The sequence below is a fragment of the Astatotilapia calliptera genome, chromosome 17, assembly GCF_964374335.1.
Source record: "Astatotilapia calliptera chromosome 17, fAstCal68.1, whole genome shotgun sequence".
In the NCBI taxonomy this organism is placed as follows: domain Eukaryota; kingdom Metazoa; phylum Chordata; class Actinopteri; order Cichliformes; family Cichlidae; genus Astatotilapia; species Astatotilapia calliptera.
This window is the reverse complement of record NC_137438.1, coordinates 12,816,629-12,878,601: the sequence shown is the minus strand read 5'-3', so window position 1 is coordinate 12,878,601 and position 61,973 is coordinate 12,816,629. Positions and strand designations below refer to the sequence as shown.

At 40.6% G+C, this 61,973-nt stretch overlaps 1 protein-coding gene across 3 annotated transcripts; it reads right to left on the bottom strand.

Moving 5' to 3' along the window:
* Window positions 1-3,826: 3,826 nt before the first annotated feature.
* mylk4b (myosin light chain kinase family, member 4b) lies at window positions 3,827-37,803 on the bottom strand. 3 transcript variants are annotated; one of them, XM_080291401.1, is made up of 14 exons: window positions 37,213-37,803; window positions 30,339-30,591; window positions 11,716-11,797; window positions 10,277-10,679; window positions 9,864-10,084; window positions 8,777-8,882; window positions 8,042-8,135; window positions 6,702-6,811; window positions 6,475-6,616; window positions 6,129-6,199; window positions 5,918-6,046; window positions 5,604-5,835; window positions 5,187-5,235; window positions 3,827-5,047 (listed from the first exon to the last, which is right to left on the bottom strand). In XM_080291401.1, exons 1-14 carry the CDS (start codon window positions 37,269-37,271, stop codon window positions 5,037-5,039), a joined length of 1,962 nt encoding a protein of 653 aa, XP_080147527.1. In that variant the 5' UTR covers window positions 37,272-37,803; the 3' UTR covers window positions 3,827-5,036. The 3 variants fall into 3 exon arrangements, with proteins under 3 accessions (XP_080147527.1, XP_026003728.1, XP_026003727.1); XM_026147943.2 differs by lacking the exons at window positions 30,339-30,591; window positions 37,213-37,803 and adding an exon at window positions 25,900-26,149; XM_026147942.2 differs by lacking the exons at window positions 30,339-30,591; window positions 37,213-37,803 and adding an exon at window positions 12,798-13,507.
* Window positions 37,804-61,973: the final 24,170 nt, after the last annotated feature.

The window sequence follows — 61,973 nt, the reverse complement described above, 5'->3', positions numbered from 1 at the left end:
GAAAGGCTGCTGAGGTGCTTTCTGTTCAAATGAGGACGTGGTTGCCCTAGATGTTGGGAACTCTTCTCCCTGGGGTGGCTGTAGCTCCGGAGGTAGAGCTTCTACTGAGGTAGTATTTACTGACTGGAAGGTTAGTGGTTTGATTCCTTGGCTCCCCCAGTCTGCATGCCAACTGTCCTTGGGCAAGATACTAACCCCATTTGCCCCTGTCTCGTTGCTGCTGTCTTACAGTTTATCCATCTTTAAGTATATAAGCTCTTACATTTTTCATGTCCTTGAGTTGCATTATCTGCCCCTCCCTCTCCCATTACTGCTTTGTGTATTTTCCCTAGTCTTCAGACACTAATAAACATTTCAGATTTCACTGAGATGAGGCTGGGGAATGAGCAAGTGAATTTTCGTTGGTCTTGGATGTCCTCTTCCTTTCCTTTTCCCAGAGCCTTGCTCGCACTTCAGAGTTTTGATTTACGCTGATAAAAAGGGGCTCATTCTGGTACAGCAATCAGATATTTTGATGGATGTTAAAAGATCCCCGAGTTGATGGCAATACAAATTTCAGCAGGTCACAGGGTGGTTTTATGTGACAATGTAAACTCACAACCCCAGCCCGTTATCTGGTGGATTTATGAGAAAAATGTAATTCTCAGCTGGAAAACTCAATGGAGCTGTCTGCTAACTCAGCATATCAACTAATCAGTGAATCGCCCTCATTCTCATACTGGTTTTTGTTTCCTCTCTTTTTTTGTTTTTAACTTTGACCCATAAAATTGGTTATCTTCTCTTTGTTGGACTGTCGTTTTTCTTTTGCAAATAGCCAAAAATCCCTCGCTGTGCACAGGGACATGTTTGTTATTGCTGGAGAATGAGACTGAGGGGGACTCAGTTGGAACTCAGTTGTTAAATGAGGTTTGGATTCTCAGCAGCTGACTGTGTGAAGTAATGATGCTTCCAGCCGCTGATTTCCCGTAATGCTGCATTAATCACTGGACATACAATCCTTAGTAGGGATTCAAGCACAGAATCTCATGAGTCATATCAAATATTTAAATACAGTTACATCCTTTCAATCATTTGCTGTTGTGCAGTCTTCCTTTGGCTTGGGTTAAATATTTTGACAGTTATTTAAAGTGGGATTTTGGAGATAAGTGGATTAAAACGGCTAGTAAAACCAGGAGACAGGGAACAACGGAAAACGAGTAACTTTAAAAAAAAAATTAAACACTACACGTGGTCTGTGCATAGTGAAATTAAAATAATGGGAATCACATCTGAAACAGTCAAAGAGGCCTTCATACAAATCTACACAAGGCCAAGTTTAGCAACCTACAGCTACTTTTGGTCTTAAGAATTGCAGATACACTATAGATTACAAGGATTAAATGTAACCTTAGGCATGTTTTCACGATTTAAGGTACATTTCTCTTTCTGCGAGGCTGTAGAATGCTGATTTGTAGAAATTGAGTAATATGAAAATTAAGTAGTTAATATACCTCAAACACAAATAATCCTTTGCGTTTCTCTCCGTACCCTATTTTGTATCTGGTTCAGATTTTGAGATGAAAGGGTCAAATATCTGGTGAGTTTCTTTTGGTTTGGTTTGTTTTTTGGAAACATGGAAAGAGTCAGGATGCATTTACAAACTTATGAAAACATAAGAAATTATAACATGTTCAATTAAGAAGATTTTGTAGCAGGACAATCATCCCAAATGAACTTTAAAACTCAGAAGATTAAAGATGACCAAGGAATGCATTTTCATGGACTTTCCTCTACGTGCGCTTGTGGTTTCAATGAATCCGGTGAATCCATCTATGCAGCTTGTTTGAAATTGTTAAGCAGATATTATGCAAGGGCGCAAAGGCAAGAAGTAAATCATGGATGGAAATAAGCCACCCCCCATAAAATCTTATTTCATTTTAATGATCAGATTGTTCAAACATGTTATTTCTTTAGTTGTCAGAAAATAATGTGTCCCAGTCTCCAGTGAGACAAAGAGGGACTATTCCTCCGTTTCCTCCAGGAAAGGGCAGAGCAGGCTGTACCTGCTGCGGAGACTCAGGTCGTTTGGAGTGGAGGGCCCACTCCTGAAGACCTTCTATGACTCTGTTGTGGCTCTGCTATCTTTTATGGCGTGGTCTGCTGGGGCGGCAGCATCTCTGCTGGGGACAGGAAGAGACTGAACAGGGTGATCCGAAGGGCCAGCTCTGTTCTAGGATGCCCTCTGGACCCAGTGGAGGTGGTGAGTGACAGGAGAATGGCGGCTAAGCTGTCATCCCTGATGGACAACATCTCCCACCCCATGCAGCAGACTGTGACAGCACTGAGCAGCTCCTTCAGTGGGAGACTGCGGCACCCACGGTGTGGGACGGAGAGATTTCGCAGGTCTTTCCTCCCCACTGCTGTCAGACTCCATAATAAAGACTTTAACTGATCAAGCACACACATCCATACATATGCAATAATACTAAGTGCAATAATCCTTTCTGTCATCGTTGTATTTTTACTCAGTTGTATATAGTATTTGTATTTGTATTCTATTTTTATCTTATTGTATATTTATTTTATTTTATTCTACTGTATATAGTATTTTATTTTATTCTATTCTGTACAGTTGTGTACTGTATTTATTCTTATTGTATTCTAATTTTTGCCTCATAACTTTTGCACTGTCCACTTCCTGCTGTGACAAAACAAATTTCCCACGTGTGGGACTAATAAAGGTTACCTAATCTTATCTTATCTTATCTTATCTTTCCCCACATGAGGGATTTTCCTCTGAACTGAGCAACTCTAGTTGAGGTAAACAGGCGAGATAACTCACTGCACTTCTGCAGTAGGGCAGAAAAGGATACACACCATATGTGTGCTATTGGTATTTCTGTGCTTGCATGGGTTCTGTCAAGGTACTCTGGCTTCCTCCCACAATCCAAAGACATGCAGTTAGTGTGTTTAGGTTAATTGGTTATTCTAAATTACCCATAAGTGTGAATGTGATTGCAAATTCTTTTCTGTCTCTCGGTGTTATCGCTGCAATAGACTTGCGACCTGTCCAGGGTGTACCCTGCCTCTCGACAGCTGGGATAGACTTCAGACTACCCGTAATAAGTGGAAGAGCATGGATGAAGCAGCAGCTGTATGTGAAATTTGTTATAAATCCATAAAATTGAAAGATGCACATGACAAGTTTTATGTTAACCAGACTAGACTTTGTTGAACACTCCTAAAAATAACCCTTTACGTGAACTTAAATAATCGTGGAAAGGATTTCCACATTAATAAATGGCTTTCTATTCACACTTCTGTTTGTATTTGACTTGGCCTAACAAAATTTGCATGAGTTGGATCATTTCCATCAAATTAAGTTGGACTCAAGTGCAGTAAATAAGTTGATTCATCATTAATTAATTAAGTTGGTCCAACTCAAGTACATTAAGCTGGAATAACAGAATTGCATAATGCTTAAATAAAGCAAGCTCTAACTGGGTCTTGAAATGCCAGATTATGTACAGAACCAGTGCCAAGTAAAGGCTTTTGACTTTGACCTACCTGAGACAAGTCACACAGTGGCTTCAGTGCTTGCTGTACCTTCTTTATCTTTATGATATGACAGCGTACACAAGAGAGGAAAGGGGGGACCTAGACCACTGTATTGAGGGCTAGAGGCTTTGTTACATGGGTTACCTACTCTGCTGTGAGCAACAGGGGTGCCCTACTTTAGAACCTTTTAAAAAATCAAAGAAAATTCCAAAGCAGAAGTATCTTTACTGTCATATTTCTTTTTCAATTTCCAAAAATACCCAGTAAGTAAGATGCACTATGAATGTTGTCTGGTGTGAGTTATTTATTAACATAATAATATTTCATAATTACTGATCTCTCATAATTGCACAAGAAAACCTGAAAAAGAAATAATAAATTCAAATGCACAAGTATTGAATTCACAGAGCTTTTCTGCTTCCAAATGGAAAAGCAAACAACTGAGCGTTGAAGTCACATTCAGTTTTCATCTCCTTGAAAGGGATGACAAAGCAATGGCTGGTGTCTTCTCTGCTCTGTTGTTGGCTCTCCGTCAAACTGAGCTGCACAGATGCACTTACCATCTGTGCATATCTACATTAAATCCTGCTCTTCTCCATTGAAAAAAAATCACTTATTGAATAAAAGGTCTTCAAGTACATTCTGGTGTTGAACCAGTAAATAAATGAACATAAGAATCCACTTCAGTCATGAAAAAAAAAATATATATATATTATTCACAGGTAGTATTCTGTTGTTCGTGATGCCTTCATGGAAGGTGAAAGGGCTACTCCAAACTGCCGAAGCAAGACAAGGTGGCGGCATAAATGCATACAGAAGGTGATAGGGCTTAAAAATTAGGGTGAACGATGGCACAAACCAAGATATATTCACTGGTTCACTGATCACTAACATTTTGTCAATCCTCAACGGGAAGTGAGGGTATGCAGTGCTGTGCTGTACACAAAATAAATTAATCAGCTATGACTTCTAATTCAATCAAATTCTAAATATACTTAAAGTTATGTTCAAGAAAAAAAACATTTCGTTTTTATAAGACTTGTAAATTAAAAGAAAAAAAATCGCAAAAATATATTATTCAAATAAGAGAATTCAGTCTATATTGTGTTTAAAAATGTTTTCTGACTCTTAGAGAAAATAAATGAAGAAAGTGCAAAGCATGCAAGAAAACAGGACAATATGACAAACTGTGGCTGAATAACAATGATGGTTTGATGCTATACACAGCTGATCTGTCATATATGTGGAAGCAGACAGGTCACGTGGCCTTTATGTGTCCAACAGTTTGGGTTCTTCATCATCAGTGTTTTCAGACACTACAGAATAGGAGTGTCTGTTATTACCGTGCATCACACTATCTGGAGTCAGAACTGCAAGATATGGAGCGATGCAGAAGACGGATGGAGGAGAGTAGTTATCAAGTTCATACACAGGTACAGCAGCATTGGTCCAGTGTTGGGCTCCAGCTCCTTTCATTATCAAAAGGCATGCCGAGGGTCTCACATAGTTTCTAAGAGGAAAGCAAACAATATGTTTGGCTTAATAGAAGAAAAGTTGAGAAACTGTCCTACAATAGGCTCTTTGGGTTGAAAATTAATTAAAACATTTATATATAAGCTAATAGGAAAATGAAGACAAAAATCTCTTACTTGTCTTACTCTCTGAAGGAGGACCATGCGTGGAGTGGCACTTAGTTTTCTGCAGTAAGAGGATCCAGTAAAACTGTTTGTTATTACACTCTTTGAATTAGGATAGCAAACAGGCTTCAAAGATGCATAACACAAACACTTTTAAGTCTTCCTTTCATGTTTACAATAGATATTACACACATATTGGTTCATTTGCTTACATGCAAAATTTACATCTAATGTTGTTACATAAGTACAAATCTAATCAAGTGAAATTTACTTGAATGGTACACATTCATATTTGAATTAATAAACTTTTGATCTTTTATATTTCAGATGCATTTTACTAATAAAAAGAAGCATTTTTAAAATTGTATTTTGTATTATTCACTGTTTACTATAAAGTAAATTTTGCGGTAAGGTGAATTTAGTATTTACCTTGCGATTTAGTTGATAGTGCAGACTCCGGTCTGACAGCCAGGGATGTTTGAGGGACTCTGTTGCACTCATCCTCCAGCTCTTGCTTTTCACCAGAAGACGTGTGATAAAGTCTTTAGCTTCATCTGAGACGTCTTTAAACTCCTCTTCCTCAAAGTTCCACTCACAGGCCAGGATGTTGTTCAGCGTCTCGTTGTCATCATCCCCCAGAAACGGAGACAAGCCGCTGAGTCTGGACATTAAGAATAATACAGATGTCAGGAACTGTACAGGTTGTGTCTCTGTGTGTGCACTGAATGAACTCCTTGACTCACAGCATATAGGTGATGACTCCAAGACTCCACATGTCCGTTGGGAATGACACAAACTCGTAGTTGATGACTTCAGGAGCTAAAAACTCAGGCGTTCCAAAGTTGACCTTTAGCTTCTCCCTAGGCTTATACCTGTCAGAGGAACCAGAACCATAAGAGAAAAACATACTCAAATAAACCAGTGCATGAAAGATGAGGTGACTATAAATCTTACCTCCTGGCAAGGCCAAAGTCAATGATTTTAATCTTGTTAGTAGCTCTGCTGACACAAAGAATGTTCTCAGGCTGAAAAAGAACACAGATTCTGGTGTCACATATACTGTGTTTTAGAGGCCGTTCTTCTTTTTGGCATAGGTGCAAAAGATAAAGAAAAGAACACAGACAACACCCTAAATTTTATTTCATTAACAGAGATGGAAGCTTTTATTTTGAAACTTTATAAACTTGTCTTTTCATTAGACTGTTTAGGCTCCAAATGAATGTTGTAACATATTGAAAAATAAATAAAAATACTGAAAGAGATTATTCCTACTGTGATGCGAAGACTCAAGTAGGTTTACCTTGAGGTCGAGATGTAAGATGTACATTTTATGCATGTACTGCAGCCCTTCACAGATTTGCCGTATGAATAGCACCGTGTCCAACTCTGTGAGGTTGTAGTTCTCGTCAATGATGCGGTCAAACAGCTCCCCTCCTTCCACACTACCACACAAAGAGAGACACTGTTACAGCCAGTTCGAATTTGTAGAGGCTCTTTTTGTATTGTCACAGACACACACAAACTTACTATTCCATGACCAGGATGATGTCGTTACGCGACTCAAATGCAGCGTATAGCTGAATGAGGTTGGCGTGGTTCAGCTGGTTCATCACCTGGATCTCATTCCTCACCACCTCCTGATAGACGGAAATGAAATGTAAATCAAATTTAAAATCACATATAGGAAAATGACACGTAAATATGGAAGTTAATGAATGACAAAACTATATTAATTTTAATTCAATTGTATTTTTTAGAGCCAAATCACAACAGTTGCCTCAAGGAGCTTTATATTGTAGGTTAAAGATTTAATAATACAGAGAAAATCCCAACAAACAGAAAATGAGCAGCACTTGGTGATAGTGAAAAGGAAAAACTGCCTTTTAACAGGAAGAAACCTCTAGCAGAACAAGGCTCAGGGAGGGGCGGGGCCATCTGCTTTGACCAATTGGGGGTAAGGAGAGGAAAACAAGAAAAAGCCAGTCTGCAAGATTTTTAAAGCTTACAAGGAATAAGTTATGAACACAAATAAGTCATGCTTGTCTTGAGGATTTTCAGTGTGTAACATATCAGCTGTTGAATTTGTAAAAAAAAAAAAAAGACCTTAAAAGCCAAGTGCTGGTTATATTTTGCCTTATTGAAGCATGTCAAAAAGTGCAAGAGTGCCTTTTGCTTCACTGCACAATTATTCCTCTTTGGTCCCTCATATCATAAAACTGGAGCGATCAAACAGGCAGGGTCCTTTCTATGATTTAAGCTACTGCAGACTGCTATAGAAAGGTTGGTTTGGTCAAGATGGTATGTTAGGGACGAGGTAGATCAAATCCTTCATGGCAGTTTTTGCTTGTGGTTCAGTTTAAAATGTTCAATGGAAACAGAAGTTACAGACCTAAGGGACTTGATTAAAAAGTAAATATTTATATTAGCAGCATGCAACTCATAGCAGCCTGTGCTACAGCCATTCGGGGGCATAGTTAGATACAAATAAGACAAAACAGACGTACAGTCAGACACAAAGTGCCAGCTGTTTGGTCGTGGATCATCAGCGACAGCCATGTGGGTCATTTGAGGATCTGGCTACAAGTTTAATGAGCTTTTTAAATACTTCAGATTATAATCTAACCACACAGCTATACTCTGACATCTGACCTCCACCGCATATCTAGTTGACTGAGAGAAATAAAGACACAATGGGGCTGACAAATGCCCATTACCTCAGCGTGTCTATTTTTAAAATCGAATCCTTTATAGTGCAGTGATAAAAATGACCATGTATTAGACTGTCTGAGAAAACTGGCATCTCAGCAGCATCGCTAAACCTGGATTCTGTTTCGTATTCAGCATTAACCAGCCAATCATTGCTGCACCTTCTCTTTCTGGCTCCGGGCTTTGATGATCTTGGCAGCCAGAGTCAGACCAGACGAGTTCTCTACGCACTTGTGGACTTGTCCAAAACGTCCCCTAATGAAAGAAAAGCAAACACACGGAGGAGTTAGAGGTGTGGACAGATGGGATGAAGAGCCGGAGAACAACCATTCTGTAAATTGGATTTTATTATTAAAAACAAATATTCCTGGCGCTGAAATATGATGTTTCACGTTTGCTGGTGTTTGCTGCTCAAGCGTATTTGGATACGGTTTTGATTGGTTTTGTTCAGGATCTCTTTAATGTTTATGTCGGACCAATTAAACAAAGGGGTTTTATGAATCAGCTGCCATTAAAAAGCTGAAAATTCTTTTAAATATCAAAATAACAATTTGTTTGTGACTCTTACTTATGTCTATACATTATAATAGTTTATTGACTCGTATAGAAATTCAGGCTATGCTCTTGTGTAATTTGACAAATGTGTTTGCGTGCTAAGGAGTAATCTTCTATTTGAGAGGCAGGATTTAGCGCTGGTCTGTTACATCAGAGAGCCCCCTGAGGGTCAGCACCATTTGCCCTTTGGGGGGGCAACTAAAATTATTAGCGCAGGGTGTGAGATCGTCTGTTATTTCATTATTGAGTGCCAGTGCACACTAAGCATCTGTGCCTGTAACTGAGCGAAATGAAAATAAAGTTCTGTAATGAGAGATGAATGTTCTGAGTGTTTCCCTCACCCTCCCAGGACCTCCTCTCTGTTGATAGTGTAATAGGTGGCGATCTGGTGGGGTTTGGGAGTAACGATGCGGTGGTCGAAAGGTGCTAGCGGTGGAGGACTTGAGTCTGAAGAAGAAATGAAAAAGAAAGGCAAAGAGAAGACAAGTTACTGTTACTGAGTGCAGAGAGGGAATGAAAGGCTGAGGAAGAGGTCTCAGCACCCAGAAACAAAGTAGTTTAAAATAGCAGCATGCCGGCGTCTCATTATGTGCTCCGCCAGCTGTGCTCGCTGACATGTTAGTGACGCTCGCACAGGCATGCTGTTATGACACTGAAGCTGATTTAAAGTCTGAGGAACGCAGAGGCAAATGTCATAAAGTAACTCATCAAGCTGAGTCTACACGGAGAGCCTATAGGATGCATGAATACTGCGCTGAGCAGTCCAGGATTTTGAAACACTGAGGTCATGAAGCCTAAATGCATCTTTTATGGATAGCACTGGAAATGGGAAAAAAAACCCCTCAAAGATGCACTATGAAAAGTGTCTGACCGTTTTTTGCTGACTGTCACATATCTTTTATTTGCAGCTTATAGCAGATTTAAACAACAGAAGTTGACCTAAAGTGCTTTTTTACATCTCCCCCCCAAAAATACATTAAAGCTGAAATGCATGTTTTGTTGTGTTAAGTAAAAATCACTGTGTTTTAATGATCATTAAAATGTGTTTTGAGTTTTCAGATTGATGATGATTCATCTCATTCATCATGAAACCCTGTCCTCCTCTAATAGTGCCCTGCATGTTCCTGGGATTGGATCGATATTGAAATTTGCAGTATTGCACAGCACTACTTCTTGATCTTTGTCAGTCTGCGGTCTCTACTCCCTCACATGCACATTGATAAGATACTGCATGTATACAATATATTGACTGACACTGACGGTGATTCAGAGGCCTAAATTTCAAAACACAAGTTCCTGAAATCTTTCCTTACCTGATTTCTACAAACACTCCCATTTACATGTCGTAGCATTAGTTGTAGAAAGCAACAGCCTACACCCCAACCTCCCTGGACCGTTCAGAAAAGAAGCACTCACACACTTTCTTACCAATAATAAACTCCTTTATTTCCTCCGCCGCCTCCCCTTCGTCTTCTGTCTTCGCTTGGTCAGATATGGAGACCTGTGGCTCGGCTCCCTCTACGACCTGTCCGTCAGCCCTTTCCACTTTACTGTCCTCCACCCGGCTCTTTTTGAGGTCGTCTTTTCCAAGGTCTTCTTCCGGGACGTGGCGTTTGCTACAAGTGGCCACATCACCAGCCTCCTCGGAGCTTCAGAAAGGAAGGCACAGAATATGAATGTGTGATGTGGTTTGAAGTTCCCCTTTTCCTCCCCCAACAAAATAATTTCCTCTTAGCTGGCTTAATGATCCAAAGAAGTACAAGTAAAGAAAATAAATAGTTAACTTAATGAATTTAATAGCAAGTAGCATAAAGATATATGGTAGCTTTGCTAAGACACACCTGTCATACTGAAGCACAGAGGCCCTGCAGAGCCAGGCTTTTTCTGATTTTGATGATTCTTCTCTATGCGTTGTCTTCACATCATCTTTCACTTTTCCACGATTTTCAAGACTAACATCTTCTCCATTTTGCTTTTCTTCTTCTTTTTCTTGTTCTTCTGGCTCAGAGTCTTCAAATATACCCCCCTCTCCTTCCTCATCCTGCCTTTCCTCAGCCTCCTCCTGCCTTTCGTCTGACTGGGCAACAGAGGTGTGCGGTTCTTCAAGGATCAGCGTTTCCAGATCCTGTCTTCCACTTCTTCCATCCCCCTCAGCCTCTATGTTTATGTGCGAATGCTCGGTGTTCTGCCTGTTGAGCTTTTCCACCTGTTCCTGGAGCACAGGCTCATTCAGGGAGGAGGTGTCTGTAGTGAAGAAAATACACGGATACAACCAGATGTTTGGTGAAAACGCTGTATTATATTTACTAAAAATGAATGTAATCAGATGATTGATAATCCTCAGATAGATGGAATTCACTCATCACATATTTACATCTTATGCTAGTCTGGGTGGTCACTTGCTCGATAAGTCTGGCCCAATTCAGATAAAAATCTCACATCATCCTCTGGATAGTTTGTTGCAGAGTGTTGTGAAGACACGAGTGCAGATCCGGTTCTCAGATCCATATTAAAGCTGTCAAGCTAAGACCTAAATTCTGATCTGTCATCTGTGTTTCAAATTTTGCTCATATATACATTTATTATGCGAGCTTGACATGTAAACATGGGGGATTATTGCAGACAAATACTGTTTAAATTTTATTCACTTTGCCTTTTGTGTTCTGACTGTTTACATGTTGGTCGATGTGAATGTATCCTATTTATTTAGATACTGTTTCATTCTCCTACTTGGGTCTCTTATACTGTCTTCCCTCACTTTTGTCAGATTGCGATGTCTTCAGTGTCTTTTTGCATTTTTTCTTCTCATTGCCTGAATTTGTAGTGTTTTGTTTGATTTCTCATATATTTAAATAAAGGCTGAACTGCCTCTTGTCTCCCTTTTTATGCTGTTATCCTTCAAACATGATGAAAACTGTATTTATGTCTGCCAAAAAGTCAGCAGATGTAGCAGTGCAGCCATGCGAGACTTCCAGGGATCATTACATAGCTTGTCTACATATAAGATTTAAAATTTTTAAAGGCCTTCTTAATATGTTTCCCATCATTTACTTATATTTTATGTTTTTATGCTAAACAGAACACATATCTTATATTACAAAAACAATTCTCAGAAATCCTGAACTGGTCTCCCTGTTATATTAAAGTCCGTTATATTCCATGATGTACATATATTTCAGATTTATGATGTATTATATGCAGATAACGAGTTTAGAAATTTTGTGGTGGGCTCTGCATAAACTTGTGATTGTGGATTGTGTAATATCTTGTTTGAGTTTACCTGACGTTTCTTGCGGTTTTCTCTTTTTCTGGGCCTTTAAACCTTTCAGGCTCAGCTTGGCTTTTTCCTTATCATCCTTTGCCTGGATGTTAACAGAGGAAAGAAAGATCAGGTTTTAGACATTGTGCGTAACATTCAAAAGTGGGGCAAAACCTGCAATTGGTGGAAACTTCTCATAGAAAGGAAAATTGCTGATAGATGCAGATATTTCCATTTGTGCAATAATGTGACAACAAGCTTCAAAGCAGTTTCTGTTGGGAAGGTTTTCCCTCATAACTCAAGTGTATTGATGTCTTGCTCAGCAGATGCCTCCTTCTGGCCAAAGAGGAAATATGTGGCATTTCAACTACAGCAGTTGAAATGCTACACATCACTCGAATCAGTTCCACACTTTAAAAGAGAAATATTCACTTTATCCCTGCATACAGTATATATGACAGTCGCCATATGGTGCAACAAATCTGTCTCCTTAACCCTGTATCTAAAAAAAGCCTCTCAATCAGCAGTGTAACCATAGATTATATGAATGCATGAACTATGCAATATATGTTGCATGTGTTACACATCTGTAACATATATTCATATTTGGTTACAGCACTAGGAAGTGAGTCTCTCTAATAAATCATGGCATTAAGAACGATTAAGAATTTGACGACTGTTGGACTGAAGCTGTGCAGCTGCACTGCAAGCTGATAAAGACGTGGTCTGGGAAAGATAACCAATGTGACATTAATCATTTACACCTCGGAGGCCGATCACAGTCTCAATGGTAAATCACTTAACATTACAGCAGGCACAGCAGAGCCAAGACCAGCCACATAGGAGTCATATCTAAACTCACAGGAGTTAAAAGGCAGAGTTTTAAAAAACATTGCCATTTAAATGTTATTTGAACTGTCACATATACACAATATGAATACATTCAGTCAAGAGGATACCAATGCAACCATGCTCACTATACAGTGAGACCTTTCACTTTCACTGCCATGTTCAACAATGCAGATAAAAATGATGGAACTTTAAAAGTGCTTTTGCTAGATTCTAGTGGAAAACTTGCTCATGATGTCGTTTAAACTTCTCACCTTCCTGTTGGCTTTCCGTCCAGGCTGTTTGAACAGAAGCTCCACCAACCTGGAGCTCTTTACCACCTCACCGATGAAGCTTATCACCTGCTGGGTGCCCTCCACCAGTTTCTCCACCCCCTCCAACCTGCGTCCCTGACTCTCCATGTGCTCACTGGCCCTCTCCATGGCCCCATGCAGCTCCCTGCATACTGCTTCTACCCCAGACCCACGGCTTTTTCCATGGCTTTCTTCACGTATTGAAGCTAGATCCAAACCCATACCCCTGACATCCTGCGACAGGCCATCCAGCTTGATCAAGACAGTCTGTTGCATGTTGAGCAAACGCTCCATCTGAGAGCTCAGGAAGTCCATTCGACTTTCCACAGATCGCAGGGCAACATCATGAGGAGAGCAAGAGGATGATGATGAAGAAGAGGAAGAAGCAGCTTGAGACTTTTCTGATCCATTTAGAGAAAGCTTCCTTCCACCTGGCTTCTGCCCGTGAAGAGGGTTTGGATCATAAACCTTGGCTAAAGAGTTAACAAGGCTGGAGCTCATGATTGACCTAAACGTGACTTCTAATAAAAAGCGTTTATTTAATCTAAAGTCCAGTTACTCTCACAAAGTCTCAACTAGCACAAAAAACATAGTGCCAGACAAAGCTGCAGACAAGTTAAAAGGACTGGAGGGACAACAGATAGCTCTCTTCCAATCCTTCACCACTGAGCTGAGTTTTAAGAATAGCAAATGGCTGTTCTCCCAATTACAGTGCAACACCGCTGTGGACGTAAGGGACTCGGTGGCCAGTGATAAGAGCTGAGGGCTCGAGTGTACAGTGGGGGATGCTGGGGAGGGTCGCTATGTGACATTTGAGATACTTCAAAAGCCCTTCAGTCAGGTGTTAGAATCCCAAGAATGCTGAACTAAATATGATGCTGTAAAAAGCAAGATAAACAAATATAGTTTAGGGCCAATAAAGAAAAGCATAACATCTCTAAATCTGAAGAGCCCGTGCCATTTTTCAGCAGGTTTAGTCACATTACACCATTAATCGCATTTTCATTTTGTTTTTCACATTGTAACAAGATTGAAGGAGGGATGCCAGCACGTGCGAAGTGGTAAAAAAGTTACTAATTAAAGAGGACTGAGATTATTTCTGAACACTGCCAAATACTATCAGTTTATCGCTTTTTATACCTAACTTGTTTCACTCAGAGTAGCAGAGAGGAGCCATTTAAATTTTTACCAAATCACCACCATTCTGACTATTTAGCAGACTGTTTTCTATCTTTCTGCAGTGTATTGCTGCATTTTTGAGTTATTTTGATTGTATTTATGGTTAAATATGAATATTAAAGATTTTTTTATTTGCTGTTCATTAAGTTTAAAAGTCATCATTTATTTTACAGCTCACTAATCCTGAGCCAACACTGTTCAAGGACAGAAGTTGAGTAAAAGTTAAAAGGGTTTGGTTTTCCTCTGGAGGCCACCAAGTGGAAAGAACTTCCGAGGTTCCCAATATAAGCCTGCTGTCCACACACCGTGAGGGACACAAAGACAACGGGACACAGGTGATCCAGCTGACACCTAAGAACTGTTGATGCAGAGGAGAGGGGGATTGTGGGAGAGGAAACTTCCTGCACATGTGTTGCTGTACAGAATTAAAGAGGACAGACATACACACTGTCGCTGACACACGAGTTCATATTCATGAACAGGCCCACCTACTGAGACGTGACTCTGCACATTGACCTCAAACTTTTCCACATCTCAGTACAGTCTATCAGGAGTAGGCTGAGCGACAAAGCGCTGGCGCCTATATACTGGCACCCATTTGTCAACAACGGAAAAACCTGACCTATACTCTGCTCCTCACGCTGTTCCCAAGTACGGACAGCTCATCAGCTGTCAGGGTTAACACTTGTATCCCCAGTGGCTATTTGCTATTGAAGGTGAGAATGATAAAGGACACGGTGCAAGTGCAGACAGAATGCAAAACATATGGTTGAAATACATGTTTCCTTACTGAAGGAGATCAGTAATCCGGCAAAAGTGTTTTCACACTAAACTGCTTTATAAAGATTATTGCAAAGCCTCTGTTTGACATTAATCAAAGATAAAATACTGTAATTAGTCAGGGTCTAAAACGATATTCAGTGAAACTTCAGAAACAGCTCTCATGCTAAAGTGGATTACTGCAAGTAAACATATAGAAAAATCTGTTTTTTGTAGCTTTTTCAAGCAATTGCTTTGTACGGTGGCCCTAAGAGGTCAAACTGTTTAAGAAAACACCTGAAATTATAAGAAAAACAACTGCAAAAGCACATAAAACGCAACAGAAGTTGTATAAAACACAAAGGACGTAGAAAAAAAATGCAGCCCAAGCTCACAAAAAAAAAAATCACAAAACATGACAAAAATACTATATGAGGGAGAAAAAGATGAATGCACAATATCTTCCATCTTTTCCATCTCCATCTGAGGATTCAGCAGTGCTGTGAAGGAGGAAAAAGATGGAAGAGATTGTGCATTCATCTTTTTCCTCCTTCACAGCACTGGTGAATCCTCTCCTTCATGCCTTCACTATCTCAGTGCAGTGTTTTGGTTTCTGTCACTTCAGGAGCTGGTCCGTCACAGTTTTGTTTCCCCCAAAACGCTTCTGTTGTGCTTTTTGACATTTTTTTTAATAGTTCTCTTCTATTTTATTCAACTTCTGATGTGTGTTTTATGTGCTTTTGGAACATTTTCACATTTGGTGGTGCTTTCTGAAGGTGCAGTACATTTGGCCTCACAGGGGCACCATAGTTTTGCACTTGAAACACCACAAACTAAACACCACAGATTCAACCACAAAGAGGTTTTTATATCTCTGTATCAACGGCCTGTTTCATAAAGGTATTTCTCAGGAGTTTTGCGGATAACTTGGACTCAGGGAAGAACTGGGTGATCAAAAGTCACTGTGTGAAAACAATTTCGAAAATATCTAGTTAAAGAAAATCCAGTCAGGATTCATTCATGAATGACACTATAGTTAACATGTCAGATGGCAAGGCCACCATTCTTTCTCTTGCTCTCTTTATTTTTTGTTGTCTTTAATTAATTAAAACATGTTCTATGTACGCTTGGTGTTCATTTTAAAGTAAGCTGCTCTGACTACATGAATACTTTTGTTAAACTTCAGTACTATATATGTTACAGCAAGTTAGCACAGATCTCAAGCATCTCTTTTGAAAAACTTCAGAAAGTTTTGCACTTAGCCATAGCCACTAAACAATGACCTATAGGAAACACACACAGGCAGTCAAATACACACATGTAATGACTCAAAAGAATTGCTGCCATTAAAATGCTACATACACACAAAAACACTGCATCTCAGGAAAAATTATTATTTTCAGGAGCTGTCTTTTTTGGTTTCTCTTTCTCTCCTTCAAAGATCCTTGCTTCGCCCAAGCTCAGTTAGTTGCTGCCACGCCGTCATGGAGAGTATTGACAGTGTTTATTGTTTCTAAAGGAAGAAGAGGTTACACAGACGTTTCCTGCCACTGCGGTCTTTTTGATTTACATTTGAGAATACTCAAATAGGAATGCCATGATATTTTATATGAAATAAACATCAAATGTGATATGCTGCTCTGTGGTCATAATTGCACTGTGTAAAACCTTTATCTTTTTCAAAGCTACTATTTGTGTAACAAAAAAAAAAAAATCAGACCAGATACATTTTAACAGCATTAAACAATTTTTTCACAGGCAACAACAAACAATACTGCTACAACAAAAAAAATATTTTATTATTTAGATTATATTATACTGTCATATACTCAAAAGTATATTGTGCTTGTTTTAGAAATATATAAGTAAAAAGGGAGTAAACAGTACACTATTTTATATGAATGTATCTTCCTTTTCCCTACTTCTTTATTTCCTTATATCAGCATCAGCTCTGAATCACTGCATACTCCATAACAACTACCTTTTGTGGGGACAAATTGTGATACAGTAGATGGCTAAATAAATCTCCACACAGACTCCACAGTACAATAGCCAAGAGCCAGTAGGGTCGGAGCAGAGTGCTGGTAGATTGGTCTGGTGGAAGGTTTAACTGTACCCTGTCAGACAAGCTCTGAAATCCCTAGTCAGAAAAGGTTACATGGTAACACGAGAGGCTGTGTGGTACAGGAGCACAGTTTGGGAATGAGGCTGACGCAGCCTAGCCACTCTCACCGCATATAGAATTACTCAGCAGGAAGACACAGACAATTTATAATGCTTCTTCTACTGCCGTGGGCTTTCCAGTAATCCATTATCACTCCCAGAGCCACAATTATAGTCTGTGTCACACATAACAAATGCACGCCTTGGGATGGTTGCTGTTGTGGTAAACCTGGTCCATATTTAACAATGCTGTAGCTTGGCGAGGGAAAGCTGAAATAAGAGGGACATGGTAAGTAGGTAATTTACTTAAGTGATGGATTTTTTCATATTTTTGAGACAAACATTTTTTCCTAGGCTTGCTTATTTATAAACTAGAACACAGAAAAATGGTCTAAAATGTGTTTTCAGTTTCTCGAAATGACAGCAAAATATAAATGTGCATGTGTCAGTAGATTCATGCATGCCTTTTCTATATTTTGCTTCAAATTGATATACTTGAAAAGCAGTTTGGGTCAGGTAGACGAGTGTTTTAAAGGACATAGGAAGAAGTAGGGCTTGTGGATTAAATTGGTGCCTCCTATCCAAATGATTAGACCAGGAAGGGAAGGGATACAGACGAGACATTTTGGACCCACCGACAACAGCTCAGTGGCGGCTCTTTGAGCTTTGGCATGTTCCAGGGTGCTGGTCCAGCTCTGGGACCCCTGGATAATCCAGGGTTTCCCTCCCAAATGGCATCCCTAACCACATAAGATTCACCATACCATGAATATGACTCACACCACGCAACCTTGCTGAGACCAAAGATAGTTGCATTCAGAGAGGGGGTCCTCATCAACCCAGCAGTGTGCTTGACCTGAACAGTAACGAACCACATGCACACTCTTCACACAGACTTCATTTTTACATTTTACATTTTCTTAGAGGTTTTAGTTTGAAATTCTGGAAAAACCCTGAAAAGCTATTTCAGCCCTGCATGCCAGCCAAAGTATGCAAACCCAAGATACCGTCTCTTCATAGTTGTACATTTGAAATAGAAAATTTCAACATATTTTGCACAATCTACACTTTTTCCTTACAGTTCCCTATTAGAGATTTAGTCGTTGGGAGCAACATGAGTCAATTTGAAACTAAAGTTTTGCTAAACCTGCACCATGCAAAGCTGTAGTGATCTGTTCAGCAGGTTATGTAACATTTTGCGTTTAATGACAGGATTGTTCCGTTGTTGATAGACCATATAAGTCTGGCGAGTAGATGCCAATAGGAACAAGTGCACATATTATCTCCGCAGCTCCACCTGCTGCTTTTTTATCTGTCAAACCTGCATGTGTCACCACTGGCCGATGACAGTCTGTTCTTTCCACAGTTTAGCTGCCATGATAACCAGATGGTAGATTTAGCTCTCAGCAGCCTCAGAGCTCAGTGGGACAGGAAAAAATTCTCTTCATAGAACAGAGGTGCTTTATTACGTCAGAAAAGTTTGTGTGTATGTGAAGCGTGTTTGTGGTGCAGGGGGTAGCGAGGATAAGCATGCGGACGTGTTACATGCTAAACAGCATGAATGCATAACCCCGAGTGATATCACACAAATGTCAAATATCAAAACTGTATCACATTCCATTTTATGCTAAACTAAAAGCTAATGGTTTAGATTTATTATATCAAAGCTTTTCTCGTACAGAAATCACACTTGCTTAAGTGCTGGCAATGGGCTCGGGCTCATTTTCATGATGCAAACATGCAGATAGACACAGTCCACAGGCACGAACCAGAGACACTTCTGGTATTTACAGGTAATTCAATAACCATGTTGATGCACTTAGGATATCTGGAGACCCCTAGAGCATCCTCCGCAATACTTTTTGGGCTACTTCTTACTTTGGGATACTTTGAGTGTTTATAGAAGGAAATATTCTACATATAAAATTGAAACAAAATCATGCAGACATGCACATTCCTGAAGAGATTTGCTATTTATGTCCAATCCAATCTCATCACATTGTCACATCTGGGAAACGTTACGATGCAACACCATCATTTTCAGATAGACCTCCACAATACCCAACTCTTTAACAGAATTGAACAGAGTAGAAGCTGCATGTTTGCAGCGGTACATAAAAGTGTCTGACAGCAATCAAAGTAAGTGCTGTGATTTAAAAAAACAAATGGTGAAAGAGAAACACTTAAATACTTCTTCCTAAATCTGTTGCCGTAGATATATGTTAATGGATTTCTATAATCTGTAGTGATCTGGTCAGGATGTGCAACACTATCATTCTATAATAGTCTTTTAGGTACTAGTTTAAAGTAACATATAACAATGTAACAAGAAGCACTGCACACAGACGTCCACCAAATCAGCTCACTCTCTGGGCAGTATTTACTTTTAACAGAACAGCATTGTAATTTGTGTCTATTCATTTTGCTTTCTTTGTTGATTTTTTCCTAGCGTGGTAAAAATTAGCACAAAGAGCAGGATTTTGTTATTTGCTCTGTTGAAAACTATTTTAATATATGTGACATAATTTTTGACATAATTCCTTAGACAAAACAAGGGCAGTAACATACTTTTAAATAGCTCTATATAGTATTGAAAGACCTTCAGATGAATCTATTAATCTAGAAGGAGAGGTCAGAGGTTATTCACAACTGTGTAAATCTTTATACGATACTTAATTACAGCATCATATCGTATAATTACACTATGTAAAAATAAGTCTGGTGGCTGTATTTTAAAATCAAGTATTTTGCACTTTGGTCTTCTTGCCACTAGATGGAAGTCTGTGATCACAGACCCATCATGGATGGCTCTGCCATAGACTGTCTCTGGTCTATGCGCACAACTGTTGACTACTTGGGAATCTGGAAATAAAAGCATGTTGTCAGAGTGTAGCACCCAGCTGTTCCCTGGTTACTGTGACCCCTGACCTAATGCCCCTGTACAAACATTTAATCGCACAAATCCAAATAGTCAGTGCTTGCCATGGAAGATCTGCTGTACATGGTGACAGATCATAAACACAGCATCCAATCGCATATCTGTTTTACTGAGAGATGAAATTCCATGCTGGCTGGCATTCTCTTACTAACATTAGCTAATTTTGTTTTTGCCTCTTTCAGCACATTTTACATGCATAGCATTTTCTATTAAAGTGCTTAGCATATTTGATTAGTTGATTTAATTAAATAGCTATAATGAGCCCATGAACACTCATTTTACTTGTCCATTCATTACATGCTGCACTTTACATCCCAATGCATCCTTTATAAAGCAGCCTAATTAAGATGATGCTTCTCTCTCTGCTGTGTATTTTGTCAATGCTGATGCTCTGCTGCAAACTCAGGGGAAATAGTATAATCTGGATTAAAATGGGATACATTTTAAACGGACTCATTTGCTATTTTAAAAAGAGCAACACACATACTCTTAATCAGTCTAAAAGCTCTGCAAAATGTCCAGCTTTTACTGAAAATGCCCTTAGATATAGAATAATTGTTGTATATGTAATTTATATTGCTACTGTAAGCAACACAGGCCATTACTTTCCTTGAGATTAGTTTGCTGCACTCTGTTTATCTCAATAATGACTGACTCAGTCTGACTACTCAAACTGTTTTGACTCTCAGGTAAAGAAAAAATAGAAAAAATAAACATGTTGACTTTATAAACTAGTTTTAAAAAAACTAATCGGGTTATGTGGGCTAACAAATGAAGGTTTTTGTGCTTTTTGGACAGGTTTCAGTGGTTGTTCTAAATCTGCCTGCTTTAAAGACTGCTGGGAAGCTGTCTTGTTTGCTGTTGTTTTAACTACTATTCTTTAATCTGCTAATGTGTCGACAAATCCAAATGATCCCAAAGACAATAATGAAAAATGACTTGAATGTTTTAGCAGCATTTTCTCTCATTCAAAGTATTTCAGGCTTAAGGCCTGGCCAAGCAAGTTTTCCAAATGAATCGGTGCCAAATACCTGAGTCAGAGCCTACGCACAAAGAAAAATCCACTGAAGCTCACATAACAAATTAGGCTATTATGTGATTTCTTTCTAAGTGATTTTGTTCCCGTCTCTGTGTGGTCTGCCTCAAGTCTTTTGTTCAGTACTGTATATTTTTGGCATGAATCAATGAAAGTTTTCTGCACACTGTACATCACATCTCAATGATATTTACTGGAGATCTGCAAACCCATGCAGGCACAGCAAAGCTTTCTTAACGAGACTGCAGTGCTAACAGTCCACCACTGATCCGATCAAGTCACTGTACTGAACCTCTTTGCTAAAATGTCAATGATGGTGCATTTCGAAGCTTTTTGTAGCATTATTTTAGAAAAATACAGCCTGCTGTCGTATACAGATCGCTGAGGACGTCTGGGCTTCGGTTCTGGTGAGTTAAAGTCTGTATTTGTTCAGTCTGTCACTTAGCATTAATAAGCAGTTAGCATCAATAATATACACTCTATGAGAACACTTGCCAAAGATCTTTCAGATGGCTCTGGTAGTTGTGACTGTGCCAAATATGAACTAGTGAGTGTTTCCAACAAAATAAACATGTGGGTCAGCCCACATAAAGTAAATACATAGTACTGAAACAATTTGCTTACTACCTAGCCTTCATGGAGAAAACTCTTTTTGATAACCAGATGAAGAATAATTAGATTTCTCCACTTCAAACTTCAAAGTACAATAAACTCACACTTCTATGTACATGCCAACAATATTACCATCTACTGATAGTGACGCTAAAGAAATTTAAACCTAAAATTGTTTAACACATCAGCACCATTTTTTGATGATAACACCATAAACCTTGAAATTTCTCAACATTTAAATATAAAAGGTAAAAGGAATAAAAAAAGAAATACAGTGATCATCATTGTGTTAGAGCGATACAACAGGAAAGAAAAAGGATACGGAAATTACTCCTTTTGGAGCTCTGCATTGACACACAGCTTTGCCCGTGTATATTTATTTGTGTTTGTTGACAATGAAAAGTAAACAACTGGGGGGAAAAGTCTACTTCTGAGTAGAAAATAAGAATTAAAAGGACGGGTATGTTTCACCAAAACCCATTTTATACCCAACACCTGTTTAACAGAAAACAGCTTTTTAAACAGCCTGTTTTTGGTTTTAGGATACAGGGCAATAGTGCAGTAAAAGAAAAACATGTGACTATGTATCCACCAAATATAACTGTTTCCCAGCTTGCACATGGCATAATGTGAAAATATCTTTTTCAATATAAAAGTCATTAGTCTAAAAAAATGAATCTACATTATTTCTAAAAGTAGTTTTGCTCAGTTTAGACAATTAAGCCTATAAAACAAGGCGGCTCTCGGTTCTGAATGTCTTTCTTTGTGTTTTTTCATTGTGTCATGACTGTGAGACTCAAACCATTATGGGCTCTTCTCTATCCCTCATGTATTTGCATGTGTGCTAATTTTATCTGAGCTATGTGAGTGTGAGAATCTGAAGCTGGAGAAACCCTTCTCACATTAGTCATACTCACATGTATTAACACAAGCTGCAGTTTACTCTTCACAAGCCTCATACAAAAACCCACGGTTCAAATTATCTTATCAAATTCAGATGACTGGTTTTGATTGTAAACTTACAATACTGGATTTGATTGGCTCCAGCCTCCCCGGTGATCCTGAATTGGATAACCGGAAGAGGATGGATGGATGCATGAAAGTCATGGTAATTATTTAACTTATTTGCCTATTATATCAGCTACAACTGATCTGTAACACCAATATTTATACAAATTCATTTGGAATTTCATAATTGCATTAGCCAAGCATATTGTAGCTGAAATTTGCTTTTAAGACATTAAACCATAAAAGCTGATCCCTGGACTCACTGTTTGAGAGAATGGGGCTTGTAGTGTAAAACTACCTTGAGTCTTTGTGGCAGTCAGTATGACAAAAGAGCTGAGTTACATAAATGTACACATTTGAACACTTTGACTTAATTAAAACAATTAAATGCCTCCCTGCTGAGGCAATTTTGTTTTATCAATGATGCAAGAGGAGGGAAACAAAACATTGCCAGTGTGGTGACTCTTCAGTTTGTGGTGTGTGAACAGCCTTCCTCTTTGTGTCTCATGCTCTCACACTGTTGTTTAATAGAAAGGTTATGTTAAACAGGCTTTTTTCCACACTCCAGTTGAAGACAAGATTAAGGCTTTTTCCCCATTTCAGTCCCAACACTAGTCCTTTAATGTTAAATAGAATGCAAAAGACTGTACGTGCATCTCTTGCTTAGTTACGCACACCTGTCTGTAAGTGACAGCAAGATCTGACAATGAGGTGACAAAATGTTAACAGGATGAGAAATGTGACCATCCTGAGTACTATCACAGCTGTCCTGGTGTCATATGTCTCATAAGTTACTTTTAATTTAAAGATCACAGATTGCACTTTCAAACTATATATATCTTGATTGAACATGTGTACATGTATATTTTCATCATCTCTTTCTCATTCTGTCTTTCTCCTCCTCCAGCATTGCTCTGTCGAATGTCACAAAAATCACACAGTTTGATTACATTCTTACATCATGCACGAGTTTATTCTTAAACTAAGCGACCACTTAAAACACAGCAGCAAAAATAGAAGTGCTTACCAACAGAAATGTTCTTGATGTCCTTAGTATCAGTGTTATTGGACAAAGGTGAAATTCATTGACTCATTTACTTGTATCGAACTCCAAAAGTATCCACAATCACGCCTCGCGTTTAGTGTCTATGCTTACTGACTGTTGTGGTTGTTGGTGTGTGTCTGGCAGTGATCTGCAGAGCTATAGCCGAGTTGTGTGCAACAGCAACCGCAGTTAATAAAAGTATGCTGAAAGCATGAACGAGTGGTCGAGTCTGTCGTGGATCTTTCACAGTAAGAAAACATAACTTACTGCAATCAGCAATCTACTGACATATGGTGGTGACATTTTACACACTGTACACTTAATATAGAGTCTATGAAAAAGAATCCTCCAACATTTAAAGTCTTTAATCGGGTTCACCGGTAACGATCGAATCACGAACCGCGAGAAAGGAGTCATGAGTTTCACGTGGTTGTGGGTAAGTAGCGGTGGCTGCAGTGACTCCAGACTTGCTTGCAGAAGTATGAGATGAGTTTGGCTGTAGTATGGACATATGCCGTGCATCCAGAGTGGAACACGATGACTTGAGAACAGTGTTTTGGATGTAAAACGTCACATTCAGCCATTTGTTTTAAAATTGACCGCAAGCTTCTGTCCATTACTTTTAGTTTTGCCTTTTGAAATCACATGATTCTTTTTGATACACCCTGTTAAGTAGCTATTATTTTATTATTTATTATTTTGTTCTGCTGGCTGTTTTTTTGTGCAAACACAACATTAAAGACAAGCATTGCATTTAAATTAGTGAACTTTGGCATGAATGGACCATTGCAATCGTTTAGAAAAAACCATGAAGTGGAGTTTGTTTTAACAAAGGCTTTTCCTACAGCTTGAATGTCATTCAGGTGTGCAGTGATATTTTCGATTCTGCAGAGGGCTGTCTTGCTTTAACACCGTGGACAGATTTCTTTTAAACAGGATTAACCCGCTGCACCTACAGGCTACGAATCACTTTAAAAACCCTGAAAGTTGCTGTGACAGTAGTAGAAATGATAAGCAGAGCTATAAATCTAACGGTAGTCGATCAGTGTGAGGAGAAGAAGACAGAGCAATAAAACGATTAAGCTGATACTGACAGACATTAACTGCCGAAGCACCACAGCACCCAGCTTTATGGGGAGTGGGTCACATTTACTTCCTGCTGGATTATGTTAACATAATAAACCGGCTTACTGGACACAGTATGCTTAAGTGTGGAGGGCATAGGCTTGTCTGCATGGAGTGGTGGAGTTAAGTGCAGTTGGATATCAATATAGATGTCACTCCTGGTGACATGTGTTTGACGCATGTATGATGACGTTATGTTTTCCACTGACACTCACACGTTGCCTTCAGAGGCATGAAATGTGGCTTCACATGCCTCAATACTATTGTTGTTGTTGGGTTTCATTAAAGCAGCATGTTGACTGGGCGTCAGCAGTTCAACCTCAGTGCAGATGAAAAATGTCAGTGATGCCAGAGATAACTGAGCTGATTAGTCTTACTGCCACTTTACCGTCTATAAAACGGACCTCATCAGTCAAGTCAGCGGACCACGTTCACATGATCAGAAACACAACTCTTCTTCTTGGAGTGAAATCAGACACTACCAACAGATAACACCAGCATAGCTGAGCTGAGATATTTTAGGATCTTCATTGCAAAGATATGATAATCAAAATACCTGCACGCAGTGCCAATGGCTTCTGCTATCACAAGCCACCAAAGTGTGTGCATGTGTGCTCTTTTAGCATGGAGGCCTTCTCACTTCAGATCATCCATATAGGTGCCAGTGCTGCACATTATTAAACAGAATCTGTTATTTTATTATTAACAGAAATTTTGCCAATCATCTGAAAGTCCAGAAAATCAGTTTGTGCAAAAACTAATACACATTAATTACTGTGGTGTTTATTCGAATCATCATTAAAACTAATTTGTTTCTCTTTTTCATTTCACTTTTATTTTACCTGGAGGTTAATTGATATAAGAATTTCTCTTACAGGACAGACGTGGTCAAAGCAACAATCACCACTAACAAACAGAATCTCAGAATCAGATTGCATCACTCTGGCATCAAGACAGCATCCCTCTGAGTGATAATGTGACAACATCCGTTACTTAATTTCTGCTTAATAGAGAGCTGCAGCTTGTCAGGCTCTAACATATTCCACAACATGAGCGATGCCAGATTTCCCCATTTCTATATTTCTTACTGTTTACACTTGTGCTGTTTAGATTGAGTGACCCTCATGCATGCTCCCATATTCACCTGTGCAGATGTAGCACAGCTGCATTGACCTAAACTACTGTCTCACTCTGTTACCTCTGCATCTGAAGATGATGTAGTCTTTCTTCTCTTCTTTGTGGAGAATAATTTCCACAGCCGTCGCCACAGAAAAGTGGCCACCAGACACACACTGCCTAAGATCCAAAGATCTTTATCCCTTAGGAAGTTCTCCATGATGGAAGCCTTCCTCTTCCTCTTCCTGTCCCCGCTGTCTGCCTGCACGGGCTGTCCGTCTTATTTCAGGCTCTTTGCTGGCTTGGGTGGCTGGCAACAAGATGTTGACAAGGGAAGAGGCAGCAGGCCTTATTTATGAAATAGCTAGGCTCCTGTATCATGTAATGCTAAATCGTTTGCTTGCAGCGGTATCAGAAGAGGACAGGGTTTCTGTGGAGTCGAGCCACCCGCCCACCCAGCCACCCATTCACCCTCCACCCGGCTTCCTCCCTACCTCCCACCACAGGACCTAAAAGGAGAGAACACGCTGTCTCTGAGACGAGAAGGGGACAGGTGGTGTAGGGTTCAGGGTGTCGTTGCTGTACGCAGAATCAGATGCCTGCTGCTGTCCCTGCTGCTGCAGGCATGTCAGTGAGACCCCTGTGGTATCCTTTAACTTCAGACACAGCACTTCATACATGTTTCAGCCCTCTTTAGTCTGCCTCCCAGGCAGCCGCTTTTTCCTACTTAAGCCTCACATATAGGCAAAGACAAGTGCATGCATCACTGCAGACACACCTCATGGCAAACAGTTACACAAGCATGCATGACTGGAAACAAACACTTGCAACTGAGTGCTGCTAAATTTGCATTCTCTTCAACAGCACAGGTGACATTAAAACAAGAGCTGAAGCTGAAGTCTTTGTAAGTGCAGTATGGTGTCCATAGTGAGTCAAAGACAGGGAAAAGGGGACCTTCTTTTTAAGGTAATATTGTGTATTAATTATTGGAGGTCACGTAAAAAGAAATATTTGTATGGAACTCTACGTAGTCCTATGAAAAGTGTGTTTACTAGCTTGGATCACCACATTTAGCAACAATAACTTCTCCGTATCACTTTATTATTTGTTTATGCACAGCTCCCTTAAGGTTCAACTACACCATTTCAGTCAGATTGAGGTCTGGACTTTGACCGGGCCATTGCAACATCTTGAGGTTTTCCTTTTTCAGTCCTTCTGCTGCTGATTTGCTGCCGTGCATAGGAACCTTGTTCTGTCGTATGACCAGTTGTGACAAAGTTTCAGTTGTCAGAAAAGCAACACCTCACAACTGACTCTAGAATACTTTGGTATACAGATGAGTTTATGGTAATTTTCTTGACGGCAAGGTGCTCTGGTCCCGTTACTGCTAAAAAGCCCCACCATTAAGGCTTGACAGTTAGCACGAGGTGTTTGTCCTGCTGTTTGGTGTCACTCTGCGTTATGGTCAGACATTTCTACTTTGGTCTTATTTATCCAAAGGACATTGTTTCTGAAGTCTTGTGGTTTGTTCAGATACAACTTTGCAAACCTAGGCCATGTTACCGTGTTTTTTTTAGAGAGAAGAGGCTGTCTCCAGGCAACCCTTCCAAACAAACCACGCATGTTTGTACCCTACAATAATATCTCTCTGTATAATTTCAGGGTCTTTACCTTACCGTGTAAAGCACTTTGAGGTGACTGTTGTTGTGATTTGCCGTTATAAATAAAAATGGGAAGGAACTGAATTGTTCTGACTCTTTGTTATTTTACTGTAATGAACTTGAACATAACACACTAAAGGTGGTTTTATGGTGCAGCAGAGTTTGGTGCGCGCTCCACTCGGGGGATTGCCCATCTGCCTGCAGAGAGATTTTGAGATTTAGCTCCTGTGTTTTTTGCTGACTTTGAGTGAAGTTGCTGGGATGTGAACTCCTGCAAAGACTGTAGCATTGTGTTAACACACCTGAATGCTTCAGCAAACTGCCAAGAATTTTATAGCGCTGCTCGCACTCGCTGTTGATCAGTCAACCGTGTGTATTTTATTATCAGCACCTGGCTGCTATTTATGATTTTAATTCTTCAGGAAGCAGTAAGGGTACACTTATTTAATGTGTAAAATTCTGAATTTATATTAATAATATAATAATGGATTGCATTATATAGCGCTTTTCAAGACTGTCAGAGCACTTTACAATTCCACTATTCATTCACACACTGGTGGAGGCAAGCTACAGTTGTAGCTGCTCTGGGGCAGACTGACAGAAGCGAGGCTGCCATATTGCACCATCGGGCCCTTTGGCAATCACCACTAGGCGGTAGGTGAAGTGTCTTGCCCAAGAAAACAACGACCGAGATTGTCCGAGCCGGGGCTCGAACTGGCAACCTTCCGATTACAAGACGAACTGCCAACACTTGAGCCACGATCGCCCCCTAATTTCACTTTGAAAAGAGGAGAAAGAAAGACAAAAGACTTCTCATGCTTGCCTATCTTTATAGAGTTGTCTTTATAGATCTGGTCAGTTGTACAGTGATAGTGGAACATGTTAATGTTTGTTTTTTTGTGTAAAGTTTTATTTTGCTGTTTTCATGTTTTCAGCTTTTTCTTAAGAATATTTTACTTTGGTGCTTCTAAATGTTTCTTTAAGAGATATTGAGACTTTTTCTTGTCCTCTTTGTCAAAACTTACTTTATCAGTTTGACAAAAGTGTAGAATAGACCTTTTCAAAAAGACAAAAGACTTTACAGGTGTTCACATAATATTGAAGATTCTTCACTGCAGCACTCTAAGGCAAGCTTGATTTAACAAGCAACAACAGTTGGGGGTGGGGGGTTAAGTGGTCATAAATGTTGCTGAGCAGGAACCCTGGGAGGACAAACATTCCCCAGTGGGAATATGAGGAGAACCTCTGCACAAACAGATCAGGGGCAGAAGGGTCAGCATTAGGTAACGATGCTGGTGGATCTGGAAACTAGCCTGCGATATTACGACAACATATAGTTGTTCCTAAGAGACAGTGTTTTGTGGAGCATTGTTGTGTGTAGATTCTATTCCACCACAGGTATAGTGTATTCTTAATTTGTCATTTATTACCTTTAAACTGGCTCCAAAAAGTACGCTGGTACAAACATAAAAGCCATTTTAGGCCTGCGTGTGCGCGTGTGTGTGTGTGTAATAATATTCTCCTGAGAAAAGCAAAAACTGGCAGCAATAATGTTGCCATTATCACCAAATTGCCAACTAAGATTTAAAATGTGACATATAAAATATAGCAGGCATCATTAGTTAGTGTACATTATCAGATTTTCTATACTCTGTTAGTCTTGCCCAAAATTGCCATGCAGTTCTCACAGCCTGGGCTTCTGTCATAACGTCTTAGTTCATTGTTTCTTACTCTTACTCTTTTTTGTCGTGCCTACTGTGTTCCTTCTATATTTGCCTTACTGAGCTGAGCTGATTTTCAGTGTTTTTATTCTTTTCCCTCATTCTTTTTGATGCCCCTGTTAGAGTCTTATTGAGTTCACCTGTACTTCATGATCCTTCTTTCTCTCCCTGGTGCATTTTTGTTATTATTCTTTTACATTTTATTAGTTATAAGTTGTCCTGGCACACTAATTTTTCACATTTTACCCCTCGTCTGTGTTGTCTGTCCTCTTGCTTGTGTAATGCACTGGTGTAGCCTCTTTTCAGCATCTAAAAGAGTTTAGCACACAGCTGGAATAGACAAATGATGGAGGGAGGAGGACTCTTGCATTTTAGTGCTTTACAATGTAAATAAACACAAATCGTCTCTTTACATGTGGACTTCAACCACTTGCCTCAGTGGCACACACAACAGTCTGCCGCTTTTTAAAAAGGCTGCTTTGTAAATAATGAATGAAGCATTTACTAATACGTTAATAATGCTTTATAGTGTGTAGTTATTATAAAGTGTTACCATAACAAGTTATTAAAGTTAAAAAATAATTTTGACAAACTAAGATTGACTTAGAAGCAAGCGTATGGACATTGACTGTAGCTCATATTCATAAAGCGATCAATCCTAGAAGTATGTATCCACTTTCTAAATAAGCAGAGCAAAGCAGTCCAGGGCTGCCATCTTGTGGCAACTGGAGCTGTATCCTGTGAAGAGCCAAATTCATTTCAGTGTGTGGTTTTATGTACTGTATGATAGACGGGCAGAGTTGAGGAGGTTCAAGTGAGCAATAAAAAAATTAAATAGACCTGCAGCGCCCTCTAGTGAGCTTGCTGTACTTCACCTGTCAAGGCCTCTTGCATGCCAACCCCAGTCAATGAATGCTACGCTTTCTATGAGGCGCTGTGAACTAGAATAGTGTCTGAGAAGCTGATATTTAATTGTCAGTTGAGTCAGGAGTGAATAGAGAACCTTTTACCTAAGCCGATTAGTGTTGAATAAAACAACACTGAGTGATCCAAATCCAGATCAGTGATTCACCCGATCACAAACCTCAGTGTAATGTGTGAACAATAACAGCGAGGAGTGTAAAATGAGTGCATATTACCTGTTGGTTTCTTCCCTCCAGCTCCACATGTTTGAGCTCCCAGAAACAGCGCATGGTCTCCACCTTCTCCAGGTGTCGGTAGAAGGCCAGGCGGCCCAGGCGGAGGCTGTTGCTGCGGTTGCGGATGGCCTTCAGTCCCTCCATCTTTTCAACAATGGGAGACATGGGTATCGGTGGTGGTACAGCTGATGGGGGAGGTTTTCCATTTTTATTAGCAGAAAGGGACTCGTTACAGGGAGTCTTCTTGTCCGACCTGAAATTATGACAACCAATCATGAACCCACTCGATAAAATCTGCTGTTAGAATCATTAGTCTTAGAAATCAACACAAAAAGATTCAGTTCAGTTTATATTTGTATAGCTTTAAATCACAACAGCAGTCATCTTAGAGTTCATTATATTGTAAAGTAAAGACAATAATAACCTGGATCTCATTCCTCACCACCTCCTGAGAGACAAACATCAATGAAAATCTAATTTGAAACCACATACAGGTAAAATTATAGTTCAATTAAATTAAATTGTATTTATATAGGTCCAAACCACAACAACAGTCACCTCAAGCAACCTTATGATGCAAGAATAAGACCACAGAATAAAGCAGAGAAAGCCCCAACACACGACCCCCTTTTGAGCAAGCACTTGGTAACAGTGGGAAGGAAAACCTCCCTTTTAACAGGAAGAAACCTCTGGCAGAACCATGCAAACAGGCTTTTGTGACTGGTTTGCTAATGGCGGCTCTGAGATATGTAAAATATTAAAATGTTCTCCCTGATGCCCCCTGATATGAGTTACTGGATCCGCAAATCATTCATCAACAGGCAATGGGTTTTTTTTCCTGAAGGGCAGCTGACAGACAGAAGCACATAAAACACATGCGCAAATGCACAATCACACAACTGAAATCCAGGCTATTTGCACTGCCTTTTAAATACTTTACACACAACACTCTGTCTTTTCCTTTATTAGTATTTTTATGGCTTCAAATTGTTTGAACACTTTTCATCTAAAGTAATGTAGCAGGAAAAAAAATCAATCTGAAGCCTTTGCTTCCACTTTGGACGTTTAGAATATCATGTTAAAATCATCCATCAGGGAATATGATTAAAAAGAAATTCAGAATTAGAACTGAGCCAAGGTGCAGACAAAACGTTGCCACTGTGACTCTAGATAACTGAAAACTTATGATGCAGAGATCATGTAAATATAAACTGACAGACAGCAGTTCTGTTCAGTGATTTGAAAATTGCTTTCCCTGTAGTAATGCCACATGTAATATCAAAAGGATTGATACCTTAGTATTAGCAATATACTCTTGCTCGCTCTAATCTACACTGTTGAAATAGCTGTACATCCCATACGCTTTGATCCAGGCCTCCAGTGTGAAGCAGTATGTCAGATCCAAATGAGATGACTGATGATGTGGTGGAGAAATCCACTCTGACGCCTGCTAGCGACAGCTGGCTTTCTGCTGTGCTCTACCTGTTGAGCCTCTAGGGAAGTCATGGAAGATCACTGGGGATATTTATACCTCTAGAGTGTAAATGTTCCAGCTCTTCTTGACAATTACAGAGGCCAGAGAGTGGCTGCAGTTTCAGCATGGTGCATAAGCCTCTAATGCAACCTGTGTGTAACAGCCAGAGCTGTTTCTCAGCATCAGAGGCTTTCTCGGGGTAGGATTTCAGCTTCAGTGAACCAACAGAGTGGCCATGGATGCACCTGTCACTGCTTCTTATATTGGCCTTTTTTTTTCTTTTTTCTTTTTTTTACATTTGGTGATTTGTTAATAGTGGGGATATATTTAAACTGTATAATTGTTTTCTTTTATTTCTGTTCACCTTTGAATTGGTTTGTGGTAAATTGATCATTTAAACTTAGAGGTAGATGAAAGTGTGAAAATGTTTGAACAAAGTTTGCATATGTAGAATCGCAGGAAAATAACATGTCACTTTTAAAGTGCACTTGTAAGTTGTACTCCCTTCTCCAAGAACTTTCAATGAGACACGTCGTAGAACATTTGTGTGAATACTAATTTGCAAACGATCATTAACAGTTAGAGGCAAAATAGATCAACATCGCTATTAAAAAAACCCCAAATAACTGCATTGCACTTATTTGACTAAATGACTGTATTTATCTACTCGTGATGAGGATGGCAGTTAGCAGGTGGAACACAAAGCATAACTGCAGTTCATGCAAACAATGGACAACATCCTGTACCTGCAGCCTTTTGCTGAGGCGCTTCTCAAAACCAACATCCTATAAAGTGCAATTATTTACAAGCTATGCCTCTGGCTGCCACAAGGCATATCTGGCTTCATAGTTTTTTGGAGCTCACTCTATTTATAGGCAGCAAAGTATTTGAATTGTCAAAATGTCCCGTGACCTGACATTATTAGTACTTTACTTAAACTCAGTCAAGGAGAAAGAAAGAAAAGAGTCACGTGTGATGAATCAATGAAAACATAATATGTAAATAAAGATGTCTGCAGCTCTTTTTTAAAAATAAGAAGTATTTAAAACATCCTGAACGGAAGGAAAGGGAGACTTTGTTCCTGCTTAGCTGAATACAGAAAAATTCCTTCATAATACTGATTCATGGAACCAGCTTTCACAATGACTTTTTAATCAGGTGTGACCACACACAGTGCATATGGCAAAAGAAAACATGTCCACCACTTTATTTGTCAGTAAACCACGACTTCCTTTTACAAATTTCATCCTATTTTATCCTTGAGTGATGCTTAAAAACAAGTTGTTGGGGAGTCCATGTAGCTAAATCCATAAATATATTAGGTTTTTAGTGCCTATGAGCAGAACATTGTGAATTTTACATATTACTAATTGAATGCAAGCCTAAAAGCTAAGAACTATTTCTGCCACTCACTGTGAGACACACTGCCAACTGCCCTTCCTGTGGCTTCAAATCTATCTTGAAGAGGGCCTGTTTTGACTGTCAGCTGGTGCTGAGACGGCCCACAGCCCTTGCCTGTCCTGTTTGCTCTGTCAGACAGGCTGACCCTTCGGTCGTTTGTTTTATAGGGCTTTATTTTGGGTTCTCTGTAGTGCAGGGTGAAGGTCAAGGGGCGCGCTATCACCAGATATGGAAAAAACCTCAAATGGTAAAACCATTAGGAGGCATGAGCTATCAAAAGGCTTGTTGCCAGGTGGACAGGAATTAAAACTGATTAGTTTGCTTTCCATTGTGGTCGCTTTGACTCATTCCGGTTGTTGTTTCAGCCGCCCATTACATAAAAGCATTGTGGATGCGGCTGTTTCATGTACCCCCTGGCAGTGAGCATGTCCAAGCACTGCTGTAGTTTGTGTATGTTTGCTTAGCTTGGCGGCATTTAGTAATCCCTCTCTATAAAATGGCAGGGGGGTTCCTATCTGTCTTCTCCATCCTAATCCTTCCATGTAACCGACAGGACAAACTGCATGTGTCTCATAACTCTTAAAGTAGCAATGAATCATGAAGACCCTTGGGACTGTTTGAAGCCTCAAGTGTATGTTTAGATGAGCACCAGAAAACTGTTGGCATCTTTCAAAACCCCCTATGATGCCAAGTTGGCCACAAGGGTACAGTAATAACAGGAGACATCAATGTCCAAACCTGCCTTTGAAACCCAAGCTATAGATCTGAAAAATCTTTTCAGATTAACTGTCCATAGTTTTAATATATGTATGATACCAATACTAGCAGGAGGAGACAGAAATGAGGTGTTTTTCAGGTGAAACTATATCTTTGTGTTAGGGATTGTTGCCAAACTCTGTGTCTATACACAGCTGTAGGTTTATTGTAACAGGTTAATTTTACAAAGTACACTGAAAAGAATCACAGTGAGGGACACAATGAAAGACAGTAGCAACAGGTGGCAATAAAACACTCCTCCCTGTCTTTTATGCCTTCTCAAATGATTGCCACAGCACAAATGCTGCCGGAGTAATAAAGTTTCCCGTCACTGTAAAGCACTAACAGGGCCATTCATAAATAACCTTAGTGGAACAACATACTTTAGGACAGTGGTTCCCAAACATTTTCTGCTAGGCCCCCCTTTGTTTTACAAGAAAAATGTACAAACACATCCTCCAACCACACACACCCATATTTTGCTCCATTGTGTTTATTTCACACCTCAAACATTTAGTAAACGATTAAGCAAATACAAGTAATCTGCAATAAATTACAGGTAGTAAGAAAATAAACTACTAACTCTTTTACGCTATGTCCGCACCTACATGGGTATTTTTGAACACGCAGCTGTTTCGTCCACACGTAAACGGCGTTTGGAGTCACCGAAAACTGAGATTTTTTAAAACTCCTTTTTTGCGTTTATGTGTGGACGAGGAATACAGAGTTCATTACGCAACGTCAAAGGTATGTGCCTTTGTCACGTCACGCTGTGCGCCACGTTATTGTTTACATGAGATGAATTGCAGAATGGCAGATAGAGACAAAATACTGTTAATCTGACTATCTGCAGTTTTTACACGCTTACATATACACACGCAGTTACTGTCCCTCCATTTAGAAAGGCAGAGGCGTCACGGTGTAATAATATTCAACATCGCTATTAATACATTTTTCAAAAAATGCCTCTGTGTGCAAAATGGGTTCAAAAACATAAATAACGGTGGGATACTGTTTGTCCGTGATTTGAACTAAGGGAACAAATCGTGGCAGGATCAGCCTGATATTATTTGTATCCCGCTGTAACTTTACTGTATAAAGAACTAACATCTCCAAAATGTCAGGAGTAGTTAGTCATTGCGGGCCCCACAATTTGGTAAGCTCTGCTTTAGGATATCTATATATATCCACTTTTACAATCAGGTAAAATGTCTTTAGCAGTGAAGTGTAGATCTGACATGGATGCCTTTAAAAGACATGGATGCCTTTCTTTTTATAGTGTCCAATACAAACATATGTTTGGGTTCCTTTCAGCTCAAAGACTGGAGCACAGGAAGGAGAATTAATCAACTTTTTCCAAAAAGAGCACCGTGTACAGATTTGAGTCACAGTGAACAAATTCTGCACAATCAGTGTTTCTTGTGGCAAATTTTCAAATGCAGATCCAGAAATTATCTGCTGCTAGGTACACACACTTTGTAGTCACACTTAACTAAGATAACATTAAGTGGGGCGAGGAGACACAAAGTCGGCTGCACTTCCGTTTGCTTGCATTGTGTCCACATGTGGATGCATTTGTGTATGCAGGAAGTACCCATGCAGCCATGTGGAGGTAACCTAAGGCCAAGCTCTGTTGGGCCGTGTTTTTATCATGCAGGCATGACACAGAAACACCAATAGGGAAAATGAAAGACCTGTTTTAAGTGTTAGGCCAGAATAGAAGGCCTTGTGCCAGTCGGCTCAAATGGGGGTGGGGTGGTGGCTTGGAATGGACAGTCTTCAATCCCAGGTTGCTATCTTTCTCTCTGGGGCCTCTGCTGTCCTGGTTTAGTAGCTGCATGGAAACAGCCATCAAAGCCTATAAACCACAGGAATGTGGGGGAGGTGTCTGTGTGTCTATATGGAGAGTAGAATATTAGGGAATATTGTCATCCATAATCAACCATATTTGTGCCTTCTCTCACACCAAATGAATGAATAAAAACAGGCTATAATATGTATATTTAAAAAAAAAAAACATACAGTATTTAAAAAAGCATAGCTTTTTAAATTTCCTCAGTTAAAGGACGTGCTACTCAACACCAGTGCTGATCACTAATAAAATGAAACAGCAATGCTGAACCTGAATCCCAGTCCACACTGCTTAATTAGAGGGGGCACTCAAGGGGCAGCGGTCATTACAAATGAACAGGCATCAAATTAAAAGAGTTGACCGCCCGACACTATGATATCAAGTGATCAGCAGGTTTATTTTTCTCCATCTAAACTCGACATTCTCTCCTTTTTAGCTTGCCAGCACGCTTTCATCACAGTTAAAGCCAAGGTGTGATCTGCCATCGGACTGTGGAGGTTCTCTGAGGTTGAAGCCAATTTGTTACTGAGCCCAGGCAACCCCGACATTCCATTGCAAGTGCCATATACAATATGCCTACATGCGTATTTAAATGCGTTTTAGGTGCATGGAGTTCATATGAGCACTGCCTTCTCAAAAAATGCGCAAACTATTTGCGGCCGTTGCATTAGACTTTGTGCAATCAAACAGCAGTTTCTCATATATACATGCCTAGTACGTATGCAGACTCTAATCTGATACCCATTAGGCGTATTCAGTGCCCACATCCCCTCCAATCCTTCGTGCTGACAACTACTCAGCAACCCAGGCAGTAACAGAGTGTAACCGTAGAACTTCCACACAGTGCACTTTCCAGTTTCGCCAAGAACAAAGCAGTGCTCTCCTTTTAGTCCACATCAAGAACACCTGCTTTCTGCTTTGAAACAAAGTTAAGTAGACTTCATTAATCAAATGTTCCCAATTTACTGCATTGTTACACATAAATACAGTCATGGGAACCCTTTAACTGTGTAAGAAAGAGATTTGGGATAAAGACTTGTTATATTTTACATTTCAAATATATGTTTTGTTTTTTATTTTTTCAAATAGTTTTTAAGCCAAAGCTTCCCAGAGAGTAAATCTGTCTCACATGCATACAGCATATGGGTAACTGGACAAGCGGCATCTTGCACTTGGTGCAAACGATCCCACAGGAGAAGAGGTGTTAGAATTCAAAACACGGTCATCATGTAAGTTTAATGTTGCTTTGCATTTCTTGCCATTAACAAAAATAGTCACTATCAAAAATGTTTCTTTTACTATTTAAGTCAGGGATTAGAATATGACAGCGGTGAAGGATTTTCCACCTTTCTCCACAGAAAATCCTGCAGTGGTAAGGAAACAACACTCACCCTGGGTGCACATTTGCAATCACCAGAATCTTCTTTTCCTTTCCTCCCATGTCTTTCATGGGTGTGATGGAGTCCGTGTCTCCAGGTTGCCTCTCTTCCTCCACTGGTTTTCGTTTTCTTCACCAGATACTGGATGTGTTGCTTTTATTTTTTTACTTCTCTACATACACGGAGCAGCTAGGACGGAGTGACCAAATGTGACTGACAGACTGACAGATGAGGACAGATAACTCAATGGGAAGCTCTGGCTGCTTGTGGCTATCTGCGCCGGGAGCCACAGCCGCCCCGGGATAAGCACCAGAGGAGGGCGGGTGAGGGAAAAAGAGGGTGTGAGGGAGGAGGGTGGGGGGTGTCTGCTCTGGGACTCAGGGACCACAAGCAGTGAGAGAGTGGAGGAAGTGTTCCAGGGAATGTGGCTTATTATAATGGAATGAGCGGAATGCCAGAGTGCCGTGTGTGTCTGCAAGAGGAGGGATGATAGACTGAGAGAGACAGAGTGGGGGGAAGCAAGAGGTCAAAAGAGGGAGGGAGCAAGGATACAGACTGAGGTTTTAAAAATGTCTACTTGGTTTATTGTTTACTTTTATGTTTAGAGCAACATTACTATTTGATAGGAGTCACAAGTCTTTCCTCTGATCAACTGACTCTCGTTTTAACCCTGTTTTGGTCTCTACCACCTATTTGATTGTTTTCTTTGTGTTGATGATGTCCTTTTTATCTGCTGACGGATATGACATCATCAACAAAACAGTAAAATGTCAAAGATATGGAACATTCTAACAAATAAAATCCCTCTAGAGCTGGGGGTTATATTGTGTATCTGTCTAACTGGCATGGAAGGTCAAGTATTGTGAGTTAGGTTGTGTTAAGTTTTATGAAACATAAGACAGACTTGTTTGAGTAAAAGAAACCAACACCAAAATTCATTAAGAGTAATATAGGACAATAGAGAGGGGAGATATATGGGGAGTAATGAAACATAATAAGCACTTGTGCCCTTTGATTTCCATCTGTTAAACCCATCTACTGGTGCCTGAGACACAACATGAAAGTGATCCACTTTCTCCAAGTCCCAAGCAGTCGCACAACCTGACTGTTGACATTTGATCATTGCTGTCTTTATTTACATATCTAATGAGTTGGGATTTGGCATCTATGGGTGGGCAAGGGCCAAAATGAAAAACAAACAAATCTAACATAACCGAGAAAACCTCGCATGCCTAAACCTACTGGCAGACATACTTGTTACAAGAGACGCTGGTTGGGAGAGGAAGGAGACAAGTGATTCCCCTTCTGCCGTGGCCCTGCCGTTAGGCGCCTTATGTTGTGGACTATCAGAAGCCGGTTGAAGAAGCTGCCACCTGTTCCACCAGTCATCACCTCACCCGTGTTCCCTCTGATTAACACACGCATGCATTCACACCTGCACTTCCTGCAGTTTCCACATTGTACAGATTTTCGCATGACTGAGAAAACAACTTTGTACTGGACTTTTATCCATTTCAGCTGAAGTCACCAGTGCTGAAGCTGCTGAAGGGGAAGGGTGCAAATAAAGCCAAACGCTTTGGGGCAAGAGTTCTTGCCTTTCTCCAGCAGAAACAGGAACTTCCTGACAGTATCAGGATCAACTTATACTGCTGTCAGATGGCTGGGTTAGATTCATCTCCATCACTTGAACTGTTTACCATTCCACATTGCTCCCACATGTCTTCATTCTTTTCTTCTACTTGTTTGTCAGCAGCATTTATAACTGATGAACATTAGAATTATGAGCCACCTTTAATAAACACACTGTACAAAAAAAGGCTTTTAAAATGTTATTTCTGAGACATTCCTAAAATAATTGCATAGAAATCATATTTGTCAGTGTAGTCATTAAAGGTGGTGATTAGCACCTGTTTTTGGACTGGGATAATAATAGTTTACTTGATGCAGGAGCAGTTGCAGAGATAAACTGAAGTAAAAACATTTTTGTATTGGTTGGCAGAGTCTCCAAGTACCCCTCCTTCTGTTTAATTAGGGCCCGCAACTTTTCTTGCATTCCCATCAATGGGAAAACATTTCACACCTGACATTTGCATCTTCTCTTTCAGGTCATCCAGTGGGACACCAAGACATTCCCAAGCCAGCTAAGACATAGGCCATGTCTACAGTAGCCTGGATAAATTTGAAAACGGCGTAAACGTCTGAAAACGCTCCGCATCCACACTATATCATTTTCAGTCGTTTTCACAGAGTTGTTCATTCACATTGAAACGGCCAAAAACGCCTACGTTCCAGTACTGCGTATGCGTGAAACGCAAGACGATTCGACCTGCCTCATTTCCGTCTGCCATTTATTTACTTTCCAGCTTTTTGAGACATCGCAGCAAAATGTTGAGGAGAAGCACCGAGTTTTTTAAATGGACTAACAATGAGGTAGAGTTGTTGCTGCGAGTAACACAAAAGTACAAAGTTGCAAAAGCGAGTGAGAATTAAAGAATTTGAAGAAAAGCTATCTGGAGCATGTACAGACTGATATTAATCTTTAATAGGGCTGTCAAAATTGAGAGCAAACAAAACAACTGCTGTGTAATGCCCTCCTATCTTAGTTTAATTGGTCACATGACTGCATCACATGACTAAAATGTGTCATCGTTTTCGAAAAGGTTCCGTTTTTGCTGTCCACACTGTGACACGAAAACGGCGTTTTCAAATGTATCTGCTTTGGAGAGTGTTTTAAAACGCTCCGTGTTTTCCTTGACCTAAAACCGTCTCAGTGTGGACGGAAAGCCAAACGCACCGAGGCCTCCTCTTGGTGATGTTCAAAACACCTCACCTATGAGGTGTCGAGGAGGTATCCTAGGCTACGTCCACACTAATGCGTTTTCGTTTGAAAACACATCGTTTTCTCTCAGTTTTGGCCTCCCGGCCACACTGAGACAGCGTTTTCCCCAAGGAAAAACGCTGCGTTTTGAAAACGCTCTTGAAAACGCATACATTTCAAAATGGAGCTGTACCGTCGCAGTTTGGACAGCGAAAACGCAGACTTTCAAAAACGATGACGCATGTTGGTCATATAATGCAGTCATGTGACCACTTAAACCAAGATGGCAGACGGCATCGGACAGCAGTTATTTTGTTTGCTCACAAGTTTGGTAGTCGAGCCGTCTTGCGTTTCACGCATGCGCGGAACTGCAACGTCAGTGTTTTCGGCCATTTTAGTGTGGACGCGCAACACTAGTGTGAACGCGGAGCATTTTCAGACGAAAACGCCTTTTTCAAATCTATCCGGGCTAGTCAGATGCCCAAACCCAAACGCCTCACTTGGCTCTAATTCGAGCCCCTTTCAAAAGACCGAGCACCCTACCCTATAGCTTGTGATCATGGGTTTGAGGGCCAGTTGTGGGCTTCACTTTTATGCTTAGCTCTCTCTTCACCACAACAGGTCGTTACAGTCTGATTGTCATTCTCATGCTTCACTCCTTCCTCAGTCCTGAACAAGACTCTCAGATACTTGAACTCCTCCTCCTTCACACTCATCCAAAAACTGCTCCAATGCAAGCTTGAGGTCATCACCTGATGCACCCAACAGAACTACATTATCTACACACCACATGTTCAAACATGGTGTTTGCTATGGACAAACTTTGGTTAGCATGAGTCCAATTTGCAGAACACCCCTCTGTTTCAGATTGGGTAGGCCATCTCTCCCAATCACACCCTTTCAGTTCACATTGTTGTTGCCCATGTGAGCAATGAAGTCCCCCAGCAGAATGATGGAGTCCCCAGATGGAGCACTCTACAGCACCCCACCCAGTGACTCCAAGGCCTAAAACCAGCCCAAGAACCAGAGCAGTGCTCAAAGTTAGGACCTAGTTTAGTTCCACTTTAGAAATCAAACCTTGGGCTTATAGTAGGTTGGCTCAGCATTTTTTTAACCAGCATTACTTAGTTATGGCTGGCAGCTTATTTCTTTTAGAAATCTGAAATAATTGATTAGTAACATATAACTTTAATTAAGTTAGCATGCAGTCAGATGGATAAATAAGAGGATGGTCAACTAGTAAATTTAGCTCAGTGATAAATGTGGCCTGCTTAGCACATTGCTCAGGTGGTGACGTACATGCTTATCTTGTCAAGAGACCAAGACAACAGCAGCTGAATTGAAGTTGTGCTTGCTGGCAAACTCTCTCAGTTCCAGTCAGTGATTCAAAAGTGTTAACAGGTGGACTAACTAGCAAACACGATTATTGCTAAAAGGCTTAACTGAGAAACTGAGAAGATACAGAAAGCTCTGAATTTTACAAGCCTTACAGATTTTCTAATGCCTAATAATATTTATAGTGTACTTTCCTGCTCCATCCATTATATTTAACTATGTTCTTTTCAATATGGGTTCATTTTCGTACCAAGCTTCAGGCGGCTGCAAATATTATTTGACAGGCTGGTCTCGTTGCAAATAGATTGCTGAAAAGTAATCTATTTATTTTTGCATGAAGTCACAAACATGACTGTCCGAATGACACTGAATCTACAATATACTTCAACGGAAGAACATTTTGTGTCTGAAGGACATGTTGATATGCCCACACTTCAACTGGGATTCATCACCATTGCAAGAAAAAAATTACAAGAAAACCAGACATTTGAAACAGTTACAACCAAAACAGTTATCTTTTTTTAACCTGGTTGTTTTTCATGCTTAAACCCAACCAAGTAATTTTGAATGATTTAAAACGTTCCAATTTTAACCTTAGCGACAGCTCCCTTTGATACCTTTCATCTAAAGTTTGTGACCAACAATGTAAAGAAGTCTGAGTGAGCTGTAAATAACATGTTTGTTTGTATGCATTATATTACACTTTTTCGCATAATCTTAAGCACAAAGCCGAAAGATTTATTTAGTTGATTCAGATTTAGATTTAGTTGCTTCATTTAAAGGAGTTGTTGGACACATATAAATAATTAATAGTTAAAGGACACTTTGTTTTTTTAAGCAGCCATTTCAGCTTCTTAATGTGCTTCAGCACATCTGAAATGTGCACCAGGCTTACACCGGATTTTCTCATTGTCATCTGTTCTGCTGATTATCATCATCTATTGTTCTCTTGACCTCCTAATCAGTGGGCTCAAACTATAAACATGATATTTAGACTTCCAGCTCTGAGTCCTTCCTCATGTCCTCCTTTCCCTCCACCTTCTTCCTCTGTGATAAGTGGGCACACTGGTGCTTGTTGCTGTAGGGTTTAGTAGTACTTTTCATCTGTCCAACAGTGTCACCCAGGGCCAAATGTTTGCATTCCACTTATGATATATATAGCACACACTCAATTAAATTATCTTGGGACAATAGTAGTGTATGCCACAGGAAATAGGACAGAGTATTGCCACACTCTTTGTAAATCATAGTAATCCAGTACAAGAACGGTTGTGAACCTGTCTTGTACTGGAAAATGTCAACAAGACAAGTTAAATCTAAATTTAAAGATGCTTTTTACAAAGGACAAACGGTCAGCTGCTAGCTGTCATCTCTGCTCCTGCATTCTTTTTTAAAAGGCCTTTCAAGAGCCAACATGTTAGCTTTCACAGCATAGCCACAAAACACCTGTTTTTCATTTGTACATACAGTAAAGCTGTTCCATGAAAAACTCTTGCCAGTTTTCCTTCAATTTAAATTTTCAGTTGACATGACAGATAGTGATTTTATAAATAAACAGTAAATGTGTCAACAACAGGAATGGGATTGATTGTGTTAAGATACTGTTTGTTCTTCTGTTTCGTCAGTTCTGTACGGATTTTCATAAATGTAATTCATACCTTTCCATAACACATAATTTGAAAAATTAAATATTCACATGAATGAATCATACTTGTTATTTATCTCTTGTGACATGAAGTTCGTGCTTCATGTACAACAAGGACATTGGAATGTCATGCAGATTGGCGAAATGTATGGTATGGTATGGGAGCCATACCTGGGAATCCCACAGGCAAATGGGAACCACAAAGAGGGTGCTGGGAAAGCTGCAACCACCAAGTACCTGCAGAGAGTAAGGAAAGTCCTGAGGAGTGAGCTGAATGGTAAGAACAAGATCTGGGCAATCAACACCTACGCCCTGCTGTGATCAGGTACCCTGCTGGGATAATAAGATGGCCAAAGGAGGGTTTCACCCACAGATTGTAGACTAAGCGGAAGGACCAAGGACTAGTGAGTGAACATCCACAAGTACATCAGAAATACTGCGATGACTGACAATGTGAATGCCTCAGGCAGCAGAAACCCAAGAAAGAGGAGGAACCATCATGGAAGGACAAGCCCCTGCACGGTGTGTAGAGGACAGAGGAAGGTCCACAAAGCTGGTCTGAAAGACAGGACAGTGGCACAGAGGCACTAATCATGGCAGCACAGGAACAAGCTCTGAGCACAAGAGCCATAGAGGCTGGGGTCTATCACACCACGCAAGACCCCAGGTGCAGGCTTTGTAAATAAGCCCCCGAGACAATCCAGCACATAACAGTAGGGTGCAAGATGCTAGCTGGCAGGGCATGCATGGAACACCATTACCAAGTTGCCGGGATAGTACATAGGAACATCTGTGCTGAGTATGGCCTGGAAGTCCCAAGGTCAAAATGGGAGACGCCCCCAAGGGTGGTGGAGAATGACTGAGCTAAGATCCAGATACAGATGGCTAACCAACTGAACATAGTAGCGGTAGACAAGTAAAGGAAGATGGCTGCAATGATAGCCGTAGCGATACTGAATGACAGCAACGTCAGGAAGAAGGAACATGAGAAGCTGAAGAAGTACCAAGGGCTCAGAGAAGAGCTCGAGATGATGTGGAGGAGGAAGGGAACAGTGGTCCCAGTATTAATCGGAGCGCTCGGTGAAGTGGCCCCCAAGCTGGGTGAGTTGCTCCAGCAGATCCCAGGAACAACATCTGAGATCTCTGTCCAAAAGAGTGCAGTCCTAGGAACAGCTAAGATACTGCGCAGGACCCTTGAAAGCCCTTTAGTACCAATTTCAGCATTGCTGACAATATCCATCCTTTTTATTATGACAGACATCTTTTGATGGCTGCTTCCAGCAGGAAAACTCACAATGTCACAAAGTTTAAATCATCTCAAGCTGCCTTCTAGAAATCTGAAAAAGTTCACTGTACTGAAATGGCTTCCACAGTCACCAAATCACAATCCAACAAATTACCTTTGGGATGTGGAGGACGTGCAGCAACTGTATGATGCAATCATGTCAGTGTGGACCAAAATCTCTGATGAATGTTTCCAGCTTTTTAAATCTATGCCACGAAAAATCAAAACACAAGGAGGTCCTACCCAGTACTAGCAATGACAGGAGTTTATTAAAAGCCCTAAAAAGAACAGAACAATTTTTACAATTACACATAGCATAGTAAAGTTTTTGAGACACATGTTTTCGACAAGGGCACTGACATCACAGAAAGTGCAAATCTTTCAGCCACTGACTGCACGTGAGCTGCAAAATACACAACGCATACTTTAAAGGCTGATGGTTGACACACAGAACACTTGACATAGATTTCCAGGGGCCTTGCTTAATCTTACGTGGAATCTCAATCAGAAGTGTGGATTCCTTAGTGATCCCTGAGAAGGTCACAGTTGTGTGGGCACACAATGAGCCTGGCATAGCAGCTGACCACAGTGGTCGGCTGCAGAGGTTGCATCCCCTGAATGACAGAATTAAGGGCACATGGGTTGGCTTTGCTCCGAAATGCATTTGAGGAGGATGGGGTTGGTCAGTGGAGTACATGGCATGATCTCATATCTACAAATTTGCAGCATGTTTTTTGATCCTGCTGCCTAGTTGCCATTTTTAAATGGAAAATAAATAGGCATAGACATGAGGCTGTCTGCGCAGGGATTTTTTAATGTTATGTTAAGACCCTCAATGCATGTTCCACAAATATTACAGCTGTTGACATCAATTCCTAATGGAACAAGCTGTCAGTATTTTGGACTGGCAACATAAAAAGGAAAAAAATAAGAGTATATAAAACAAACAGGTACAAATTCTATGGGGAAAAAACATTTTCAGTGAAGCTAAATAGCTTGGAAAATCAGGGTAACACAGAAAGAGATGGGACACAGTGTTCATGCTCTGTTGGTAGTTTCATACATGGCAGCTGCAGAATCTGTATCAAATATGTAACACCTTATTTAATTGCATCTAGGGAACATTAATGCTAGGGTTATAAGGTCAGTATTGTAAACATGCAGCTATCTGGGGTATCGGTGATCTCTCATTTGCCAGGGTCTGTTCAGCATGTGCTCAGGCTGATATACACACACTCGCACAAACTTCACTGACAACTTAAACCCACTAACCTGCCATGCATGAACTTGTACCCTGAGTCATTAATGGACCAGTGGAGTGGTGGGTGATCAAGCAGCAGAGAATTAGCACCCAGCTCTGCATCTCCACCGGGCATTTTAGCTCCTTTTGGCACTTGTGTTTGGATTTTTAGAAGCTAAGTGTCTTTATGTTAAAAAGAATCAAACATCAAACATATCATAAATATGCCAACTTGGGGGGTAAAGTCATGCCAGTTTGTATAAACTGTAAAACTCAAGTGTTGTGTATTTTACAACACTCATGAACCATACAGAATGTATTGAAGTAACTTATTTAATTTTACGTGAAATGCAGTGTTTTTCTAACTAAGAGCAGTGAATAGCTTTAGCTATTAACAGGACATCTAGCTATTAACCTTGTTAATAGCTTAGGAACACTCTTTTTTTTTTAAAATCAGCATAGCTGTGAGTCTGTTGACCTTTTACTAACTAAACACTAAAAATCACATCAAACATTCACAAGAATCAAAGGACATTTCTGTGTGTCGAAAGACAGACAACAAAACGTAGCAGTTGACAAATGTAAAAGTCACATGTAATCTTCAGTTCTATATGCCAACTAAATTAGAACCAAGAGAATGATGAATATTCAAACCAATGTTAAATGAATGCTAATGTTCTGTGCTTTGAGGATGGACCCGGTGGCAGTGGGCGTTTCCCTTAGCTTAACAGGGATTCTGGAGGATGGAGGAAATACACATGGTTATGACTAGGGTTAGGGTAAAAGAAAAGCACACATTAACATGATAACGCATTTCATGATCAGCATGTTCCATTTCTACTTCTTTGATTTCACCTCACAAAGCATGGCCAGAGTCAAACCTGTAGCTGACTAAGAACTCCAAACTCCAAAGAGAATAGTTCAGCATTTAACTTGTTATATGGTTATATTTATATACATGTATATACAATAGTTCCATAACTTCATGTAGTTGTAGTTGTAGCTGAAAGTCCTTGGCTGACATCAGACATTGCTGTGGAACATCATCATTATGTCTTTTTATATTCTACAATGGGGTTTTTCCTGCTGTGGTCTAGTAGGCTGGCTTAGGTGACACTAGCCTCAATTTGTGTTGTAATATGTGCCTCAGGAGAACCTGATCATTTAAGCCATACTGTCTGAGAGTTAAGAACTGTTTAACTGTGCTTCTGGGATATTAGTGTGCCCTAAATGTGCAGGCTGAAGGACAAAGGTAGTAAGTTAAACACCCCTCACATACACACACTCCTTCCCCTGCCTTTGCCTCCTGCTGGTGGTGTAAAGCTGGTCTGCTTTCATCTCACTCTCGTAAATAAGTCAAAATAACAATGATGAGATTTATGAAAGGTCAGGCACTCTTCCAACATGGCCCCCCTGTTGCTGACAAGTGCAACATATTGAAGAGAGAAGTGTAACACCATCAAATACTGGGTCAGGGAAAGGCACAGAACATACAGTTCAAAATACCAAAGGAACTACACGACTGTCTCCAATGAAAATCAGCTTTTTAATCCTGTGTACATATCCATATGCTAAATGAACTGTCTATTACATAGAGCCTCATTCACACAAGCACTTTATCTATCTAAAATTCACACCCGACGAAAGGATCGGAGAGCAACTTGGGGTTCAGTATCTTAAAGCCACCCACTCTCTCTTTTTTCATGCTAGAAGAATATCATGAAAAGAACAAGCTACCAGTATCAAATTTAGGCATTTTAATTTGGAATTGACTCAGTGGACTCAGAAAACTGGGGTTATGTAGCAAACCTGAGGAACCAACCCTGTCACTTTGATGTGGCTAACCTGTCAGAACTTCCAATCAGGTAAAAACGTTTCTGTAACACTAGGAAGACATTCACATAGATGTTGCAGTACAGACTGCAGCAGTTTTACAGTGTTTGAGCAGAGTCGGCTGCAGATAAAGGAGGAGACCGAAATAGAAATCAGTGTCTATGTTTATAGATCCACCCAGAGGGAGTAAATGTGTAGAGTTATATCTCAGCCACTTTGAGCCTTGCAGGGATTTTAAGACTGTATGACAAAGGCACAAAATTAAGATTATTCATTTATAGCTGGATAATATAGTTTGTTATCAATACACAAATAAACTGTGTATCTTATTATTATTAAAAGTTTCGTTTCACCCCAGTACCTTTATCATTATGTCTACGTTGTAACAAAAAATGTTCAGTTAACATTTGCAGACATTTTCCCTGTAACTCTGTCTTTCTAACATTTGTTCAAAATGTTATTTATGTAATGCTGAGCAGTTCATTTAAAGAATGAGCCAGCTCTCCCGCTGACCCTTGTAGGTACCCCCGTTCCCTGGAATCCACCAATGGCAGGGGGACAGGGATCATACGGACCTGGGGCCACAGGTGCAGCAGCACCTCGAAGCCCCACAGAGCCTGGGGCAGCCCACACGACCCCACCGCAGAGGAAAAGTACACCCACACCAGCATTCAATGGACTCCCAAACTACATAAGACAATAGACACCCAAGTTGAGTTCATCCTCCACTTCTGCTACAGTGGGGCAAAAAAGTATTTAACCAGCCACCGATTGTGCAAGTTCCCCCACTTAAAATGATGACAGAGGTCAGTAATTTGCACCAGAGGTACACTTCAACTGTGAGAGACAGAATGTGAAAAAAAAAAAATCCATGAATCCACATGGTAGGATTTGTAAAGAATTTATTCGTAAATCAGGGTGGAAAATAAGTATTTGGTCACCTCAAACAAGGAAAATCTCTGGCTCTCACAGACCTGTAACGTCTTCTGTAAGAAGCTTTTCTGTCCCCCACTCGTTACCTGTATGAATGGCACCTGTTTGAACTCATCATCTGTATAAAAGACACCTGTCCACAGCCTCAAACAGTCAGACTCCAAACTCCACCATGGCCAAGACCAAAGAGCTTTCGAAGGACACCAGGAAAAGTATTGTAGACCTGCACCAGACTGGGAAGAGTGAATCTACAATAGGCAAGCAGCTTGGTGTGAAAAAATCAACTGTGGGAGCAATCATCAGAAAATGGAAGACATACAAGACCACTGATAATCTCCCTCGATCTGGGGCTCCACGCAAGATCTCATCCCGTGGGGTCAAAATGATCATGAGAACAGTGAGCAAAGATCCCAGAACCACACGGGGGGACCTGGTGAATGACCTGCAGAGAGCTGGGACCAAAGTAACAAAGGTCACCATCAGTAACACACTACAACGGCAGGGAATCAAATCCCGCAGTGCCAGACGTGTTCCGCTGCTGAAGCCAGTGCAGGTCCAGGCCCGTCTGAAGTTTGCCAGAGAGCACATGGATGATACAGCAGAGGATTGGGAGAATGTCATGTGGTCAGATGAAACCAAAGTAGAACTTCTTGGTATAAACTCAACTCGTCGTGTTTGGAGGAAGAAGAATACTGAGTTGCATCCCAAGAACACCATACTTACTGTGAAGCATGGGGGTGGAAACATCATGCTATGGGGCTGTTTTTCTGCCAAGGGGACAGGACGACTGATCCGTGTTAAGGACAGAATGAATGGGGCCATGTATCGTGAAAGTTTGAGCCAAAACCTCCTTCCATCAGTGAGAACTTTGAAGATGAAACGAGGCTGGGTCTTCCAACATGACAATGATCCAAAACACACCGCCCGGGCAACAAAGGAGTGGCTCCGTAAGAAGCATTTGAAAGTCCTGGAGTGGCCTAGCCAGTCTCCAGACCTCAACCCCATAGAAAATCTGTGGCGGGAGTTGAAAGTCCGTGTTGCTCGGCGACAGCCCCAAAACATCACTGCTCTCGAGAAGATCTGCATGGAGGAATGGGCCAAAATACCAGCTACTGTGTGTGCAAACCTGGTAAAGACCTATAGTAAACGTTTGACCTCTGTTATTGCCAACAAAGGTTATGTTACAAAGTATTGAGTTGTATTTTTGTTATTGACCAAATACTTATTTTCCACCCTGATTTACGAATAAATTCTTTACAAATCCTACCATGTGGATTCATGGATTTTTTTTTCACATTCTGTCTCTCACAGTTGAAGTGTACCTCTGGTGCAAATTACTGACCTCTGTCATCATTTTAGGTGGGGGAACTTGCACAATCGGTGGCTGACTAAATACTTTTTTGCCCCACTGTATATCCCTCCCCCACCTGCAGAGGGGGCAGTGATTCTAGCTTAAAGGTACTCTGCAGGTTGTTAAATGTCATGTTTGCGTTTGTCAGGTGTTCTGTTTAAAGAAAACACTTTGGAGCCACTTGGATGTATACAAACAAATTCACAAGAGGACCAAACTGATTTGAAGGAAAATAAAAATGCTCAAATTTTAAAGATTGTGAGTTATTTTTACGGGCAGAAATCTGTGCAATCAGAAACTGAATTTGAATAAGTTCAATTCGAATTTGAATTGCTCGGATTGAATCTGAATTGTAACTTGAATAAATGCTTTTACAAACTGAATATGAATTACCCCAATTTGAAATTAAATTTATTGGTTTGAAAATGATCATCACTAAATTGAATTGAATTTTATATTTTGAAAATGAATTCATTTGCTTTGAAACTGTATTTTATCGTTTAAAAGTTAGCTCTCGAATAATTTCAGATTCACTTCTCACCATTCAGTTTCAGTCCTACAATTCAGTTTTTGGGACTTACATCCGGTTCCGGTTCAAGAGTAGTCGAGCGCAGATTAATAGAACTATGTTTTACTAGCGGACCGAAAGTGTTACTGAAGGTAATCTACAGCGTCTTGAGCTGAATTAAGACTTCAGAAGTCATTCGTCATGTCGAATGACCAGCGGATAAACTCTCAGGTTGGTAATAAATGTATTACATGTATAAGAAGAAGTGTCATGTTAACAAATGATAGCCGTACAGTAACTTTTATCCTTATTGTAGCTGTTAGCTAAAAACGCTAATTTAGCATAGTTTGCCCTAGATTCAGCTTTGACAAACAAATATGATCGACTGTTTCTAGTAGAATTCCAGAGTTGTCATCTTGTACCCTCTGAGAGTACCCCCTCTGTATGCTTGTAGAGACCCCTACAGTAGGGAAACATGCAAAACGGTATCCAAACCTTTGTATTTTAGCTTTATTTATGTCTTATACAGCATCCCAACTCTTTAGCTAACTTAACTTTAGCTAAAGTGAATAGTTAGTCTAATTCATGTCAAAGCTAAATCCAGAGCAAACTACGCTAAATTAGCATTTTCAGCTAACAGCTGCAATAAGGATAAAAGTTACTGTACGGCTATCATTTGTTAACATGACGCTTGTTCTTATGTAATACATTTATTACCAACCTGAGAGTTCATCCGCTGGTCATTCGACATGACGAATGACTTCTGAAGTCTTAATTCAGCTCAAGACGCTGTAGATTCCCGTCAGTAACACTTTCGGTCCGCTAGTAAAATGTAGTTCTATTAATCTGCGCTCGACTACTCTTGAACCGGAACCGGATTTAAGTCCCAAAAAAACTGAATTGTAGAACTTAAACTGAATGGTGAGAAGTGAATCTGAAATTATTCGAGAGCTAAATTTTAAATGATAAAATACCGTTTCAAAGCAAATGAATTCATTTTCAAAATATAAAATTCAATTCAATTTAGTGATGATCATTTTCAAACCAATAAATTTAATTTCAAATTGGGGTAATTCATATTCAGTTTGTAAAAGCATTTATTCAAGTTACAATTCAGATTCAATCCGAGCAATTCAAATTCGAATTGAACTTATTCAAATTCAGTTTCCGATGGCACAGATTTCTGCCCATATATTTTGTTCATGTGTTAGATGAAATATAATGACATGCTGTCAATGACATGCTGTCATTATATTTTAGTCAAGTTTTTGAGTTGAAGAGAATACAAGGATATTTATTGAGTTGCAGTGAAAGAAAGTGCCTGTAATGTAAATAGAATTTTCCATTTTATAGTTAAAGGAAATGTCTGTAAATAGTAAAGAAGGACATACTGTAAATCTACAGAATTTTCCATTTTACCATGTACAGAAAAGTCCATGAACTTACATGAAAAACAGAAAATGTCATTGTAGAAAATTACAAGGAATTTTTTTGTTGAATATTTTTTTATAGTGCACTGCCTTTTGATACTGGAGCATGCTGACAGGACACAAAGATTATTCTGCTGTTAACAGAAATGCCAGTGCAGGAAAACAACACTTCAGAGATGGATGTTAGGAGAGGTAGAGTTTTTGTGTTTTCTGAAACAATCTCTGGATAGTCTACCTCTTTGAATAAATGTTTGTTTTTATCAGTCTTTACATCATACACACAGACTCTAATCAGGTTTCTGCAGTAATGAACATGGAGAAAAAACACAAAACAAAAGAGCCCCCCTCAAAAGCAGTAGTATGTGACTCTGGCTTCCTCTTGTGGTGAATACATGTTTATTCAGACTTAAGTTTCAGGATTTCTGCATCAGATCTTTTTTTTTAATTAACTGACTAAGGCTAGTTATTTTTATTCCACCTCTCATTGTGAAAACAAAAAACAATAAAAAGAGAAAAAATAGAAACAGACGTGACCTGACAAAAAGCAACTTTAGGCGTCTACGTCACCAAGGTCCTCACCTGGACACTGGCCAGGCTGTATTTCCTGAGGAGGCTGAAGAAATTTGGTATGTCGGCCAAGATCCTCAGCAGGTTCTACAGCTGCACTCTGGAGAGCACCAGGACCCCGCTACCCTCTCTGCAGAGCATCTACCATCGCAGAGTCTAGAGGCTGCCTCCATCTTCAAAGCCCACACACACCCCCAACACAGACTGTTCACACTTCTCCCCTCACGACGAAGGTTTAGAAGGTGAAATCCAGAACATCTCGACTCATCAACTCCTTCTTCCCCACTGCTATCAGACTCTTGAACAGCTGACCTATTTTAACAGTAATAATAATTTTTTGCACATCAGGTCATCTTACTTATCAAACCAGCATATTAAGCTCACAGCTCTTTTGCACACACATCTGTCTACTTCAATTTTGTTGTCTCCATTTATTTATTCATACTATTTGTATTTATCTGTTCTAGTTCTATTTGTATATATTAACCAGCATCTGTGTGTGGAAAAAATTTCATTGTACAGAGAAATGCTTTTCTTTGTACACATGACAATACACACTTTGAATCCTTGAATCCTTTGAACATAAAATGTAAACATCAGATAAAACATTCATATATTAAAGAGATTAAATAAATCATTTTGTTTAAGTGATTATTAAAGAAACAATTTTTTTTTTCACATTTGGACATCAGATACATCAGACACCCTCAAGCAGGTGACCCAGTTGGGTATCCAGGTAATCTGCTGTCCTCTGCAGATCCACTGCCACCTGCAGGATACTTCTGCTGCTTACTGGGCCTTGAGATGCCTAAAACCAGGGGTGTCAAACTCCAGGCCTCGAGGGCTGGTGTTGTGCAGGTTTTAGATCTCACCCAGGGTCAACACACCTGAATCAAATGATTAGTTCATTAACAGGCTTCTGGAGAACTTTAACACATTTTGGCTGTGTCCCAATTCAGGGTCTGCGTCCCAATTCAGGGTCTGCACGCTTGAAATACGCATTTTAAGTGCGATTACGTCACCGCCACGCGACGACGGCTGTCCCAATTCGAAGTGTACTTCAAATGCATACTCCAAATGCGCCGTCGATTTCCCCAAATATCAAGCGTGGTCCGGTGCACGCTTCGTGGTCCCATATATCCCACAATTCATAGTGCGGCGGTGGGTATGGATAATTTTGCCGCAAAACACGGCAGAAGGGAGCGGCCGAAGAGTGAAGTGTCAAAAGTAAGTACTGAATATGACGTCACTTATTTATGTGCGAATGTTTAATAATGACGAACATTAAAACATTACTGTTGGCCACATGTCGGCAAAGTTGTGTGACATTAGCGATGTTTGTACTTTCAGCGTTAACTTGGTTTTAAAGCATATATGTATATATATATATATATATATATATATATATATATATATATATATATATATATATATATATATGCTAAGCAAGCCTACCGCAGACATGAGCGAGACAGATAAATATGAAGGCATGCCGGCTCGGACGTCGCCCGGATCAACAAGGTCCGCGTCAGGTGTTGAGGAACCAGGGCACCCTGACGAAAAGTGGGCTACTGGAACAAGAAGGCATCGGTGGGCAAGAGACGAAAACAGGGCGTTGTTGGAATGCTACTACGCAAGTAAACCCCGGCGGAAGGGGCTACATGAATAGGATGAGGGACCTATGGATTCTTCGATACCCAACATCCACAATGACGGCGAAACAACTAGTAGCTCAGTGTTCCAACATTCGAAAGAAAGGACTGCTCTCACAGCTAGAGATTGACGAGGTACAACACAAATGCTACGGCAAGGAGGAGTCAGGACGCCAGGTCAGGGGGGCGATATCATCATCCCCACCCGAGATTGGGTACATAGCCCCAAGTGCGATAGGAGAAGGATCGTTGAGTGCGAGAGGAACTGACCTGAAAAATAGGATCATGGCCAAGCTTGAAACCTGGATCCCCCGTAGCCGGTTACCAAGATTACGTGAAGTACCCTCAGAAGGTCTGCTAGATGATGTTAATGCAGCACTACGGGCAATACCTACAACCACGATTACCGACACTAACAAGCTGATCTACAATACGGCAGCAGTGATCAGTGAGATGCTTGGCTACAAGTTGAACAGCCACAAGGGGCAGTACCCTCCATGGAGAAGGAGGCTAGAGGGCAAGATCAAAGTAGCACGGAGGGAGGTTAGCCAACTAACGGAGTTGCAGAAAGGTGCGACAAATAAGGTGCCTAAGAAATACAGCAAGCTGTCCATATCTGAGGCCTTGGAAACTGCCAAGCAAAGACTCACAGCCTTGGCCAGCCGCTTGAGGAGGTACACCAGAGAGATAGAAGGCAGGAGAATAAACCAGCTGTTCTCCACAGAACCAGCAAAGGTGTACTCTCAGTGGCAAGGGAACAATAAGAGAACAGCACCACCAAGGCTGGAGACGGAGCAATACTGGAAGAGCATATGGGAGAAGGATGCAACCCATAACGGCAATGCTCAGTGGCTAGAGGATCTGAGGGCAGACCACAGCGACCTCCCTGAACAGGGTCCAGTAACCATCACAGTGGCAGATATCCAAGAAAGGGTCTCCAGTATGAAGAGTTGGACAGCACCAGGGCCCGACATGGTTCACGCCTACTGGCTGAAGAAGCTGACTGCACTCCACGAGCGTCTGGCAGCACAAATGAACCAGCTGCTAGTTAACGAGAGACACCCGGAATGGCTAACTGAAGGCCGGACGGTCCTGATCCCCAAGGACCCCAAGAAGGGACCGGTCCCCTCCAACTACCGACCAATAACCTGCCTCAGTACTACATGGAAACTCCTGTCAGGCATCATATCGGCTAAGATGAACAGGCACATGGGTCAATACATGAGCGGGACACAGAAAGGAATTGGCAAGAATACCAGAGGCGCAAAACACCAGCTACTGGTAGACAGAACAATCAGCCGAGACTGCAAGACCAGACTGACCAACCTGTGCACTGCCTGGATTGATTACAAGAAGGCCTATGACTCAATGCCCCACAGCTGGATACTGGAATGCCTAGAATTGTACAAGATCAATGGGACCCTAAGAGCCTTCATCAGGAACTCAATGGGGATGTGGCGTACAACACTAGAGGCCAACTCCAAGCCCATAGCACAAGTCACCATCAAGTGCGGGATCTACCAAGGAGATGCTCTGTCCCCACTGCTGTTCTGCATAGGCCTGAACCCCCTCAGTGAGATCATTAACAAGGCTGGCTACGGATACCGACTAAGGAACGGAGCAGTTGTCAGCCACCTCCTGTACATGGATGACATCAAGCTGTATGCCAAGAGTGAACGAGACATCGATTCACTGATCCACACTACCAGGCTATACAGCAATGACATTGGAATGTCGTTCGGACTGGAGAAGTGTAGCCGGATGGTAACAAAGAGAGGGAAGGTAGTCAGAACTGAGGGGATTGAACTACCAGAAGGCAACATTGCAGACATAGAGGACAGTTACAAGTACTGGGGATCCCACAGGCGAATGGGAACCATGAAGAGGCCGCTAGAAAAGCTGCAACCACCAAGTACCTGCAGAGGGTCAGGCAAGTCCTGAGGAGTCAGCTGAATGGTAAGAACAAGATCCGGGCCATCAACACGTACGCCCTGCCCGTGATCAGGTACCCTGCTGGGGTAATAGGCTGGCCAAAGGAGGAGATAGAAGCCACTGACATCAAGACAAGAAAGCTCCTTACCATGCATGGAGGGTTTCACCCCAAGTCCAGCACCCTGAGGCTGTACGCTAAGCGGAAGGAAGGGGGCCGGGGACTGGTGAGTGTCAGCACCACAGTCCAGGATGAGACAAGGAACATCCAAGAATACATTGGGAAGATGGCCCCAACTGACCGAGTGCTCAGTGAATACCTCAGGCAGCAGAAACCCAAGAAAGAGGAGGGAGACGAGGAACCATCATGGAAGGACAGGCCCCTGCATGGTATGTACCACCGGCAGATAGAGGAGGTGGCTGATATCCAGAAATCCTACCAGTGGCTGGACAAAGCTGGACTGAAAGACAGCACAGAGGCACTAATCATGGCAGCATAAGAACAAGCTCTGAGCACAAGATCCATAGAGGCTGGGGTCTATCACACCAGGCAAGACCCCAGGTGCAGGCTGTGTAAAGATGCCCCAGAGACAATCCAGCACATAACAGCAGGGTGCAAGATGCTAGCAGGCAAGGCATACATGGAACGCCATAACCAAGTGGCCGGCATAGTGTACAGGAACATCTGTGCTGAGTACAACCTGGAAGTCCCGAGGTCAAAATGGGAGATGCCCCCAAGGGTGGTGGAGAATGACCGAGCTAAGATCCTGTGGGACTTCCAGATACAGACGGACAAAATGGTGGTGGCTAACCAACCGGACATAGTGGTGGTAGACAAACAGAAGAAGATGGCCGTAGTGATCGATGTAGCGGTTCCGAATGACAGCAATATCAGGAAGAAGGAACACGAGAAGCTGGAGAAATACCAAGGGCTCAGAGAAGAGCTCGAGAGGATGTGGAGGGTGAAGGTAACGGTGGTCCCCGTGGTAATCGGAGCACTAGGTGCGGTGACTCCCAAGCTAGGCGAGTGGCTCCAGCAGATCCCGGGAACAACATCGGAGATCTCTGTCCAGAAGAGCGCAGTCCTGGGAACAGCTAAGATACTGCGCAGGACCCTCAAGCTCCCAGGCCTCTGGTAGAGGACCCGAGCTTGAAGGATAAACCGCCCGCAGGGAAAGAAGCGAGAAGAATATATATATATATGTATATATATATATATATATATATATATATATATATATATATATATATATATATATATATATAGAGAGAGAGAGAGAGAGAGAGAGAGAGAGATATGGATAGATAGATATATCTCATAATAATCTGACAATACTATAATATTGGCCATATTATATTTACATTACCACATTGAGATGATTTTAGTCTCATGAACAACATTAGCTAATTGTTATTTACTAACGAATCTTAAATGACTGTTCAGCACAGAAATAAAGCCCAACAATCATGTTTTACAGTCCCGTGGTCTCAGCCTCAGATACTCAACTAATCAAAGTGATGTCATGACAAAAATTAATGACCAAAAAAACCATTTTTTTCTCCTTCATTTATGTCAAACAAAGCTGTATGAAACGTTTCTCGTGGTTAGTATCGTGGTTGCTAGGCAACCTGAACAGCGCGACAAAGACTAGACCGTCCCATTTCACAAGCCTCTCACTTCCGCACTTCTCGTACTTATAGTACGCACCGTACGTAGTACGCGTAGTGCGCGTACTTCAAGCGTGCAGACCCTGAATTGGGACACAGCCGTTGAGGAGGTAATTTAGCCATTTAAATCAGCTTTCTTGGATCAAGGACACATCTAAAACCGGCAGGACACCGGCCCTGGAGGCCTGGATTCGACACCTGTGCCTAAAACAGAATGGGCTGCAATATTGGGGGCCCTGGGTTGCTGACCCAGTGCTTTGTGTTTAATTATAATTTTAAATCATTGTTATTCATGGTTTTAGTTCTTTTGAGGTTATTTTTGTTTTTCTAGTTTCAGTCAATGTGCCTTACCAGTATCCGTGTTACTACTCTGTGCTGTTTCTCCTGTCCCATGGTTCATCCCTCTGTTTAGTATCAAGTCTGTACGTCTGTGCCTGTCGTCCTGTTTTATTTTGGTAGTCTGTGTCCTATGTTAATGTGTCGGGTTTTGCTTCCCTTGTCTCGTTAGCCCTGATTTGTCCCAGCTTTATTTCTCTCCTGTCTCCCATTCCCTGATTGCTCCTTCTGTGTATTTAAACCCTGTGTTTTTCGTGGTCTGTGTTGTGATCTCCCTTGTTCTGTACTGTGTGCTCTGTCTGCCAAGCCTGTTTAGTTTATTTGTAGTTTCAGTTTAGTTCGTTTTTGTGTCTAGCAATAAAGCTGTTTTTGAGTGCATCTTTGCCTGCCGTGAGTCTGCACTTTAGATCCACCATTCCTGCCTGCACACAGCCTTCACTTGACATGCAAACCCTCTGCATATGACGTTACGGGCCAAGACCTTGCTCAAAATCCCACACTTTGGTAATGCATTCATCTCCTATCTCTGTGTACTTTATTGTCCTTTTAAAACATTGTATGGGGGTGTATTACATCAAGTTTTATTTAAAGAACAGCAAATTGAGATCAAATGTTGGGGATATTTTGTAGATGTCTTTACTTTATCCTTGATTTGATAATGATGAATACTTTATTGATCCCTGTGGGGAAATTCCTCCCTGCATTTAATCCATTCACTCAGTGAAGCAGTGGGCAGCCACCAATCTAGCGCCCAGCAATGTGTATGGATGGTACCTTGCTCAGGGTGGCATTTCATTGAACCGTTCGAATTCCCGACCATGGGGCCACCACTCTACCTACTGAGCTATCCCTGCCTCCCCTATTTACCTGCAATAGCTCAAGAACTGTTTCAGCCAAAATCTGTATTTTTTTCGTAAACGAAAAGAAAAAAACTGATTTAAAAAAAAGCAAAAAAAAAACCCCATTAGAATTTCTGTTAAAGACCAGCTTTTGAATTGATAGTTAAACAATGCAGTGGAAGGAGAGTTACAAGAGAAATGGTAACATAACAGAGAGACTTGGAGTCTAACAGCTGTCATTAATCAGGGAGGTTTATCACAGAGGTGGGACCAAGTCATTGTTTTGCAAGTCTCAAGTAAGTCTCAAGTCTTTATCCTCAAGTCTCAAGTCAAGTCTCAAGTAATGTCAGGCAAGTCACAGTCGAGTCTCAAGTCACTGGTGTAAAAGTCCAAGTAAAGTCACAAGTCTGAAATTTTGAATTTCAAGTCCTTTCGAGTCTTTAAAAAAAAACAAAAAAAGAATGTTGCAGTTATATGCTAAATGTAAATATTAGACCATGTAATTTTTAAATCTGTGTTTTTCTCAACACATGACAAAATAGTGAACTTAGAAAATATACACAAATTGTGAAATTGCACCTCTTTAAAATGCAGCTCAATTAAACCTAGCTCCAAGAATAATTTTCACCGACAGTTCTGAGATAAGCTGCATGTTATTCTTGGATGCGCTTGTAGGACCGGCTTTAAAATCGCATGACAAAAATATCATACACATTAAAAAAAACTGCATCACCAACGTAGCCTGGACAACATTTGCTAGTTAGATGAAGTCAGCTATCTCATCGTAGCATATTTATATGCATATTTATAATCATACGGTTCTTGGAGTGAGTGCACACACTCATGAAGTTTAGTAACTTCAGGTCACTGCAACAAGCCCAGGTACAGTGTACCAACGGATGGGTGCAGGACCTTGAAATGCACCGTGTAGAACGAAAGACCATCGTACATATCATAAGTTTACCAGTCTCACAAATCGTCGTCATAAACACACATTCATTAACCGTTTATTAATATAACCTTTGAGCTCAACGGTAATTAATTAGTAGTGGAAATAATTTCTGGTACGCGTTACAGAAATGTAGCAGTGACAATAATACTGTATGCTGTAATCGTACTGGGCAATTAGTGATACAAAACAACTGTTTTATCCTGTGAATAAAAGTATGTTTTTGTCAATGCACCATAATAACAGAAGCGAAACACAATATTGTGTCAGGACAATTCACTATTTATGCACAATAAATAAAGGAGCATAGCGCGACAATTTCTGTTCAGCGCCAGACTTGCTTGTAACCTATATCACCAATTATGTTATGAAAATGACGCATTAACTACTACAGCAGACTGACCTTTGTGTAAATGCTTGGAGCAGACTAACCTGTGAGCTGGAGTGTTCTGGGACGTTATATTTGGTCTTTGAATGGCTGCGATCCAGGCCATCCGTCGCCTCTTTGTTACTTCGGAAACATGGCTCGAACAATTTCTCTTCAACGACGTAATCCGATAACAACCGATTTCTCTACCTGTCGGCTTCCCGTGGCTGTCATGTGACCGGCTATTGCAGTTAATAATACAACAGCTTCTTGCCATTTTTTGTGTTTCTTTTTATCGCTGTATAACTGATTTCAATTAAAAGCCTGCGTGCGCTAGTACCTCTTGCCACGAGTTCCCAGAATCCTTTGTGGTTCTACCCCAGAATGACATCACATTTTCAATCTCTATATAATATGCATGTTACATTTTATATTTGGGGTGAAATATCAAGTCTTTTCAAGTAAACCGGTTCAAGTCCAATTCAAGTCCCAGGTCATTGGTGTAAAAGTCCAAGTCAAGTCACAAGTCTTACAACATTTTTTCAAGTCAAGTCTAAAGTCATAAAATTAATGACTCGAGTCTGACTCGAGTCCAAGTCATGTGACTCGAGTCCACACCTCTGGTTTATCATGTGTCTGTGGCTAACAAAGCTTTAGCATACAGTGAGCCTTTGTGTAAGTCACTCTACACAGTGAATCACACAGCCACACCTGTGTGACCTCTGCTCCATCCTACCTGCCTACGCATACTGTTTATTAAAAATAATAATAATTAGCCATTGCAGGTGATACAAAAAGTTGTACTGTGACATAAAGACAAAAGTAAGAGCTTCATTTAGTTTCACTGGAGTCAATACAGTACACACAGACAGCTTTCAGAAAGGCACGTTTTTTGTGAGGTAAACTTCACATTTAACGCTTTGCAACTTCAAACCCCCTCTATCTGGAATCCTGAAAACCAAACTTAAATAAATATTTACACTAAAAAAGAGTGGTAGTTTTCACATCTGAGTAAGTAGTACTATGTACTTAATGAATCTTTACTTATATGCTGTATACCACATATTTGGACTGTAATTAGTGATTACAGGACGTTATTTAAATATAGTAAATGCAGTTAATGTACTGAATGTACCGTCCACTACTGAATCTGCACACCAGAGAAAGTAAAATAACCACATCATCAGCAAAGGTTACTAAAGGTCAATTACATTGGTAGTTGCCTCAAAGCACTTTATATTGCAAGGTAACGACCCTACAATAATACAGAGAAATCCCCAACAATCACACAAGCCCCTTTGATCAAGTACTTGCAACAGTGGGAGGGAAAAACTCCCATTTACCAGGAAGAAACCTGCGGCAGGACCAGGCTCAGAGGGTGCAGCCATCTGGTCTGACCAGTTGGGAGCGAGGGGAGGAAGATAGGACATTGGACACAATGTGTAGGAGAGCCAGCGATTCAAAATGCCTAATGATAGGGAGTGAAAAGAGGTGAATGAGCTTTGTCAAAATGGCAAGTTTTAAGGCAAATCTTAAAGAGAGAGGTGTCTGTCTTCTGAATTCAAACTGGGAGCTGGTTCCATAGAAGAGGGGCCTGAAAGCTGAAGATTCTTCCATCCATAGGAGTTATTGTTCCTGTGTATTCACAGTACAATACAGAATTGACCACACTACCAAATTGTGCAAACTCAAAGTTAAGACACGTTAAAACATGATTCACTTTCCAGCAGACCAACCACACCCATTCTGGATAGATACCAATTAAAATACTCATTTAAAGGTCTACTTAATCCGCAGCTAGCTGTACCATGAACGTTTTCTTTAACATGTCTTTATTTATTTTTTATACCTACGATAAAGATAATGGCAATCCCACAAAAGTACTACTGATTCGTCACTTCTCTGGGAAATATTGTCACCATTCCCAGAAAGCCCCTCTGACATCAGGGTGTGAACAGGATAAAGGTTTAAAGTTCGTGGAGGTTGTTTAAACTCTTTTTCATTCTCAATGAAATGAGCATAATTAAGAAATATATTTAGATTTCTCCTTCTTCTTCTGGCCACAAGCAATTTAAAGCTATTTCATCA

What these genes read in the sequence shown, in the direction of transcription:
- mylk4b (XM_026147942.2), bottom strand. Translation starts at nt 13,337, where the DNA reads ATGAGCTCCAGCCTTGTTAACTCTTTAGCCAAGGTTTATGATCCAAAC. An exon ending in GACGGAAAGCCAACAGGAAG is followed by an intron (nt 11,798 to 12,797) that starts GTGAGAAGTTTA and finishes GTTAACATCCAG; the next exon opens with GCAAAGGATGATAAGGAAAA. An exon ending in GGAGTCATCACCTATATGCT is followed by an intron (nt 5,836 to 5,917) that starts GTGAGTCAAGGA and finishes CTTAATGTCCAG; the next exon opens with ACTCAGCGGCTTGTCTCCGT.